Source organism: Nicotiana tomentosiformis, chromosome 2 (assembly GCF_000390325.3).
Source record: "Nicotiana tomentosiformis chromosome 2, ASM39032v3, whole genome shotgun sequence".
Taxonomy (NCBI): Eukaryota; Viridiplantae; Streptophyta; class Magnoliopsida; order Solanales; family Solanaceae; genus Nicotiana; species Nicotiana tomentosiformis.
Window position 1 is genome coordinate 141,181,536 of NC_090813.1, and position 72,089 is coordinate 141,253,624.

Genomic DNA, 72,089 nt, shown 5'->3' on the forward strand with positions numbered 1-72,089 from the left:
AATTATTATTATATCTTCTGTTCATGGGTCTCAGAAAAATCCGTAGTTGATAAAGTTTACCCGAAAGGCATATTGATCTTATAACATTCCGAGAAATCTTATTAACATATTTCTTATGAATCTCATTCATTTATACATTTACATTGACCCATGACCAGATGGCGTTATATACGCGTATATTATATATATATATATATATATATATATATATATATATATATATATATATATATATATATGGGATATGGGAAGATGTTACGGCATTATATACGCACCACCACCTGATCAGCTGGTATACGTTGATAATTTGCCCATAGTGGCCAAGATGCTATGATGGGATGCCCTCAGAGGCTTGATGATGTTATGTACGCATATACCTATGCTTGGTATGACATTTAAATGCATATGCATGACATTATAAATATGAAATGATTTACAGAGCTATTCAGACTTACATGTTGAGTCTTTTACTCCATATTTCTCTCATGTCTTTTATTTACTGATTTTCATTCCTTATATACTCGGTACATTATTTGTACTGACGTCCCTTTTACATGGGGACGCTGAGTTTCATGCCCGCAGGTCTCGATAGACAGGTTGAGAGTCCTCCAAGTAGACTATCAGCTCAACGGAAGGTGTTGGTGTGCTCCATTTGTTCTGGAGATACTTATTTGGTAAATATGATTTGGACATGTATTGATTGGTATAGCGGGGCCCTGTCCCGACCTTTTTGGTACTTATCTACTCTTAGAGGCTTGTAGACATATGTAATGTATGTAAAAGATTGTATGGCCTTGTCGGCCTATGTTCAGTGTATGAGTGATCCTTTTGGTCTTATAGGCCCATATGTTATATGTATAAGTTTGTAATACATGTTGGGTCGTCCTATGTCGAGTATTCTCTCATGTTTTATTCTAGTTATCTCACGACATCTTTTCCGTCTCATTTACCTATAATAGTATGATACGAAAAAATACGTTACGTTGGTACTCGGTTGAGTAAGGTACCGGGTGCCCATAGCGGCCCATCAGTTTGGGTCGTGACACCGGTGATCAGTGCCGCCAAATCTTTAAGGTATGAACAATAGCTTCTAATGCAAGGTCATGGACAGGATAGTTCTTTTCATGGGGCTTCAACTGGCGCAAAGCATAAGCAATCACTCTTCCCTCCTGTATCAGAACATACCCAATTCCGATTCGAGAAGCATCACAATACACTGTGTAAGAACCAGAAGGTGATGGTAGAACTAGAACTGCAATCGTGGTCAAAAACGTCTTGAGCTTCTGAAAGCTCTCCTCGCACTCATCTGACCACCTGAAATGAGCACCCTTTTGGGTCAATTTGGTCAAGGGAGATGTGATAGATGAGAAACCCTCTACAAAACGACGGTAATAATCAGCCAAACCAAGAAAACTTCGAATCTCCGTGGCTGAGGACGGTCTGGGCCAACTTCGAACCGCCTCTATCGTCTTCGGATCCACCTGAATACCCTCATTGGACACCACGTGCCCCAAGAACGCCACTGAACTGAGCCAAAACTCACACTTGGAGAACTTTGCATAAAGCTTCTCCTCCCTCAACCGCTGCAACACGATCTTCAGATGCTGGGCATGCTCGTCCTGGCTACGAGAGTACACCGGGATATCATCAATGAATACAATAACGAACGGGTCAAAATAAGGCTGAAACACACTGTTCATCAAATGCATTACCGTTGTTGGGGTGTTGGTCAGCCCAAAAGACATCACAAGAAACTCATAATGGCCATATCGGGTCCTGAAAGCTGTGTTAAGAATATCTGAGTCCCAAAACTTCAACTGGAGATATCCTGACCTCAAATCAATCATGGATAACACTCTCGGCCCCTGAAGCTGGTCAAATAGATCATCAATACGCGGAAAAGGATACTTGTTCTTGATTGTGACCTTGTTCAACTGCCTGTAATCAATACACATTCTCATAGTACCATCCTTCTTCTTCATAAATAGAACTGGTGCACCACAAGGTGACACACTAGGCCGAATAAACCCCTTATCAAGGAGTTCTTGAAGCTGCTCCTTCAATTCCTTCAACTCAGCTGGTGCCATACGATACGGTGGAAAAGAAATGGACTGAGTGCCCGGCACCAAATCAATACCGAAGTCAATATCCATGTCAGGCGGGCATGCCCGACAGGTCTGCAGGAAACACATCCAGAAAATATCGCACCACCGGAACAAAATTAATAGTAGGGGTCTCTCCCCTAATATCCCTCACAAAGTCCAAATAAGATACACAACCCTTCTCAACCATCCGTTGAGCCTTCAAGTATGAAATCACTCTACTAGGAACATAGTCTATAGAGCCACTCCACTCAACCCTCGACAACCCCGGCATCGCCATCATCACGGTCTTAGCGTGATAATCTAGAACCGTATGACATGGAGACAACCAGTCCATGCCCAAAATCTCATCAAAATCAACCATACTAAGCAACAAGAGATCCATTCTAGTCTCCAGACTCCCAATAGTCACCATACATGACCGATATACACAGTCCACAATAATAGTATCGCCCACCGATGTAGACACATGAACATGTAAAACTAGAGACTCACGGGGCATATCCACATATTGAGAAAAATATGAGGACACATATGAATAAGTGGAACCAGGGTCAAATAATAAAGAAGCATCTCTGTGGCAAACTGAGACAATACATGTGATCACAACATTCGAAGCAATGGCATCTGGTCTGGCAGGGAGAGCATAGAAACGGGCTTGGCTGCCCCCTGATCCACTTCCCCCTATGGGGCGACCCCTAGCTGATTGAGCCCCACCCTGAGCTGGCTGGGCGGGTGGTGGAGCTGCTGGTGCTGGTGCCATCGGCCGAGAACTCTGCTGTGGAGTCCCACTCAACAACCTAGGGCAATCTCTCTTAATATGACAAAATATCTGCACTCGAAACAACCCCTCCTATGACGGAACTGTTGCTCCTGATACCCCAAGGAACTACTCGTAGAAACCTGAGCGGACGAGGCATGGTGAGAACTCTACGCTGGTAGTGAACTGAATGAGGACTGGCCCTACTGATAATTGTGTGAACCATGTTTAGATGATGCACAATGGTGAACTGGGTGAGCCATCTGAGCATGTCTGAAAGGACGACCCTTACCGTGGTGGAACTGACCCCCAGAAGGAACACCGCCGAATCTGCCATATCCACGAGGCCTCTTGGCCTCCCTCTCAAAACTCTCCTAGATGAGGACCATCTCAATCTAATTAGCAATGTCGACAACCTCATCAAAAGTAGCCCCAGACACTCTCCCTCTAGTCATAAGCAATTGCAGGTGAAAAGTGAGGCCATCTATGAACCTCCTGATCCTCTCCTTATCGGTGGGAACCAACCAGACAGCATGACGAGCCAACTTAGAAAATCTCATCTCATACTGCATCACAGACATATCACCCTGACAAAGCTTCTCAAACTGCATGCGCAGCTCCTCTTTATGGGACTGAGGCACGAACTTCTCCAGGAAGAGAATGGAGAGCTTATGTTAGGTAAGGGTGTTGCGCCGACCGGCCTATGTCTCTCGTAAGCCTCCCACCAACTGAAGGCAGCCCCTGTGCATCCTCTCCCTCTGTACCACTGAAAGATGGAGGCTGGAGTCTCCCAAACCTCTCCAATCTCCTCTGCAAATCATCAGCCATCACAGGAACCACATAGTCCTGAGCGGTTGCAACAGGTTGGGCTGGCGGTACCCTCGATGTCTGGAGTCCCTGTACCACCTGCTCTGGTGTGCGGGAGGCGGGAGTTTGAGCACCTTCCCTGACCTGAGAAGCGGCTGCTGCGGCCAGAACAGAGACCACCTGAGCAAGACTGGTGCACACGGTCAGAATCTGAGCTAAGGCCTCCTGAAGGCCTGGAATCACAATGGGCACAGGTGGTGCCTGAGCTGGTCCCATAGGCTCATCCATAACTAGAGTCTGTTCCTGAACTGGGGCAACTAGTGGATCTGCAGGTACTACCCTAGCTGCTGTGCGAGCTACACCTCTGCCCCTACCACGACCTCGGCCTCTCGCGGCCCTGACTGGTGGTACTGGTAGATGTCCATCCTGCCCCGTAGTACATGTCCTCACCATCCGTGAGAGAATAGAACAACAAAAGTTTAGTTACCAGAGTCTAAAGATTCGCATGACAATAATTCAAGAACGTGAAATTTCCTAAGGGTTTGGCAGCCTCTCGAAGATAAGTACAGACGTCTCCGTACCAATCCGCAAGACTCTACTAAACCTGCTCATGACTCGTGAGACCTATGTAACCTAGGCTCCGATACCAATTTGTCACGACCGAAATCCTAACCTGTCGTGATGGCGCCTATCGATGGTACTAAGCAAGCCGACATTTTCAAAATACTTTTAATATTTCATAGAATGATAAATCAAAGGTTTTTAAATAACAGAGTTTTCGTAAACAGAAGATAAACTGGAAATACACCAGTCTAGGAAATAGTGTCTACAAGGGTCTGTATCCAAATACAATAAAGAGAAAGAAAAGAAGACATAGATGGAAAAACAAGGACTGCGAACGTTGGCAGCTACCTCATAAATCTCCGAAAATCAACCGCGCACGAGATCAACTCCCTTCGTGTCCGGAAACACCTGTATCAGCACACGAAGTGCAGGTTGTAGTATGAATACAACCAACTCAGTAAGTAACAATAACAAATAAGGAACTCAGCAATGAAAGTAGACATATTTCAATTCCGGCAATTTAAGTCAAATCAGTTACACATTACCAAGTTCAGGTAAAAACCGAATACAATATCTTCCTGAAATTTCAGAAACAGTAACATATATCAGCTAAGTGTAGTAACAATTGAAACAAGTACAACCTCTCAGGGCAACAGTCATTCAATCTCTCTGAATAGCTCAAACAGACGGCTCTCATCCCTCAACACTCACACTCAATAGGTACATGCGCTCACTGGGAGTGTACAGACTCCGGAGGGGCTCCTACAGCCCAAGTGCTATAATCTGCATGGATAACTCACGTACTGCATAGACAACTCACGTGCTAGTATCATATCAAGATCCGCACGGACAACTCACGTACTACAGTATCATATCAGAATCCGCACGGACAACTCACATGCTATAGTATAAATATCATGATCCGCATGGACAACTCACATGCTCTGGTATCAATACCTCACAAATAGGCCCTCGGCCTCACTCAGTCATCAACCCCTCTAGTCTCACGGCCCTCAGTAATAAAGGGGAATCAACCCAAAATAGAATGATATAATGTATCAACAGGGAATAACAAAGACAGAGGTATAATATGCAAGTAATACTACGACTGAGTATAAGTAACAATAAGCAGGAAGATTCAACAGGTATCACCACCACTGTGGATCTCTACAACACCAACACATATCCTAAGCATGATTTCTAACATGATTTACTGTCAAATTTCTATAAAATAGGAAGGCACATAGCTATCAACAAGCTTATTCAACTTTTCAGTTTCATAGAATGGACCAAGTCCCAATTCCCCCGGTGCACGCCCACACGCCCGTCACCTAGCATGTGCGCCACCTCCAAACAATCATATAATACAAAATTTGGGGTTTCATGCCCTCAGGACCAGATTTAAAACTGTTACTTACATCAAACCGCGCAAAACTCTACTTCAAAGTGCCTTTGCCTCTCAAATCAGTCTCCAAATGCCCCGAATCTAGCCACAAGCAGTACAACAGTGATGGATGATAAAATAAGACAAAAGATAACCCGAAGGCTAGATTGGACTTATAAGAATATTGCAGGTGACCTGAATTACGTTTGCAGTCCACGAACAATGGTAATATGTTCAAGCCCAAGGCCATCTACACATTCACTTTGGAATAAAGTCGACATATTTGTGAGTGAGTTGCAAACCTAAAGATGCCCGAGGGCTATGCTTCGAACCTGGGCAAATGTCCCGATATGGTTGAAGGAAAGCTGACTTATATGAAAAGTCATGATTGTCATATCTTCATGGAAACCTTAATCCCTATTGCATTTTGTGGTTTGCTTGAAAATATCTGGAAACCCATCACAGAGATAAGTTTGTTCTTCAAAGACTTATGTTCTACCACATTAAGGGAAGAAAACCTATTTCAAATAAATCGGAACATTCCTGTAATCAGTAATAAGCTGGTAAGGATTTTTCCATGTGGTTTCTTTGATGTGATGGAACATCTTCCACTTCACCTTGTACATGAGGCGCAACTTGGAGGGCCGGTTCAATGCAGGTGGATGTATCCATTCAAGAGGTAATGATCAAACCTTGATTTATTCTTGTAATTTTCTTTAACGTTATCGTCTAATATGAAAATGTTCAGGACTATCGGCAAGTGTAAACAATTTGTTATACAGATGAATAGGATTGAAGGATCCATATGCGAAGCCTATCTTGCAAAGGAAACTGTCCATTTTGGTTCTTACTACTTCGACAATCATGTGCCATGTGTTAGAAATAGGCCCAATCGACACAATATCGTGATTGAGATTGATATATTATATCCACCAATGTCCATATTCAATTAACCAGGCCGAGGTTCTAAAGATCGAACAAAAAGGGGCCTAAGTAGTATGGAGTACAAATCAGCTTCAAATCATGTGTTGCTAAATTATCTGGGAAGTTCAACCCTTTTTTAAGTAAGTGTTGACGTAAGATTAATTTACATGGGATACTATTTAATTTGGTTGATGCAACTAACAAAATTTTTAATGTGTCTCTTAGTGACTTCGTGAGTCAATTTGGCCATGATGTTGTATATTCTACATTTGAGGCATGATTTAAAGAGTGTGTAAGTGCATCGTGCATCTTACATACTTTATCACATGTGAATATACATACTTGGTCACTTGTGAATATACTTTCTCACTTGTGATTTATTTATCACTACATGTAGGTGAATAATCCAAACAACGGCATTAATCAATTTTTGAAAGACATATCTTAGGGACCTGCACCTACGGTTATAACTATGTCTAAGTATTTTGTGAATGGTTACGAATTTCACACCGAGGAATGCTCCAAGTATAAAAAAAGAAATAACAGTGGGGTGTGTGTCAAAGGTGGTGAAGACAACCAGGATGGGAAAAATAATTATTATGGTGTGATAAAAGAGATTCTAGAATTATCATGTTCAGGTTGGCCAAATAAAAATATCATACTTTTCCGATACAAGTGGTTTGACCCAACACCTAGAAGAGGTACAAATGTACACTCGCAGTACCACATAATTGAGGTCAATAAAAAAAGGGAGTATGATCCTTTTATAATTGCAGAAAAAGTTAGGCAAGTGTATTATGCTCCATATCTATTGCGGAGGGATAAGGTTGATTGGTTGGCTATAATCAAAACTAAGCATGTTGGTAGGGTGGAAATTGAAAATGTGCTAGTTGTTGCTTACCAAAATGATACCTCAAGTATTAACCAAATGGTGGATGATCAATTAGAAAATGACTTGGAGTATCCTCAACGCATATTAGAAGAAGTTGATATGGAGGAAATAATAATCATAGAAAATGAAAATGAACAATCACCTAACGAAAATGAAATAAGTGAAGAGGAAGAATTTTCGGACGAGGAAGGATACTTCGAAGACGACTAACATGTTAGTTTTTTCAAGAGCTCTCAACTTATATAGATTTATATTCTTAATTCTAACATTTTTTTTAATTTATTCAAATGTCCGGTAGGGGTCGAGGTAGGTCTAGGAAGGATAAGAGGCTTATTGATCATGATGATGGTGCTACACTCTTGCTTCCTTCCACTCCACACTTGCATCCCTCCGCTGGTGATGGCCGACAGCAATATTTTAGGCACACCTCTATTCCACCACATCCATCTTCTCATTAAACTACCTATCATTCGCCCTCCCAGCAGTATTCTTACCATTCTCCACCACAGGGCTATACCCCGCTTCCTCCACATGATCCTGCATATTACATGGGTCCATCGAGTCAGCAGTCACAAGGCCATGTGGTGATACGCCCGTCATCTGTTCCATTTGCTTCATCACCAGCAGGATTGCATCCATCTAGATTTCAGCCAGCCGGATCGCAGCAGTGGTCTGTATCGCAGCAGGGGTCTAGATTGCTGCAGGGGTGTGGATCGCAGCCATCTTCATTAGCGACCTCGTCTCCCTCTCCATGGAGTTAGTCTCCTAGTATTTCTAGACTTCGCCTTCGGGATAGTAGCGGTGAGCCAGATGCCTCTCCTTCTGCGCATGCTTCAGATTCATCGGAGGAAGATGATCCAGAGGAAATGCGGTATAATCGTTATCATAGGATGATCATCAGGCCTGAGGGCAATGGGTAAGATTTATTTATTACTTCTTTGTTTTTGCTGAATTATAATAGCTACTCTTGTTTATTTAATGTAATTTCTATGTTGCAGGTTCATACCTAATCATCAGACTACAAAGATAATCACTGAAGCTCTTGGCCGGTTGTATGATGCACCCTATGCGACTTGGAGTGACTTTCTACCAGAGCTCGTGCAACAAATGTTCAACCAATTTAAGGTTTTAATACAATTCTTATCTATTTAAGCATTATATTAACAATATTTTCATCTAATGTTATACACTTCATTTGCAGACTAAGTGTTCCTGGGAGGACCGACATAACAGTGCCATGCTTGAAAATTTTGAATTCAAATGCCGTGAGAGACTATCTGATTCCTTCTATTCTGCTCGGAAGAAGAGCAAGAAGCCTTCATAGGTTCTACCGCACATATGGGAGGATTTGCTGAGGCAGTGGACCACTGAGAAGTTCGAGAAGAAGAGTGAACAGGGAAAGAAGGCCCGAGCATCTGAGAAGGGTGGCTCCTTGCACTGTGTGGGCACAAAGAGCATGGGGACTACGAGGAGACTACTGGTAATTCCTTAAAATATTTAATTATATTTTTATCAAATTTTATTTATATATTTTAATTTAGTTAACATATTTTATTATATTTGTAAGAAAAAAATATGGGAGGAAGATGACTCGTGATGAGTTCTTCATGGAGACTCACATCCGGGAGAAGAAGGCACCGACAGATCCAATTAGATGGGTCCAGGACCGGGCGAAGACTACATATGTAAGTTTCAAAACTACTATAACTTAAAATTAATGTTTATAATATTATATAGTTAATAATTTTCTATCTTCTAAATAAAGGGTCGCTACAAGATTAATGTGGAGGGGTACACTCAGAGCTTGCCATCGAATGAGGAAGGCTAGCGATCACCCGTTTCCGACGAAGAAGTGCAGAAGATATGGTTAGATGTTGTCAGTTGTCCTAAAAAGGGGATAGCATACGGCCTTCCAGAGAGATCATTTCGGCACTACAGGGCTGGATTGCAAGGTATAGGGACTTTCGACCAAGGTGAGGCAATTGGTAGGTTGACTCTCTCATCTATGGAGAAGAAGATCGCAAAGCTAGCAACAGAGCTTGAAGAGACAAAGGCTAGAGAACAAAAGAGAGATGAATAATTTGATACCCATCAAATTCAGCAAGAAAAGAGGGACCAACAATTTAATCTCCTTCGAGGTCAGCTGGCCAATCTTCTTGCTAGAGGTACTTTCCCCATTCCCCGGTCTCGTGAGCCTTCCCCAGATGCTAATCCTTCTCGTCGTGATCCTTCGAACCATGCCGACGATGAAACTTCTAGTAGTGAAGATGGACATGATGTAATACAAAACACTCATTGAATGGTGTGTATTGCTAAACACAGTTTTGAACTTGTCAATATTTTGTTGGGAATAGTTTTAAATGTTGATTGTATTGTTGATATCATTTTGTTATTGAATATTTGTATAGTTGTTATTGTGGTTGGCGTTGTTGTTGTTGGTTAATTATTGTTGTTATTGTTTAATTGTGGTTGAATGGCAGCAATGTAATGCTGCCATTATAGGATGGATATTAGTTGTAATTGGCAGGTGGTGTAGCTTAAAAGCAGGCATATTCTACCAGGTTTTTACCTAGAAAACTGACCGATTCCGGTCGGAATTCTCATACAAAAACCCAAAAACTCATAATTACCGACCGACGTCAGTCAAAAATTTCAATTTAATCTGCAAAAATTTGAAATTTCCGACCGACGTCGGTCGGAAATAATTATTTTTATTTATTTATTATTTTATTATTCCGACCGATTTCGGTCAGTATGTTAAAATTTATAAAGAAATACAAAATTATTACATATTTATAATTCCAATCGAAGTCAGTCGATATTTTGAAAAATAAATAAATAATAATTTAAATAATACCGATCGACTTCGGTTGGTATATTTATTTTTGTCAGTCAAAGCGGTCAACCGACCGAATTCGGTTGGAATATTGCGACCGCCTTCGGTCGCAACGCCTTACTGACCATTTATTGTTCCGACGAATTTAAAGCGGTCTAAAATCGATCGCTTTTCCTTTAATTCCGACCGATATCGGTCGGTATTGGTGGACGAAATTTGGAAATTTTCTAGTGGTGAAATAATATGTTATAAAACTATAAAAATATTTAAGAAATATATATAAATTACACTAAAATAAATATTATATATATATATAAAAAAAAACTTCTATACATGTAATATCGGATTGGTTTGGTTTACGGTTTGATTTTTTTAGTTAAAATCAAACCAAACCAATTATAGTCGGGTTTTTTTTCCAACACCAAACAAAATTTGTAACGACCGGGCAAGTCATTTTCAGTGTATTAACCCCGATCCCCTATTTACTGCTTTCCCCGTATCTATTTTTGCTTATGTGACTTGTCGGGAGGTCTTATTTTTGATTTCGCAGTGTTTTGGGACACTTAGTCCCTAAAACGGAAGCATAAGTTATAGAATTTTGACCGTAGTCGGAATTGTGAGAAGCCGACTCCGAAATGGAGTTCCGTCGGTTTTGTTGGGTGATTTTGGACTTAGGAGCATGTCCGGACTATAAATTTGAGGTCTGTAGCTAATTTAGGCTTGAAATGGCGAAAGTCGAATTTTTGGAAAGTTTGACTGGGGGGTGACTTTTTGATATCGGGGTCGGATTCCGATTTCGGAAGTTGGAGTAGGTCCGTAATGTTGAAGGTGTCTTGTGTGTAAAATTTGAGGTCAATCGGACATGGTTTGGTGTAGTTCGGCATAGTTTGTAGAATTTGAAATTTCAAGTTCATTAAGTTTGGATTTGAGGGTAATTCATGTTTTTGTTGTTGTTTGACGTGTTTTGAGGGCTCGACTAAGTTCGTATGGTATTTTAGGACTTTTTAGTATATTTGGTTGAGGTCTCGGAGGCCTCTGGTGAGTTTCGGATGCTTCTGGTATAATCGCACCTGCGGTGGGTGGCCGCAGGTGCGGGCACGGACGTGCGTTAGGCCAAGCGCAGAAGCATGAAGCGGAGAGTGAGCTGGAGGGAAAGATCGCAGAAGCAGACCCTTGTCCGCAGGTGTGCACACGCAGGTGCAACCTCTTGCTCGCAGATGCGGACCAAGTCCCTTAAGTCATTTCCGCACCTGCGAGGGAAATTCCGCAGGTGCAGCATCGCAGATGCGACAGTATGTCCGTAGATGTGGAAGAACTGGGCAGAAAATGGGATTTCGAGGGTTTGATTCCCATTTCAATTTTGGGACTTTGAGAGCTCGGTGTGAAGCAATGTTTCGAGGTTACTTCGAGAAGATTGTTGTTGTAAGTGATTCTAACTCGTATTGGACTATATTTCATGAATCTATTACTATTTTTATCATCTAATTAGGGATTTGAGTTGTAATTTTGGGGGGAAATGGTAGAAACTTTATAGGCTAAAATTTCGAGTTTTGGAAGGTGATTTGAGGTTGGATTCGAGTAATTCTTGTATGGTTAGACTCGTGAGTGGATGGGTGTTTGAATTTTGTGACTTTTGTAGGATTTTGAGATATGGGCTCGGGGGCCGGTTTGAGTCTATTTCGAAATTTGGCTTATAATTTCATGTTTTTTCTTGTGGACTTGATTCTTTTAGCCTATATTAATTATATCATACTGCTTGTGGCTAGATTCGGGGCATTTGGAGATTTATTCGAGGGGAAAAGGCATTGCGAAGCAGGATTTTACACGGTTTGAGGTAAGTAACAATTTTAAATCTGGTCTTGAGGGTATGAAACCCCGGATTATTGGATTATGTGAGTATTTTGGAGGTGACGCATATGCTAGGTGACGGGCGTGTGGGCGTGCACCGTAGGAATTGGGACTTGGTCCATTCCTTGAAACTGTAAAGTTGAATAACTTGTTCCTATCTATATGCTCTCCTTGTGTTATAGAAATTTGATTGCAAATCATGTTAGAAATCATGCTTAGGCTATGTGATGGTACTGTTGGGACCTGCAGAGGTCGCTTAGTTGTTGAATTACTTGCTAATTATTGTCTTGTACTCAGTCATGGTTTTACTTGCGTATCATATCTTAACCTCTTCCTGATTCTTGTTGATACGCTATGTTATCTTTGTTTGGGCCGATCTTTGTGATTTTCGAGAGGCCAAGAGACTAGAGAGGCTGATGACTGAGTGAGGCCGAGGGCCTGTCTGTGAGGTATTATTACTATGGCACGTGAGTTATTCGTGCGGATCCACATATTGATACTATAGCACGTGAGTTGTCCATGCAACACGTGAGTTGTCCGTGCGGATATAGCGTTTGGGCTGAAAGTAGCCCCTCCGGAGTCTGCACAACCCTAGTGAGCGTAGGTACCTATTTAGTGTGAGTACTGAGGGCTGAGAGCCGAGTTATTTGAGCTGTTGTGACGAGTTGAGTGATTGTTGCACTGAGAGGCTATACTTGCTTTTTCATTTGTTGATGCACTTAGTTGCTATCTATCATTGTTGTGAAATTCCTGAAAGATTCTATATCTGGATTACCTGAACTTTAACTGTATAAAACTGATTTGACTTAAACTGCTCGATGTGAAAGCATGTCTATTCCTTGCTGGAATTATTGAAAATGAACTGAAATTGTATAGCTCGTCACTACCTTCTCAGTTCCTTATTTATTTTTGTTACTTACTGAGTTGGTTGTACTCACGCTACACCAGATTCAGGTGTTCCCGGTCGTAGCAGGCGTTGATATTTGAGCAGCTGATTCCGGAGACTATCGAGGTAGTTGCATGGCGTTCGCAGGCCTTGGCTCTCCTTCATTATCTTATTCTCATTTCAGTTCTTATTCCATAGATGTTGTATTAGACTGCTCCTGGTATGGATGCTCATGTACTCAGTGGCACTCCGATGTCGGGCTATTTTTCCGCACTTATACTTTGGGTTCTACCCCGTTTTATGAAAGACTCTTGTTATTTTAAATATTTTAATTTATTTTTGTTAAATGTTGAAAGTGTTTTGGAGATTTCGGCTTACCTAGTATCACGATATGCGCCATCACGACAAGTTAGGTTTTGGGTCGTGATAAAACCAAACCGAACCATAGTCGAATTTGTTTTCTCGGTTTGACTCGAATTATCGGTTTGGTGCGGTTTGTCGGTTTCTTTTGTACACCCCTAATTTAAACCATAAACAGCATAAAATGAAAATTAGAGTGTTTATGCACCCTAAATAAATGAAATTGAAATAAATTAAAATTATAATACTCTTCCCTTTTTCCCTTTCTTCTTCAGACTTCAATGTTTTGTAACCAGAAGCCGATTCGGATTTTAAGTTAGCAGAAAAATTTCACAATTATTTTCTTTTAACAATATATTCTTTACAATTTAAAAAAAAAAAAAGAATTATCCCAAAACTATTTCAAGAGAATACGTGGTCCCTCATTGATTTACTTTCTTGTGTCCCTTCTTTTTGGTTAACCCTTCTTTTTGCACTTTATGAAGACTACAAGTTTTCATGAGGAACCAAAAAAGAGAACAAAATAAAAGAAATAAGCAAAGCTGGAAAAAAGAATTTTACGAGTCAATTTGTACGAGAAAGAAACCAGCATCAATAATAACAACAACAAACCCAATAGTTTTCTATAAGTGGGGTATGACGAGGGTAAAATGTATTCAACCTTACCCCTACTCCTAGAAGGACGGAGAGACTATTTGTCTATAGACCATTGGCTAAAGAACGACAAAGAAACCAGCATCAAATCGAAAGCGCAATAACCTGCATTCTAAAAGTTTCATTTCATTGAACAAGAAAGAATAAGAGGATCAAGCTGAACACTAACCATGGTCCAGGAATTTTTTGTCCTATCACTATCTCACCTTTATACTAACACAAAATTTAGATATTTCATGCTGTACGAGAGTGTTTTATAGTGCTAGCTAGGTCACTGACATATTATTTTTTGTCTTTATTTGAAAACAACTAGTACTATCATTGATCCAATGCTTCGGGCGAAACAAATTATGTGATCCTTCTATGTTATTGTAATTATTTAGCAGGGAGATTGAGATCGTGCTACACCGCTTCTCATGTTTGCCCAAAACAAGAATCGTGTTGGAATTATTGAACGCCTAAGTCCCTTCTTCATATATATACACAATCTCCTTATTCAATAGTTTTGAAGAAGAGTTGCGCTAGGTTGATAGGCGACACAAAAAAATTACTGTGGCTAAATTATGATGGAAAAGTTGATAGAACGAGTGCTTTTGAATTCTTCTGCTTAATTGGTGGAAAGTTGATAGAATTGCGACGTAAATTCAATGAGTGGCTGGTGTGGGAATCTCTTTAGTAAACCATATATTCTCTTACTGATTTTGGCTGTTCTATTAGCTCTGTTATTTTGCTTAATTTCTTCACACCAAAGACTATATTTCACTTTTACTATGGGTTGAACAGTCATCTGTTTAAGCTTTCAGCAACTAGAAAGATGGAATGTTACTATGGCTAGGCTATAAGCTATGAGGCCAAGGAGTCATTCTTGGTTGGCATGAGTAAGTTTGTTTTGATGATTGACCCGAAGGCAACTGTTTTTGCTTTAATTGTTTGTTAATGTTTCATAGATGGCTAATATCCTTATATTGATAAAGAGAAAATTGAATTCATGATTGCATTTGAAGTAGCCCTAGTGGCCATGAGTAAGATCTAATAAAATCTGGTTACCTAACATAATTATGCAACTTATCGATGATGCCAAAAGGGGGAAGATAGGTTGTGTTTTTACTTTGGACTGTGATGTTTATAACATAATGAACCAGATCCTTGATGATTTGTGTCTTTAAAACGGAAAGTGTTCTAACAGTGTGTTGATGTTGAGTTGAGTTGAAACAGGTTTCAGGCTTATGAAAAGCACGAAGTTTATCATCATTAAAAAAGGGGAATTTGTTGGCCTGAGTAAGTTTGTTTTGATGATTGATAAAGAAAAACACGCATGAACCAGGTCCATACATTGTGTATAAAGACACGGACAGATTCAAGCACAAGGCAAGCATGTGAAGGACATAAGCATAAATGGTTATACTGAATATTTCCTGAACAAAAAAGTTGTATATTTGATAAGGCGCAAGACTCCTTATGTGAAGAGAACTCTATCTAAGATAAGGGAAAGAGTTAGAAGTTGAAGATAACTAGAACTCTTCCACCAAGAAAGAGTATATCATTAAAACTCTAGTTAATCCTATTCTACTAACTCAATAAATATCAGTTTGTTCTCTTCTACAGGGAACGTACAAATGCTAAAGTTAAACGTGAGTTGAAAGCAAAATAGCAAGGCGTTTTGCAAGTAATTCCTGTGTGATTCAAGTGTTAGAACCTGAAGCTACATGAACCAGATAGAAGAACTAGTTTCAAGTGTCTATCTTTTATTCTAGTTCAATTGTAGTAGGTCTTTTGAGGTATACCTTTCAGCTTTCTTTAGAAGTATTTATACTAGGTACTCTAAGTGTAGTGTTCAAGTTAGAGTTAACTTGAAATTATCGCAACAGTCTAGGGCTGGTTTCCATAAAGGGTTAGAGGTAATCCTTAGGTTTACAAGAGTTTTGTAAATATTATTTTTGACTCAGTAATTTAGTGTAGTGTTGGAAAACATCTAACTGGGTAGTAGGTCATAGTTTTTTCACCTTTTTAGCCAGTTATTTTTCACGTAAAAAAATTTGTGTTCTTTACTTTGCATTTATTATTCCGCAATAGTAGTATAAGGAACACATAGAAGAACCAGACCCTTCTATAATCTGTGAACGCGAAAATTGGACACCACACAAATTACCCCTTCTTGTGTAGTATTGAAGTATAAAATATCAATTAGTATCAGAGCGGGTTATCCTTGAAGAGGCTAATACCTTAGGAGAAGATTAAGATGAGTGCACAACCTGGAAATTGGGAAGGGCAATGCACTGCTAGGCCACCACTCTTTAATAGCCAGTACTACTCTTGGTGGAAGAACAGAATGAGAGATCACATTCAAGGAGAAGACTATGAGCTATGGGACATTGTCACTGATAGTCCACTGGCAACCTTGAAGAAAAATGCTGAAGGAGTAGATGTGCCAAAGACAAGAGCAGATTACAATGCTGAGGACTTGAAGAAGTGAGAGAAGAATGCTAAAGCCAAGAAATGGCTTGTTTGTGCGCTTGGTCCAGATGAGTATAGCAGAATCCAAGGTTGTTCCATTGCCAAGCAAATTTGGGACACACTGCAAGTGGCCCATGAAGGAACAACTCAGGTAAAGAGATCCAGAGGAACTTTTTTGTATTCTCAATGTGAGAACTTTGTTCCGAAGGATGGAGAAACCATTTAGGAGATGTACACAAGGTTCACTACATTGACAAATGAACTAAAATCTCTTGGAAGGATTATCCATGAAGAAGAAAGAGTTAAGAAGATACTTACTAGAGTCCTGCCAATCACTTGGGAAAGCAAGATCACTAACATCCATGAATCACAGAACATTGTCACTCTCCCTCTAGATGAATTGATTGGAAATCTCACTGCCTATGAACTTAGGAGACAAATCATAAAAATAGATGTACCTAAAAAGGAAATGAGCTTGGCACTCACAATCACTGAAGGTTCTGATCTGGAAGATGATGAAATGGCTATGATCACCAAAGACTTCAAGAAGTACCTGAGGAGAGAAAAGGGTTCTTCAAGAAGTGGAAGCTACAACAAGGCAACAGCTCATGAAAAGAAAATCAATGATGGATGCAATAAGTGTGGAAAGACTGATCACCACATCAAAAATTATCCTTTGTGGGAAATTGAATGGAAGAAGGAAAGAGCTGAACGAAGGACAGGAAGAAGGAACATGTTCAACCCAAAAAAAGCAATAAAAAAGGTTCAACCAAGGCTATGGTCGCTGCTTTGGGAGAAAGCTCATATGAAAGCTCAGTAGATGATGATGATGATGATGAACAAGAACTTATGGCCAATGGAGAATCTGATGAAGAAACTGAGTTAAGTGTCTTTCATCTCAAAGAAAAGATTAAATTTTTGTCTAAAGAAAGGTTATGTGAGTTACTATTAGAGCTAACTGATGAATCTGAGGATGTGAATAATAAAAAGGAACAACTGTCGAAAGAATGTGTGATTTTGAAAGCTAAGTGCAAAAATTTGGAACTTAGGGCTTGTGAAACTGAGAGTGAAAATATTGTGCTGAAAAACTAGGTTCATGCACTTGACACAACTATCCTAGAACTTAGATATGAAAATCAAAAATTGAAATTAGGAATAGGTAAAAAGACAGATGATCGCACACAACTCACTTTAGAAACAAATGTAGGAAAAGTGAAAGATGAATTGTATAAGAGGGATGAACAGGTAAGAGTCCTAAAAGAGGATCTAAACAAGGTCAAGCATGAGCTAGACAGAACTTGTATATGAAACAAGTCCTCTGATTGTAACAATCCAACATGTCGTTTTAAGCATTTGCACTTTGCTCGGTAGTTTATGGGCATGGGTAGCTCTGTATGATGTATTATAACTTATGTGAATCGATGGTTTTGGTTTTCAGTTTATTCGGAATTGAATTGAAGAATGGATTTCATTATTGAAGCTTTAAATTGAGAGAGTTGACCAAGTTTGACTTTTTATAAATTTAAACACGAAACAGAGTTTTGATAGTTTCGGTAGGTCCGTTGGGTGATTTTTAGACTTAGGAGCGTGCCCGGATTGTAATTTAGAGATCCGTAGTGGAATTTGGCTTGAAATAGCGGAAGTTGGATTTTTGAAAAGTTTGACCGGGGGTGGACTTTTTGATATCGGATTCGGATTGTGATTCCGAAAATTAGAATAGCTTCGTTTTGTCATTTGGGACTTGTGTGCAAAATTTGGATTCATTCCGGGTTGATTTGCTATGTTTCGGCACGAGATTGAAGTTCAAAAGTTCAAAGTTCATAGATTTCGATTTGAGGTGTGATTCATCGTTTTAATATTATTATGTGTGTTTTGAGGCCTCGAGTAGGTCCGCATTGTGTTATTATACATGTTGGCATGTTCGTACGGGGTCCCGAGGGGTTCAGGTGAGTTTTGAACGAGATTCGGATCATTTCATTATATTTTTGGACTTTTGCTAAGCTGCTGGTTCTGGTGTGATCGCACCTACGGCTAGTTTGCGCAGGTACGATGGCCACAGAAATGACAGATACGTCGTAGAGGTGAGGTGAGTGTTGGGTAAGGAAGCCCGCAGAAGCAAATATTTGGGCGCATATGCGGATGCGCAGGTGCGAGGTGATGGAGTGCAGGAGTGAGGTATTTCGCAGGTACGGATGGTGGCTCGCACCTGCGATGTCGCAGAAGCGGATATGTTGTCCGTAGGTGCGAGGGTCAAGTCCTCAGCTGATTCAGCAGAAGCGGAGGTTATGTCACAGAAGTGGAGGTTATGTCACAGAAGCGGCTAATGTGCCGCAAGTGCGAAAATGCTGGCAGAAGCTATAAATCGAGGTTTTTGTTCTTTCTTCATATTTTGATATGTGGGACTCAGCTTGAGGCAATATTTGGAGCAATTTGCATCACAAAGATTGGGGTAAGTGTTCTCTACTCGATTTTGGTTATATTTCATGAATCTACCTTCGTTTTTGGCAATTGGATTGTGAATTTTAAAGAGGAAATTGGGGGTTTTGGCTTAAAGTTTCTTAATATGAATTTTTGAGTTTTGAACATCGAATTGGAGTCGGATTTGAGTGAAACTAGTATGGTTGAACTCGTAATTGAATAGGTTGTCGTATTTTGTGAGTTTTGTTGGGTTACGAGGCGCGGGCTCGGGTGTGGTTTTTGGCCGATTTTGGATTTGGATTAAGGGTTTGATCTTTATCACTTGGAATTGTTTCCTTGGGCTTTATTTGATGTATTTGAGTTGCTACTGGCTAGGTGTGAGCCGTCCAGAGGTCGCTACGTGCGTGATGGAATCTTTGGAGCATTGCTTGGCTTGCTCGGCATTGGTATTGACTTGTCAGAGGTAATTAACTCTTCTAAACTTAGTGTTGAGGGTATGAAACTCCGTAATACGCATTATGTGATCGGTATTGAGGTGGAGCACATGCTAGGTGACGGGCGTGTTGGCATGCACCATGTGAATTGGGATTTTGTTGCTTCTATGGCACTGTATAATGGTCCTACATTGTTGATATCCATGTTTCCACCATGTGATAAAGTAGTTAAGCTGTCAATCATGCTAGATATCATGTTTAGGCATTATGCCGATACTATTTGGACCCATAGTGGTCGTCTCTTACTATCATTTCTCTGGTTTCATTGATATTTCATACTCGGTCATATCCATGCATTCATACCATATCTCAGTTTTAGTTATTATTTATTGATACATCATATCTTTGTTGTCGGGCTAGTTTCATGACATTGTGAGCCCGTGAGTGAGATTGGAGAGATTGATGACTGAGTAAGGCCGAGGGCCTAAGTGAGAGTGATATTTTGGGACCGGGCTGCACGCCACAACATGTTATATTGATTACATATTTTGGGATCAGGCTGCACGCCGCAATATGTTATATTAATTACATTTTATGGGATCGGGTTGCATGCTGCATCGATATAGCGCTTGGGCTGAAGGAGCCCCTCCGGAGTCTGCACAACCCCAGTGAGTGCAACCGACTATATATATGTGGATTGGGTTGCACGCCGCAACGGGCCTTATGGTCATATGTGGATCAGGTTGCACGTCGCAGCAAGTATTGTACATCGCTTAGTGATTGAGTGTGCTGATGATTGAGCATAGTGAGAGAGAATGCGAGACAGTGAGATTGAGTACTCTAGGAGTGTGAGTACATGATCTCATCATCAAGATGCATTGCATTTGTTATGCGTACATGAGATACATGCATAGAGATGCATTTCCTTCTGCTACCCAGTTTTGGGGACATTTATGATTTTACCTGTATCTTGACATATAGGCATAAACACGTACTTTCCTCATGCTATCTGAAAATGAAACATCTTTCTTATTGTTGAAAGGATTTTGGAAAAAATCACAGTCTTCAAACTTACTCGTATTTTGGCGTTTTCGGTAAAAGATTTGGGTTTTTACTAAGATACTTGAAAAGCATGCCAATTTGTTTTGGGAACTGAGAATGAACTGAGCATTTTATTTTTGAGATACCTCGTTTATTACATGTACTATGCTTTTATGAACTGTTGTGGAATATTGGTGTTGGACACGACCTTTGTATTAGCTCGTCACTACTTTCAACCTAAGATTAGATTTGTTACTTACTGAGTACATGGGGTCGGTTGTACTCATACTACACTTCTACTCCTTGCGTGCAGATGTTGGCTGATGATGTTGATGTGATCGATGGGAGCTGGATTAAAGATGTACTTGTGTCCTGGTTGTAGCTGCCTCTTATTCGTGGTAGCCTTAGATCTATAAAACTCTATTTATGTAGCTTTCAAACAGGCGATGTATTTATTTCATTTCAGCTTTGTGAATTCTATTCTTAGAAGCTCATGATTTGTACTACCAGCCCTTGGGAAATGTATAAGATTCGGTAAATTACTTTCGTTTAATTGTCTTGTTAATATCATTGGAATTGGATAGTTACTAGTTGGCTTACCTAGCGAGTTGGGTTAGGTGCCATCATGACTAGTGGATTTGGGGTCGTGACAAGTTGGTATCAGAGCCCTAGGTTCATAGGTTCTACAAGTCATGAGCAGGTGTCTACTAGAATCTTGCAGATCGATATGATGACGTCCATACCTATCTTCGAGAGGCTACAGGACATTTAGGATATACTTCCCATATTTCTTTCCTTATCGTGCAGCATTGATTCAGCTTGAAGTGTAACTCTTTGAATTCCTTCCACGCATTCATATGCGCATATGAGCAGTCGGTATCGGCTGTGCACCGATGACTTATGATTCCATGGTTGAGGTGCGAGATGTGATTTTGGCATGGTGATGATGGGATAGTTTGGAGGACTTGAGGCCGCGTTTTGACGATAGTTTGAGCACGAAGATTTCGATTGTGTGAGCACGTGATTTTGGGACTTATAGGTCCATTGGTGTCCCTATTATTGGAATTTGTGATTGGATGACTATGTTGTGAGTATGATGTGACTGCGAGATGTGTTTAGATTGTTCGAATGTGATGAGAAGAGTTTACTTGAGATGTAGCAAGGACTATGGGGTATTTGATTTCTGTCTTGATTTGGTGTATGGTCTCGAGTTATGGGTATGTTGAGGGATCTCTCATGTTGTTTAGTTGTGGAGTAAAGTAGATTCTCATGTCTTGTTAATGAGTTCAGAATCGAAAAGATTAAGTGATTGCGTAGTAGTCGTGACTGTAGAAGGGTATAGGGAGATGTCAGTTAGAGGCAAAGCAGGTGGGTTGTCTCCTGCGAGGTATACTGAGGTTGTGTGATCCCTATGATGTTTTGTAGAGAGTTCTCTTTTACCATGAATCATATATTTTTCAATTTGAGTTTGGATCGCTTGTGGAAGTTGGCTTAACCATCACGAGGATGAACGTGAGATTTGCAGATGATTTGAGGTACTAGATATTTGTGTTGCATGAGCGGATGAAGGATTTAGTGGAATCTCACTGTGGTATTATGGTAGTAATGGGGTATGGTTATTGTAAGTAATCAGACATTTTATTCCATGGCTTTGAGCCAAGTGGGAGAGTCTCTTATCGACGAGTTGATTGCACAATTATGTGTTGTATTGGTTTCGGTTCGGGGTATACTGGTGAATCAGTTATGACTTGCAGAGGTCGAGATCGAGAATGACTCGGGTAAAGGAATTTCTGGATACGGGTTGTATTACACTCTATGGGTATATGGGAATCATAAAATAATTGAGTGGTTATTCGTGAAGGATATAGTGTACATGGAGTAGGAATTTGCTTGGTTGCTTAGGAGTGTGGGTTACTCCCTTGGGTGTTGGTGTGCTAATGGGGCATAGGTCGTTCAGTCCGTTTGGTCAGTTTAATTGAGATTTGAATAGAGTGGATGACTCTCGAGAATGTTTATAATGGATTCAAGATTTATATGTAGCGATTTGGAATTTTCAAGATTTGTATATGGCTAGAAACTGAGAGTTACATTGGATGGTGTCCAGACTTGTGGCATTTTTATACCATTGTGGATTATGCATTTCAGCATCAAGAAGGTGAAGGAAACAGTTTTAGGTTCACATAAGGTCTCTTTAGAGTGGGTGTCGCAGTTGTGGTGCTTAAGAGGGAAGTCAGCGGCTTACGGGCCTTAGGGCATTGTGGTTTTATACCAGGGTCTCTTGTATGGTGAATTTTGGTTAAGGTTCATGGTGTTCCAGCAAGGAGGAGTGTCAATTTGAAGGCAATTTGGAAGGGACTTGGAGAAATAGGATAGCGTGGTAGTAGATTGGATCAACACAGTAATGGATGTAATCGGTTCTTTGGGTACTTATGATGTGGCTAGTCTCCACAGGTGTTTTGTGGCAATGCTCTTGGGTTTTGGCGACCTGCGTGGCTGGGCTGAGTTAGAGAGATTCGGTTCTGATATCTTGGTTATGTGCAAATGGACTTCGAAGAGTTCTCAATGGTTTTTACCACGGTTCGAGGAGTATATTTCCTGTTGGCATGAGGAGCATGTGGTGTATAGTGAATTTCTCTTGGATGAAATCAAATGGAATGTCCTTGGCTAATTGAGTATGTAGTTGCTTGTGACTCGAGGTGGACTATGAAGTTCTCATATTTTTCATATGATGGCATGGTATATGCGGTGTGCTGCGTGGGATTGGGATTTACGTGAGCAAGATCACAGTTCAGTTTTAAAGGGAAAGTCATAAAATTCATAGGCAGCATGGACGATTTCAGATAACTAGGTAAATAATATTACTATATGGTATGGCTTGATGAGAGTATACATTTCAGAAGGGGCAATGTGTTTTGATTTATGGATACTTCACCGGTACTGCGACACTCTCCTGGTTGATCAACTGCTCATATTAAAAAATTTCTATGTGGCACGGAAGAATTTTATAAGTATTTTCCATGGGATGATCGTGTATGAGAGATGTGTTAGACATTCCGGCGGTAGAGTTGGGATCAGATATGGTGATTCGTATGTTCTATGGATTTGGAGACTGGGAGTTCTCAAGAGCAGCTTGTTTCATGGTTGTGAACTGTAAAGTCATGGCCGAAGCTAGCCAGATAATAGTATGTCTTATGATTCTGTCATTGTGGGCTTTCGGAGGGTTATTTATCTAATTGTGGGTCTCCGGAGTTGATTTGGGGGTCCATTGGTAGGCCAAATTAGGATGTGTATTCTACACCGAGCTGGATTGGTTGGCTCCATACTGCTATTATTGAGGGATGTACCATTTGGTTGTTGTTGAACTTATTCGTGTTCTGAAATGATCTATGAGTTACTCTTCTATGCTACGAGGATTTGTGATCCGTTGGTTATAAGCACACTTGGTGCGGTTCTATTTGGGATTTATAACGGAATTTGAGCGAGATGAGTAATTGCGTATTGCATGGTTGATGGCGTATGGGTTATATTCTTTCGGGTTTTGTGTGGCATTGTGTCATCTACTTCTTCATGGTTATGGTAATGCACTTTGAGTACTTGTTGTCGGATTGCGCGTTGTTATTGATTTTGAGCATGATGGCTGAGGTATTTCATATGGATCAGTGTTTGGATGGGGTCACGCATTGCAGCGGAGTTATGTTGAGATATGATCCCTTGTGTTAGATTCGTGTGTTTTGGTTCTACATTGTGTGATAGGTTCTTAGCATTGCGTTGTGGTGGACTTGTTGAGCTTGTGGGACAGTTCTCTCGTCTGAGTCATTTTTCAATGATTGAGTACATTTGGAATGTTTCTTATTGGTACACGGATTGCACGGGTTATGGCTTTAGATTGTATGGGTGTGTCATGTCAATAGAATGGTCGTGTTGGATGAGATGAGGTCATTGGACCTAGAATGGATACTATCGGAATAGATTACAGCATAGTTGGAAGGATAATATCGAAAGTCGGCTTAGAAATTTGCAATAGTTCTTGTCGAAGGAGAGGGAGCTCCATGACTGGTGGATCTGATGAATGGTTATGAGTTTCTGCGTGTTTCTTTCATCATCGTTAGTATACGAAGGTTTTAGAATGGAGTCTTGTTTGATATGAGGTTTATTACCGGCATTGGGTTGTTTTGAGCAGCTACTGTGATTAGAAATCATTGCTACGAGTATCTGTGTTATGCGATATATCATGCGATTGTATCTTGGGTTATGGTTATGGCTTGGTACAACTTGTTCAGATTTATACAGTGTTTAGGTTGCGAGATTCAGATCTTATAAGAAATTTCAGACGTTGAAAATTGGATTCTAAGGCTTGTGGGCTAGGTTGAATTAAGGAATTTCAGTTATGTTGTGTTATCAGACCTGTATGGGATAGGGTGACGTGGGATCACCCCCGGGTATGTGCATGGTAAGGTTATACGAGAGTTTGATGGCTTTGAAAACAACTCTGGACACGTTCAAGGACGAACGTATATTTAAGTGGGGGAGAATGTAACGACCCAACCGGTCGTTTTGAGCATTTGCACTTCGCTCGATAGTTTACGGGCATGAGTAGCTTCGTATGATATATTATGACTTATGTGAATCGTCGGTTTTGGTTTTCAGGTTATTCGGAATCGAATTGGAAGAATGGATTTCATTGTTGAAGCTTTTAATTGGTAGAGTTGACCAAGTTTGACTTTCTATGAATTTGAACCCGGAACGGAGTTTTGATGGTTCTGGTAGGTATGTTGGGTGATTTTGGACTTAAAAGCGCGTCCGAATTGTGATTTGGAGGTCCGTAGTGGAATTTGGCTTGAAATGGCGGAAGTTGGATTTTTGGAAAGTTTGACCGGGAGTGGACTTTTTTATATCGGATTCGGATTGTGATTCCGGGAATTGAAATAGCTTCGTTTTGTCATTTGGGACTTGTGTGTAAAATTTGGGTAGATTCCGGGTTGATTTGCTATGTTTCGACACGAGATTGAAGTTGAAAAAGTTTAAAGTTCATACATTTCGATTTGAGGTGTGACTCGTCGTTTTGATATTGTTATGTGTATTTTGAGGCCTCGAGTAGGTCCACATTGTGTTATGGAACTTGTTGGCATATTCGGATGGGGTCCCGAGGGTATCGGGTGAGTTTTGGACGAGATTCGGATCATTTCATTGCATTTTTGGACTTTTGCTAAGCTGCTGGTTCTGGTGTGATCGCACCTATGGCTGGTTTGCGCAGGTGTGACGGTCGCAGAAGTGACAGAGGCATCGTATAGGCGAGGTGAGTGATGGGTGAGGAAGACCGCAGAAGCGGAGATTTGGGCGCATATGCGGATGCGCAGGTGCGAGGTGATGGAGCGCAGGAGTGAGGTATTTCGTAGGTACGGATGGTGGCTCGCACCTGCGATGTCGCAGAAGCAGATATGTTGTCCATAGGTGCGATGGTCGAGTCCTCAGCTGATTCCGCAGAAGCGGAGGTTATGTCGTAGAAGCGACGCCGCAGAAGCGGCTAATGTGCCGCAGGTGCGAAAATGCTGGCAGAAGCTATAAATTGAGGTTTTTGTTCTTTCTTTATATTTTGATATATGGGACTCGGATTGAGGCAATATTTGGAGCAATTTTCATCACAGGGATTGGGGTAAGTGTTCTCTACTAGGGTTTTGGTTATATTTCATGAATCTACCTTCATTTTTGGTAATTGGATTGTGAATTTTAAAGAGGAAATTGGGGGTTTTGGTTAAAGTTTCATAATATGAATTTTTGAGTTTTGAACATCGAATTGGAGTCGGATTTGAGTGAAACTAATATGGTTGGATTCGTAATTGAATGTGTTGTCATATTTTTTGAGTTTTATTGGGTTACGAGGCATGGGCCCGGGTGTGGTTTTTGGCCGATTTTGGGTTATGATTAAGGGTTCGATCTTTATCATTTGAAATTATTTCCTTGGGGTTTATTTGATGTATTTGAGTTGCTTTTGGATAGTTTTGAGTCGTTCAAAGGTCACTATATGCGTGATGGCATCTTTGGAGCATCGCTTGGCTTGCTCGGTATTGGTATTGGCTTGTTTGAGGTAAGTATCTCTTCTAAACTTAGTACTGAGAGTATGAACCCCCGTAATACACGTTATGTGATCGGTATTGAGGTGGCGCACATGCTAGGTGACAGGCGTGTGGGCATGCACCATGTGAATTGGGACTCTATTGCTTCTATGGCACTGTATAGTGGTCCTATTTTGTTGATATCCGTGTTTCTACCATGTGATAAAGTAGTTAAGCTGTCAATCATGCTAGATATCATCTTAAGGCATTATGTCGATACTATTTGGACCCATAGTGGTCGTCTCTTACTGTCATCTCACTGATTTTATTGATATTTCATTGTTACACCCCATGTTTTCGTACGTAAAAGTACGCCATAAGTAAATTGATGAAAGCTCGGAAATAAGATATTACATCCTGCATTTTCGTATGTTAAAGTTTCGTCGTAAGTTAATCGACGTAAGTTCATGAGATTATTTTGAGATTATAAGCATTATGCTATTTCAAACAAATGATGAGTAAATTTGTGAAGGTGAGAGGGTAAGCAAATCAAAGAAAATGAATTTCGTCTAAGTTTGACATTTTGGAACAAAATACGGCCCGAGCTAAAATACCTGGTATTTCTGGACTAGTACCATACAAGGTACCACATGGCCATGATAGTAAGATGTATAAAGTGTATTAAAGGTAAGTAGTATTATAAGTAATTTGACATAATTCCTAATTATGTGAATAATTTGGTAATTATTGATTTTTAGTAGGAGATTACTATGTAATTAAGGAATTAAGTGGATAATTATTGGATTAGTGAGAGATTAATGATTTGATTAAGGAAAGGGGTGAATATTTGGATAAGTCTTAGGGAGGCTAACGTGGCAGCTCACTATTCTTATTAGTGACTCATAAATAATGTTGTAAGGTGGCACATTTAAGAGGGTTTGGTGGCTAGGTCTTCACCTAGTGGGGTCCACAACCACCAAAGTTTAAACAAAATCCTTGTAAATCACTTAAGGAGATGTATTGTCTCTACAATATGAGGGATTAAGGTTAAGCCCATTTCATTCAAGGATTCATATGGTTGTTACGTGATTCTCTTGAAGCAAAATTCAAACAAAATTTCTTAGCATCTTAGCAACGTAAGATTTTACAATTCTAAGGGAGCCCGGTATAATCTTTCTCAAGAACATCATATAGGGATTTTCCTACTTTGATCCGCCATTATGTGTTCTTCGCAAAAGATGTGTGTTAGAGGAATTGTCAAGAGAATCGGTCCAGGTATGTTAAGGCTATCCCTTCTTTCTTTTAGCATGATCTATACGACACAAATGAAACGAGCAAATGCATAATTTCCATAAATGACTTTATTCATAGAAATACTAGAGATGCTTATGTTCTTGATTCCCCATGTGTCATATTATTCTATCATCTGTTCATGGGTCTCAAAATATACGTAAGTTGATAAAGTTTGTTTCATGATATTATACAAAGGCATAATGGTCTTACGATATTCCAAGAGATTTTATTGACACACTTCTCATGCATTGCATTCATTTATACATGTATATTGACCCATGACCAGATGGTGTTATATAGGTGTATATGTGTGTATATATATGTATATGGGATATGGAAAAAATATTACGGCGTTATATACGCACCACCATTTGATCAGCTGGTATACGTTGATGATGTTGCCCACCGTGGCCGAGATGATATGATGGGATGCCCTCGGAGGCTTGATGATGTTATGAATGCATATACCCATGCATGGTATGACATTTATACGCATATGCATGATATTATAAGTATTAAATGATACACAGAGTTATTCAAACTTACATGTCGAGTCTTTTACTCCATGTTTCTCTCACGTCTATTGTTTACTGATTTTCATTCCTTACATACTCTGTACGTTATTTGTACTGACGTCCCTTTTGCCTGGGGACGCTGTGTTTCATGCCGCAGGTCCTGATAGACAGGTTGAGAGTCCTCCAAGTAGTTTATTAGCTCAGCGGAAGGTGTTGGTGCGCTCCATTTGCTCCGGAGTTGCTTATTTGGTCAGTACGATTTGGTCATGTATTGATTGGTATGGTGGGGCTCTGCCCCGACCTTTATGGTATTTATCTACTCTTAGAGGCTTGTAGACATATGTCATGTACGTAACAGATTGTATGGCCTTGTCGTCCTATGTTTAGTATACGAGTGATCATTTTGGTCTAATAGGCCCATATGTGTTATGCATAAGTTGGTATTACATGTTTTATTCTAGTTATCCTACGACAGTCTTTCCGTCTCATTTACCTATGTTAGCATGATACGAAAAGATACGTTATGTTAGTACTCGGTTGAGTAAGGTACCGGATGCCCGTCGCGGCCCATCGGTTTGGGTCATGACAAAAGTGGTATCAGAGCCAGGATCTGTCCTAGGGAGTCTACAAGCTGTGTCTAGTGGAGTCTTGTTTATGGGTGTGTTGTGCACCACACTTAAAAGCAGGAGGCTACAAGGCATTTAGGACTGTCACTCTTTCTTCTTACTCTAGATCGTGTGGTAGAGCTCAGTTGTAAGAACTCAATTTCCTAAACTCTATCTTATCCATAATACGACGATGCCTATACCTAGAAAGACGGTTGGTAAAGGATTGAATGTGGCTATGATAGAGTTGAGTCAGAGGAACTCAATTTTGCATCATGCTTTTGATGAGTAAATGTAAGGTCTCCAGCAGATCGTGTGTGTACTAAGATGTATGAGCTTCTGGAAAAGGAGCCCTAAGGCATGAATATTTATCCACCCATATGGTAAGAAGCAACGAGAGATTCAGAAGGTAGATACAAGCTTCAACATGTAAAAGAAGCAAGGTGAGAAAGGTACGAGGTACCTAGTTAATAAAGATTATCGATATTTACAATTCAGGATGAAAAATATAAGCATTTTGAGTTACCTTCAACAATAGCAGAGGTATGTACAATTGGCCACACCCATCCCATTTATGCCCTATGGGGGCTAATAGAAGTAGCATAAGAGAATGATGGATATCAGAATCCGGCTGAGGTTAGAGTAACCCAAAATGATGAATGAATTGTTTGCGTTAGTTGACATTTCCGAAGGATAGTGCAAATGTGCTAATAGATCTCCTTGTGAGACACCCAGCTGGTGCACTGTAAAATAGTACAGCTAGTTATGAGTACTACAAAGATAGGCACTGGAAACTTGGGAAGGATAAATATTATCTTAGTGTGGCTCCCGTCCCTAGTAGAGAGAGAATGTTAAGCAACCCGAAGGGCCAGTGGATGGAGCAAGGGGAGCTAAAGGCAAAAGAATGTCTTGTTGAAGTTTTCATAATAAAGTGATAGATAGAAATGTTAGCAGGGAAATAAGAAGAGAGTTAATGAAGAATTATGAGTAAGACGTGATACATGGATGACAACAGTGGAAAAAAATGAAAATGACAGTATTACAGAGTCTATAGACAAGGAAAGGAAAATACGAGAGGCAACAAAAGAGTATCATAAAGTCACATCCTCATTTCGAGATATAATTTCGTGACTCTAACGTGATTACCAGAAGGAAAAGTTAGACCCTAGAGTAATAGAAATCAATATGGATTGGGTAACAAGATAAACTAAACATGAATTAGGGACTGAATGATTTGATAATGGTTGACATTATGGGAATTTCAAATTTTGTTTCTGCGATAATAGAATGGACAACAGAAGAAGATTCATGAGAAATTCAGAGAATGGTCATTCAGGAAGTCGCTCCCCTAAAGCAAGCAATGTGAGCAAAGTTAAGTTTAAAGGACTATATATGCCAGTTACACTAAGTGTCACCCTCGTGAGTAAGGAATTCTGTTATCTTTGGCACAGAAGGATTACTGCAAGGTGAGTAAGGATCATCGATGATGTGAGAAGATGCCAAAGATAAAGAGGTAAAACATCTATGGATAGATCGTCATAGCTCCAACTCTTAGTACTCCCCTAAAAGGGAGAATATGGAGTGATGTGGTATTGAGTCAGAATTAAGTGGTTCTAGCAATTATGGAATGGTAAAGGAAGAATGCGATAAAAATGAAAAAGGGATGAGATTGCAATTATCCAAAGCCTAAAGATATGCTACGATTCCAGAACATAATGCAAACACGACGTCAAGGAGAGAAAGTAAGGGTTCCTGCCCGAAATGTTTTTAATAGATAAGGAGCTAGTACGAGAGTTAAGTTAAGATAAAGGAAATAACCCAAAAAAGATTACGCGGAATATTGATATGAGAATGGGTCAACGAGTAGTTAGCAGTTGATTCAGGAAGAGCCTATTTATGGCTAGACAGGAGGTTACAGACGAATTAGCATATCGATCATATGAGTTGTATGGAACTCCAATATGTATGGGCACTAAGATAAGCTAAGTATGCACGCAACAAAGGGGCAGAAAGACCAGAAAAAGTAATAGCTTATGTTTAAAGAAAGTTGAGATGGAACGAAAGGAATTATTCGTTCAATGATCCAGAGTTAGTTACATGATGAATGCACTTAAGATTTCGGAGTATTATCCATGCAGGATATATGTTGACAATCATACAGTTGTAGAAGACTCTAGTATAAGTTAAAAGAAAGAATTGAGTCCAGGTCATAGACAAGGGATTGAATTATTAGATGATGATATCACGGATAGTCCATAGCGTCTATGAAAGGCTAAAGTAATAACTCATACCATGAGCCGCAGATTGGAAGATAGCTTAAGCCTACATAAAGGTTGATCAGAGGGAAGAGTAAACTAAAGAGTTACACCAACTAAGTAAATTAGGAGTCTGATTATTGGACCCAAAAAATTATAGACCTCGCGATTGAGAACATTGCAGGATCACTCTTAAATATCAGAGGTACAAGAGAGATAGTACAATAGCCATATTCTATAACGGCTGTACGATAAAGCCAGTCAGAGGAGTACTAGCCTAACAAGAAGTCAGCATGAAGCTCTCACTGGATTATGTATGCACCAGAGGTGCAAGTATTATAATAGAGCTTCAAGTTATGGATGTGAATTATACATGTGTTAAAGCGAGGTCATGAAAGAGATAGAAGACGTGATGCGATATTTTAAGGTAAGTAAGGTAAAGGTGAACAACATACGAGATACTCAAAGGCAGAAGGTTGTGAATAATCCATACTACAAATAGAAGGTTAGAAGCACTGGGATTCAGTATCCAGGAATGGTAGCGGTGTCATTAGTGGCATATCTTCCAACCTATGGTTTCTAAGTATCGAGAGGTCTAATTAAGAGAGTAAAGAAGAGTTAGAGATGATGTTATGTCTCGCTTGATGTTCCAGGATGACATAAGGAAACCTATGATGCAAGTAAGTTGAAGGAAGGTTGCGAGTAGTATAAATAGATAGGTGTAGGTCGCAAGCTAAAGTATGGTAAAGTGACAAGGTTTTAGGAAGACGGGAGTAAGGATAAGAAAGGGCGAGTGAGAAGGTGACGACAATGGATAAGTCCTCAGGATTAAGCCCATGAAAACAAGAGAGCTGATGATTTCTCTAAGTTATAGAAAGCTCAGTATAGCCTGAATGAACTCAAAGAAGTCTACGACTAATGGAATTTATAAGAGATGGAATGCCGCCTTGATATTACAATGAGGGTGTAATTGTGATAGATAAAGGATGACGATTGGGACTTCGATTGAGTAATGATTTGAAGAGGATTTCATGAATTGTACGGGATTAAAATACCCATGTAAGTGAATCACATTAGGATGATATAAAATACGGTTATTGAAGTATAATATTGCCGCTAAGTCGATCAGGAAAATCACTTCAAATATTCCTCAATGCAACGTAAGCCCTAGTGGCAAGGTATTACGTATAAAGTTTCAAGTTATCAGTGGTATATTGTAGATTAATATTGAGGTGAATCAACAATGGATGGACAAAAGTCACAAAGTATGAGATGAGATTAGGCCGTCATTCTTAAGATGAATAGTAATGAGGAAGAATTAAAGGACTTAGATTTATACATATGAGATAAGCTACAAAAGCAACCTGGAGTTCGGTAGCAAACCTCAGTAACGATAAATCGAAGTAAGAGTTATGGTATAGTATGATCTACCTAGATGCAGTAGAGTCATACGAATGGATAACCAGGTCAATGAAATAAGATATAGCAATATTCGTAAGTTCAACAAAGTATCAAGCAAAGAACTTCAGTATACCTATAGATGCCTAGATAGACATCTTATCAAGCTCTATATATGCTTACAAAGTGAGGCCTAGAGATTGGCTAAACACTGGAGGAAAAAAGAGAGAAGAGTCGCATAGGCGCACATACAAGGAAAAAGTCATACAGGCTGCTTGACAGAAGGTAGCAAGAGTTACGAGATTGGAAGAATTCCGGCCACAAACCGTGGTGTGAGAAAGAGGCCTAAAGGGAGGAATGCCCTGACCTTTGGATTTATTCAAAGAACAGTTGCCTAAGTGGCAAGAAGAGTATTAAAGTATTTGCAAGCGAGAATGATAAGTGCATCAGTCAACATTCGAGGATGAGTGTTCCAAAGGGGGGAATGATGTTACACTCCATGTTTTCGTACGTAAAAGTATGCCATAAGTAAATTGATGAAATCTCGAAAATAAGATATTACATCTCGCATTTTCGTACATTAAAGTTTCGTCGTAAGTTAATCGACGTAAGTTCATGAGATTATTTTGAGATTATAAGCATTATGATATTTCAAACAAGTGATGAGTAAATTTGTGAAGGTGAAAGGGTAAGCAAATCAAAGAAAATGAATTTTGTCTAAGTATGATATTTTGGGACAAAATACGGCACGAACTAAAATACCTGGTATTTATGGACTAGTACCATACAAGGTACCACATGGCCATGATAGTAAGGTGTATAAAGTGTGTTAAAGGTAAGTAGTATTATAAGTAATTTGAGATAATTCTTAATTATGTAGATAATTGGGTAATTATTAATTTTTAGTGGGAGATTACCATATAGTTAAGGAATTAAGTGGATAATTATTGGATTAGTAGGGGATTAATGACTTGATTAAGGAAAGGGGTGAATATTTGGATAAGTCTTAGGGAGGCTAACGTGGTAGCCCACTATTCTTATTAGTGACTCATAAATAATGTTGCAAGGTGGCACATTTAAGAGGGTTTGGTGGCTAGGTCATTACCTTGTGGGGCCCACATCCACCAAAGTTTAAACAAAATTCTTCTAAATCACTTAAGGAGATGTATTGTCTCTACAATATGAGGGATTAAGGTTCAGCCCATTTCATTCAAGGATTCATATAGTTGTTACGTGATTCTCTTGAAGCAAAATTCAAACGAAATTTCTTAGCATCTTAGCAACGTGAGATTTTGCAATTCTAAGGGAGCCCGGTATAATCTTTCTCAGAAACATTATACGGATTTTTCCCTAGTTCGATCCGCCGTTATGTGTTCTTCGCAAAAGACGTGTGTTAGAGGAATTGTCAAGACGTGTTTGGCATGATCTATACGACACAAACCAATCGAGCAAATGCACAATTTCCATAAATGACTCTATTCATAGAAATACTAGAGATGGTTATGTTCTTGATTCCCCATGTGTCATATTATTCTATCATCTGTTCATGGGTCTCAGAAAATATGTAAGTTGATAAAGTTTGTTTCATGATATTACTCAAAGGTATAATGGTCTTATGACATTCCAAGAGATTTTATTGACAAACTTCTCATGCATTACATTCATTTATACATGTACATTGACCCATGACCAGATGGCGTTATATACGCGTATATGTATGTATATATGGGATATGAAAAAAAGGTTACGGCATTATATACGCACCACCAGATGATCAGCTGGTATACGTTGATAATGTTGCCCACAGTGGCCGAGATGATATGATAGGATGCCCTCAGAGGCTTGATGATGTTATAAACACATATACCCATGCATGGTATGATATTTATATGCATATGCATGACATTATAAGTATTAAATGATTCACAGAGTTATTCAAACTTACATGTTGAGTCTTTTACTCCATGTTTCTCTCACGTCTATTGTTTGCTGATTTTCATTCCTTACATACTCGGTATGTTATTTGTACCGATGTCCCTTTTGCCTGGGGACGCTGCGTTTCATGCCGCAGGTCCTGATAGATAGGTTGAGAGTCCTCCAAGTAGGCTATCAGCTCAGCGGAAGGTATTGGTACGCTCCATTTGCTCCGGAGTTGCTTATTTGGTCAGTATGATTTGGTCATGTATTGATTAGTATGGTGGGGCTCTGTCCCGACCTTTAGAGGCTTGTAGACATATGTCATGTACGTAACAGATTGTATGGACTTGTCAGTCTATGTTTAGTATTCGAGTGATCATTTTGGTCTAATAGGCGCATATGTGTTATGTATAAGTTGGTATTACATGTTTTATTCTAGTTATCCTACGACAGCCTTTCCGTCTCATTTACCTATGTTAGCATGATTCGAAAAGATACTTTATGTTGGTACTCGGTTGAGTAAGGTACCGGGTGCCCGTCGCAGCCCATCGGTTTGGGTCTGACATTCATACTCGGTCAAAATCCATGCATTTATACCATACTCAGTTATTATTTATTGATACATTATATCATTCTTGTCGGGCTAGTTTCATTACATTGTGAGCCCGTGAGTGAGACTCTATAGATTGATGACTGAGTGAGGCCGAGGGCCTGAGTGAGAGTGATATTTTGGGATCCGGCTTCACGCCGTAGCATGTTATATTGATTACATATTTTGGGATCGGGCTGCATGCCGAAACATGTTATATTGATTATATTTTATAGGATCGGGCTGCACGCCGCAGCGATATAGCGCTTGGGCTAAAAGAGCCCCTCCGGAGTCTGCACACCTCCAGTGAGCGCAATCGACTATATATATATATATATATATGTGTGTGTGTGTGTGTGTGTGTGTGTGTGTGTGTGTGTGTGTGTGTGTGAATCGGGTAGCACGCCGCAACGGGCCTTATGGTCATATGTGGATCGGGCTGCACGCCGCAGTAGGTATTGTACAGCGCTGAGTGATTGAGTGTGCTGAGCATTGAGGATAGTGAGAGAGAATGTGAGACAGTGAGATTGAGTACTCTGGGAGTGTGAGTACATGATCTCATCATCGAGATGCATTGCATTTGTCATGCATACTTGAGATACATGCATAGAGATGCATTTCCTTCTGCTACCCCGTTTTAGGGACATTTATGATTTTACTTGTATCTTGACATGTAGGCATATAGACGTACTTTCCTCATGCTATCTAAAAATAAAACATCTTACTTATTGTTGAAAGGATTTTTGGGAAAAATCACAGTTTTTAAACTTACTCATATTTTGGCATTTTCGGTAAAAGATTTGAGTTTTTACTGAGATACTTGAAAAGCATGCCTATTTGTTTTGGGAACTGTGAACGAACTGAGCATTTTATTTCTATGATACCTCGTTTATTACTTGTACTATGCTTTTATGAACTATTGTGAAATATTGGTGTTGGACCCGGCCTTTATTTTAGCTCGTCACTACTTTCAATCTAAGATTAGGTTTGTTAATTACTGAGTACATGGGGTTGGTTGTACTCATACTACACTTCTGCACCTTGCGTGCAGATATTAGCTATTGATGTTGCTGTGATCGATGGGAGCTGGATTAAAGATGTACCTGTATCCCGGTTGTAGCTGCCTCTTGTTCGTAGTAGCCTTAGATCTATAAAACTCTGTTTATGTACCTTTCAAACAGACGATGTATTTATTTCATTTCAACTTTATGAATTCTATTCTTAGAAGCTCATGATTTGTACTACCAGTCCTTGGAAAATGTATAAGATTCAATAAATTACTTTCGTTTAATTGTCTTGTTAATATCATTGGAATTGGATAGTTACTAGTTGGCATACCTAGCGAGTTGGGTTAGGTGCCATCACGACTAGTGGATTTTGGGTCGTGACACGGATGCACTGTCATGGCTACAAGAACATCATAGTAGCAACAGAAGAGGACTTGGCTTTGGGAACTCTACACCTAAGTGGGATCCCTAAATCAAATACCTCATACTCCCTAAGAACAAGATTTACATACACTGTGGTAACACTGGTCACTATAAGAGTGAATGCACTGCAGAAGGGAAGGCAAGTAAAAAGAACAAAAATTTTGTTCTAGAAAAAAATAGGCTGCCAAGTTGGGCTAAAAAGAATGTGATTTATCCTTTTTCCTATAGAAAGGGACCCAAACTAGTTTGGGTTTCTAAGACTCTGATTTATTTTTGTAGGTCCAAGTAAAAGGGAGCAGCCAAATATGGTACATGGATAGTGCCTGCTCAAAGCACATGACAAGAAGTAAGAACCATTTCCTTTCACTTGAGAACCTTAAAGGAGGTAATGTCTCCTTTGGAAATGAAAAGAAAGGTAAGATCATTGGGGTTGGAAAGGTAGGTAAAACCGATTCTCACTCTATTGAAAATGTCTACTTGATAGATGGAGTGAAGTACAATCTAATAAGTGTCACACCCTTTTTTTTCACTCTTAACCCTCTTTAAAAGATATAAGTGGTGATTTTTAAAGCTCAAAAGGGTTTTCAATTAGAAAGTGACAAAAGATTGTGTTTCAAAAGACTTTCAGAGTCGCCACTTGACATTTGGTTTCGGTGTGCCAAGTCACCATTTAATAAAAGAATGATTTTCCTCTTTTAAAACACATTTGGACCCTAAAACATAGTATGCACTAGAAATTCAGAGTAAAGGATTCATTTGACTCGAGGGGAAGGTGTTAGACATTCCCCAAGTCCTGTAACTAGTACGGTTGCATGCTCGATCAAATTGGCTTTTAAGAATATTCTAAAGGTAAAACACACAAAAGAAATAAACACAAAGAGGTTCAAGGTTGTCCCCTAACTAAAAGGAAAAGAAAGGAAATAAAAGTCCTAAACTAGCATATACTAATGCTTCCTTGAAAGATGTCCGCCTTTAGTCTTCAATTATATGTGATTCGGGGCATTCCCCTGATAAAATCAAAATAACTAAGGGGACGACCTCTAACCTCGGAAAAGAAAAACAAATAAATGACCTAATATTACCTATCCAAGTGTGGCCGGCCTAAAACATGCTTCAAACGATATGAGGTAATAAAAGAACTAAAGGAGACTAAAATAGCCATCAAAGATTTTCCATCGCCCCCACCCCCTGTTAACTTCTCAACCCTATCATATTCGAATTCCACACACATAAGGAGAATAGTAAACATACAGACAACTAAGGCATCTCAATTCACACAAGGGACAAAAGGAACAGAGTGTACTAAAACATATATGAGCCGTTTAAGACGTAAGCACCTTTAAAATATCATCATGCCATTCCTAAAAACTGTTACTACACGAAAACTTTGCAAACTTTATTTGAGCCAATTAAAATAATCTCAGAGGTGAATATGGATGAAAGTAGAAAGCAAAGAAAAATAAAACTTCTGCCAAAAATACGTTAACCACTCTAAAGGGACAAAATGAATCCCAAAACGGGAAAATAGATAAAGTAGCCCAACATACTTGTGAAATGATTAAACAAATACTTAATGATGCAACTAACTTTGACAATATTCAGAAAGCATGCTTCACTACGCACCAACACAAAGAATGGGTCTACAAACAAGAATAAGCAACTTATCTTATAAGAAAATATTTAAATGGATAAAGCTCAAATTAATATTCCCTACTATCATATACTCTATCATTTTAAACAAAGTGGAACAGGTCATGAATGTGGGACCCATAAAGGAAATAAAGAAAATGATTGAAAAAAGTTGTAGAAAAGAAGTGGGCGGCTCAATAATTTGCCAAGTTGGACGGCTGCAAATTATTGAATGAGCAAATCTGATTGGTCGATTTGGAGGCAACTTTGCCTATAAAAAGAAGTGTTTCGTTTCAGTTTAAAACATACCAAAACAAAGAGAAACAATAGAAGTCAGAGAGAGTAATCCACAGATTGAAGTCTGTGAAATAAATAGTGAGTGTCAGTAATATTGTAATGATGTATTTTAAATAAAGAGTGTTATTTCTTTCAAAATTGTAGTAGTCTCTTGACACTACTAAGTTATAATATTATAGATGTAATATTGCTCCGCTCGGGTATTGTATTTACCTCATTAAAAGAGTTGGTGTCGTTGTTACTCTCTTGTGTTATTATTATTTTCCGTGGATATTATTTCTATGCGGGATTATTATTTTTCCCAACAACTGTCACGACCCGGAATCCTCCCCCTCCCCCTCCCCTCCCCCTCCCCTTTTGGGACCGTGATGGCACCTAATATTTCACTTGCTAAGCAAGCCAACGTTAGAGAATCATTAAGCCAATTTTTATTCAATTCAATACATAAAGTTAAATAAGCTGAAACGTAATGAAACGAGTGTGGAATAGTATAAATGCCATAATATTTACTACAACCTGGATCTGGAGTCACAATTCACGAACTTCTAGGATTTACTACAAGTAAAGTCTCAAAGAAATACAACTGTTTGAACGAAAGAAACAGTAAAAACAAGGGAAGATAGATGGGTATTTCAAGGTCTGCGAACGCCAACAAATCTACCTCGAGTCTCCAATGAACCAGTCCGAGCTGCTACGCCTCTCGATCAGCTGGGACTAATGACAAAATATACACAAGTGCAGAGTGTAGTATGAGTACAACCGACCCATGTACTCTGCAAGTGCCAAGCCTAACCTCGACGAAATAGTGACAAGGCTAAGGCGGGTCACTCACACTACAACCTGTACGCAATATATATAATAAAGACAGAAAAAGGGTATACAGAGTGAAATAAAGCAGTAATTTGAAAATAATGGCTACAACTTCAGGAAATAAGCCAGCGACGTTCAGAATTGCCAATCCTTAAGTTCAAAAGCAAGTACCGTGAAACTAATATAGCTTAGGGAAATATAAACACATAGGTTGTTGCGGCGCGTAACTCGATCCCACCGTACATCACATAATCCTCCTTTATTTCCTCGTACCAACATTAACAACAATAAGTATATATATGTGTGTTGCGGCGCGCAACTCGATTCCACCATATCACAATATCGATATCATAATTCACCCTTATTCCACCAAAATAATTTATCCTTATTACACATGGTGTGGCGTGCAACCCGATCCTACCGTACAGTATAGATTCACCCTTATTCCACCACATCAATCTGCCCTTATTACACCTATTGTGGCGTGCAACCCGATCCCACCATATCAATACCAAGTACTCAAGGTGCACAGTAAAATTTACAATTCAAATCACGGAAAGCCTTTACAATCCATAAATACCAAACTGAACCAAATAGGGAACCTGGTACAATATGATGATCTATATAAGTAATACTACACAGCGAGACCAGTCCAGAAATTTACAACTAGGAATGCAAATAAACCAACTTGAGCAAGTAGCATGAGATTATGAAACTATAAAAAGATCTAATATCATAAACAGGAGAAAACATTGATTAACAGGTAGCAATTAGGCATGAAAACACATTTAGAGCATACAACAATTAAGGCAGGGAAGGAGATAATTAAAGAAAAGTGGGGAAAATAGGGAAACAGATAATTCGGCGGTGCATAAGCACTCGTCACCTCGCATATACATCGCTTACATGAAATTCACATAACACATAATTCGAGGGCTCCTAATTCCCTCAAGTTAAGGTTAGACATAACATTTACCTCGCTCCAAAGGCCACTCAATGCTCAATCACGGTTTTCCTCTAGAATCCGCCTCCAACGCGCTCCTATCTAACCATAATTGACTCAATAATATCAAATATTGATAATGAAATAAATTAAAATGCATAAATTTAGATTTTCCAAACTTTTCCCAAAAAAGTCAAAAATAGACCCGAGGCCCGCTTGGTCAAAATCCGAGGTTCAGACCAAAATTCATTTACCCATTCAATCCCGAGCCCGATTATGTAATTAGTTTCGGAATCCGACCCCAAATTGAGGTCTAAATCCCCAATTAGCAAAAAAAAACTAATTCTTCTTAAATCCCTAGTTTTCTACCATGAAAGAATAAAGATTAGGGCTAGGAATTAATGGGTGATGTTAAAAATGGAAGAAAATGAGTTAAAAGAGTACAAACCTATGAATTGATATTGAGTTTTCTCTTCAAAATCACTCTTAGGCCGAGTTCTAATGGAAGGGTTATGAAATTTTGGGAAAATTCCGCTACTGTTCTGTTTTAAGTCACAGGCGTCAGGCTTTCTTCGCGTTCGCGAAGGACCTGCCGCGTTCATGATGAACAGCAGCCCGAGTGGCTTTCGCGTTCGTGAGTCCTCCTTCGCGTTCGCGAAGGCTGCTCCCCCTGGTCTTCCTGTTCGCGAGCCAATTATCGCGTTCGCATAGAAGAATAACTGACCCCTCCCACAGGTCCCTAAAGCTTCACGAGAAGCTGGTCGTGTTCGCGAAGGGTAAGGCCCCCATTGCGTCGCGTTCGCGATAAGAAAATCACTCTACCCCAGTTTACTCTTCGCGTTCGCGAGAGTACCTTCGCGAATGCAAAAAAGAAGACACCAGATAACAACTGAAGCACAAAAAAACCAGATTTTCTAAGTTTCAAAACACCCGTAGCCTATCTGAAACTCACCCGAGCTCTCGGTGCTCCAAACCAATTATGCACACATGTCCAAAAATCTCATAAGAACTCGCTTGCGTGAACAAAATACCAAAATAATTCCTAGAACTACGAATCAAACATCAAATCAAATGAAATTTTTAAAAAAACTTTAAAACTTCTATTTTCACAACTGAACGTCCGAATCACGCCAAACCAACTCCGTTTCTCACCAAATTTGACAGACAAGTCATAAATATAATAGTGGATCTGTATCGGGCTCCGGAACTAAAATACGGACCCGGTATCAACAAGATCAAACATCAGTCGATTCTTAAAATCATAAAACTTTCAAATTTTTAATTTTCAACAAAAATCAATAACTCGAGCTAGGGACCTCCGAATTCGATTGGGGGCATACGCCCAGGTCCCAAATTACGATACGGGCCCACCGGGAGCGTCAAAACACGGATCCGGATTTGTTTGCTCAAAACGTTGACCAAAGTCGACTCAAATGAGTTTTTAAGGCAAAATTTTTAATTTTATCAGTTTTTAACATATAAGCCTTCCGGAAGAACACCCTAATTGCACACGCAAATCGAGAAAGGCTAAAATGAGATATTTGAGGCCACGAAACACAAAATTAGGTTCTTAAACCTAAGATGACCTATCGGGTCATTACATTCTCCACCTCTAAAGCAATCGTTCGTCCTCGAATGGACATAGAAAAGTACCTGGGCTGGTGAAAAGGTATGGATATCTACTCTACATGTCTGACTCGGACTCCCAAGTAGCTGCCTCGACGGACTGACCTCTCCACTGCACTCGAACTGAAGGATAACTTTTAGACATCAGCTGTCGAACCTGCCGGGCTAGAATAGCCACCGGCTCCTCCTTGTAAGTCAAATCCTTATCCAACTGGACAGAGCTGAAATATAACATATGGGACAAATCACCATGATACTTCCGGAGCATGGACACATAGAATACCAGATGAACATCTACTAAACTAGGTGGCAATGCGAGCATGTAAGCCACCTCGCCCACTCACTCTAGAATCTCGAAGGGTCCGATGTACCTAGGGCTCAACTTGCCCTTCTTTCCAAACCTCATCACACCCTTCATGGGTGATACCTGGAGTAACACTCTCTCTCCAACCATGAATGCAACATCACGAACTCTACGGTCGGCATAACTCTTCTGCTAGGACTGAGTTATGCGAAGTCGATCATGAATAATCCTAACCTTATCCAACGCATCCTATACCAAATCTGTACCCAACAACCGAGCCTCCCCCGGCTCGAACCACCCAACTAGCGACCAACGCCGCCTACCGTATAATGCCTCATAGGGAGCCATCTGAATGCTCGACTGGTAGCTGTTGTTGTAGGCGAACTGTACAAGGGGAAAAAACTAATCCCACGATCCCCAGAAGTCTATAACATATGCTCGGATTGTCCATCTGTTTGAGGATAAAACATTGTGCTCAACTCAACTCGAGTGCCCAACTCACGTTGTACTGCCCTCCAGAAGTGCGAGGTGAACTGCGTACCTCGATCAGAAATGATAGACACGGGCACACCATGAAGACGCACTATCTCGCGGATGTAGATCTCATCTAACAACTCTGAAGAATAGGTAACTGCCATAGTGGTCGTTGTGGACAGGAATGAAATGAGCTGACTTGGTCAGCCTGTCCACAATGACCCAAACTGCATCGGACTTCCTATGAGTCTGTGGGAGTCCAACAACGAAATCCATGGTGATACGCTCCCATTTCCACTCAGGAATCTTTATCTTCTGAAGCAAACCACCAGGTCTCTTATGCTCATACTTTACTTGCTGACAATTTAAACACCGAGCTACATAAGCAACTATATCCTTATTCATCCTCATCCACCAATAATGTTTCCGCAAGTCCTGATACATCTTGGCGGCGCCCGGATGAATAGAATATCGGGAACTATGGGCCTCCTCAAGAATCAACTCACGAAGTCCATCCACATTAGACACAAACATGACTATGCTCCTCAAAACTCCATCATCTCTAACAGTAACCTGCTTGGCACCACCATGCCGCATTGTGTCCCTAAGGACCAACAAATGAGGATCGCCATACTGCCGATCTCTGATGCGCTCGAACAAGGAAGACCGAGCGACCGTACAAGCTAGAACACGGCTGAGTTTTGAAATATCCAACCTCACAAACTGATTGGCCAAAGTCTGAACATGTGATGCAAGCGATCTCTCACCGACTGGAATAGACACAAGGCTGCCCATACTCGCTGCCTTTCTACTCAAGGCGTCGGTCACCACATTGGCCTTCTCGGGATGATATAAGATGGTGATATCATAGTATTTCAATAGCTTCAACCACCTCCGCTGCCTCAAATTGAGACCCTTTTGCTTGAACAAATACTGAAGGCTCCGATGATCCGTGAAAACCTCACATGACATGCCGTAAAGATAGTGTCTCCAAATCTTCAGTGCATGAATAATGGCTGCCAACTATAAGTCATAGACAAGGTAATTCTTCTCATGAACCTTCAACTGTCGCGACGCATATGCAATCACCCTACCATCCTGCATAAATACTGCACTGAGCCCAACACGAGATGCATCACAACATATCGTATAAGATCCTGAACCTGTGGGCAACACCAACACAGGCGCTGTAATCAAAGCAGTCTTGAGCTTCTGAAAGCTCGCCTCACACTCGTCTGATCATCTGAACGGGGCACCCTTCTGGGTCAACCTAGTCAACGGGGCTGCTACAGATGAAAACCCCTCCATAAATCAACGGTAACAGCCCGCCAAAGCCAAGAAACTCCTGATCTCCGTGGTTGAAGTGGGTCTAGGCTAGTTCTGAACTGCCTCAATATTCTTAGGATCTACCTGAATGCCCTCTGCTGATACAACGTGCCCCAAGAAAGAGGCTGAATCTAGCCATAACTCGCACTTTGAAAATTTAGCATATAACTGGATGTCCCTTAGGGTCTGAAGTACAATCCGAAGATGTTGCTCGTGCTCCTCTCGATTGCAGGAGTAGATCAATATATCATCAATAAATACAATCACAAAGGAGTCCAAATAAGGATTGAACACTCGGTTTATCAAATCCATAAATGTTGCTGGGGCATTTGTCAACCCAAATGACATCACCAAAAACTCGTAATGCCTGTACCGAGTCTGAAAAGTTGTCTTAAGGACATCAGATGCCCTAATCCTCAACTGATGATAGCCAGAACTCAAATCAATCTTCGAAAACACCTTGCCACCCTGAAACTGATCAAATAAGTCATCAATCCTTGGTAATGGATACTTGTTCTTGATGGTGACTTTGTTCAACTGCCGATAATCTATGCACATCCTCATTGATCCATCCTTCTTCTTCGCTAATAACACAGGTGCACCCCCAGGGCGAAATACTAGATCTAATGAAGCCCTTATCAAGAAAATCGTGCAACTGCTCCTTCAATTCTTTCAACTCTGGCGGGGCCATACGGTATGGCGGAATAGAAATGGGCTAAGTGCCCGGAGCCAAATCAATACAGAAATCAATATTCCTGTCGGGTGGCATCCCCGGCAGGTCTGCAGGAAATACCTCTGGAAACTCACGAACAACTGGTACTGAATCCATGGAAGGAACCTCCGCACTAGAATCGCGGATATAAGCCAAATAAGCTAGACACCCCTTCTCGACCGTATGTCGAGCCTTCACATAAGAGATAACCCTGCTAGTAGAATGGCCAAAAATCTCTCTCTAGCAGATGACATCAAAATCAACTATATCGAGAAGTAGAAGATCTTCACTAGTATCAAGACTCCCAAAAGTGACCACATATAAATGATAAACACTATCTACAACAATAGCATCTCCCACTGGTTTGGACACATAAACAGGAGCACTCAAAGCATCAAGAGGTACAACTAAATATGAAACAAAATAGGATAACACGTAGGAATAAGTAGAACCCGGATCAAATAGAACTGAAGCATCTCTACTGCAAACTGAAACAGTACCTGTGATAATAGCGTCAAATGACTCAGCCTCAGGCCTGGATGGAAAAGCATAACATCGGGGCTGAGCCCCACCGCTCTGAACCACGTCCCTGGGACGGCCTCTAACTGCCTGGCCTCCACCTCTAATGGCCTAACCTCCACTTCTAACAGTCTGGACTCTAACTCTGACTGGCTGACCCCTACCTCTGGTTGCCTGAGCAGGCGGTGGAACAACTGGTGCTGGGACCATGGCACGAGAACCCTGATGCTATGGCGTGAGGCCCAATAATCTCGGACAGGTCCTCCTGATATGCCCATAACCACCACACTTGAAACATCTATCCTGGTGTTGTGGCTGAGGAAACTAGGACCGACCCGAACGGGCCAGATAACCACGGTAATAACTATGAATAGGAGGTGCACTGATAGGAGCTGGTGGTGCACTATAGGCTGGCTGTCCGGAATGAGGCACATAAGGACCACGACTACCTGAAGTACTGTGGGATACCTGAAGTGCTGAATGAAATGGCCTAGGAGGATAGCCTCTACCAAAAGTACCCCTACCTCCAGATGAGGCACCGCTGAACCCACCGAAATGACGAGGTTTCTTGTCAGACTCCTGACCTCCCTATGCAAGAACCATCTCGACGCGCCTGGCAACATTGGTAGCCGCCTGAAAAGAAATCCCACTCCCAGTCTCCTTAGCCATCTGCAACCTGATAGGCTAAGCAAGTCCCTCAATAAACCTCCTCACCCTCTCTCTCTCTCTCTCTCTCTCTCTCTCTCTCTCTCTCTCTCTCTCTCTCTCTCTCTCTCTCTCTCTCTCTCTCTCAAGACTCCCAATAGTTACCACATAAATGATAAACACTATCTACAACAATAGCATCTCCCACTGGTTTGGACACATAAACAGGAGCACTCAAAGCATCAAGAGGTACAACTAAATATGAAACAAAATAGGATAACACGTAGGAATAAGTAGAACCCGGATCAAATAGAACTGAAGCATCTCTACTGCAAACTGAAACAGTACCTGTGATAACAGCGTCAAATGACTCAGCCTCAGGCCTGGATGGAAAAGCATAACATCGGGGCTGAGCCCCACCGCTCTGAACCACGTCCCTGGGACGGCCTCTAACTGCCTGGCCTCCACCTCTAATGGCCTAACCTCCACTTCTAACAGTCTGGACTCTAACTCTGACTGGCTGACCCCTACCTCTGGTTGCCTGAGCAGGCGGTGGAACAACTGGTGCTGGGACCATGGCACGAGAACCCTGATGCTGTGGCGTGAGGCCCAATAATCTCGGACAGGTCCTCCTGATATGCCCACAACCACCACACTTGAAACATCCATCCTGGTGCTGTGGCTGAGGAAACTAGGACTGACCCGAACGGGCCAGATAACCACGGTAATAACTATGAATAGGAGGTGCACTGATAGGAGCTGGTGGTGCACTATAGGCTGGCTGTCCGGAATGAGGCACATAAGGACCACGACTACCTGAAGTACTGTGGGATACCTGAAGTGCTGAATGAAATGGCCTAGGAGGATAGCCTCTACCAAAAGTACCCCTACCTCCAGATGAGGCACCGCTGAACCCACCGAAATGACGAGGTCTCTTGTCAGACTCCTGACCTCCCTATGCAAGAACCATCTCGACTCGCCTGGCAACATTGGCAGCCGCCTGAAAAGAAATCCCACTCCCAGTCTCCTTAGCCATCTGCAACCTGATAGGCTAAGCAAGTCCCTCAATAAACCTCCTCACCCTATCTCTCTCTCTCTCTCTCTCTCTCTCTCTCTCTCTCTCTCTCTCTTTCTCTCTCCCAAGACTCCCAATAGTGACCACATATAAATGATAAACACTATCTACAACAATAGCATCTCTCACTGGTTTGGACACATAAACAGGAGCACTCAAAGCATCAAGAGGTACAACTAAATATGAAACAAAATAGGATAACACGTAGGAATAAATAGAACTCGGATCAAATAGAACTGAAGCATTTCCACTGCAAACTGAAACAGTACCTGTGATAACAGCGTCAAATGACTCAGCCTCAGGCCTGGATGGAAAAGCATAACATCGGGGCTGAGCCCCACCGCTCTGAACCACGTCCCTGGGACGGCATCTAACTGTCTGGCCTCCACCTCTAATGGCCTAACCTCCACTTCTAACAGTCTGGACTCTAACTCTGACTGGCTGACCCCTACCTCTGGTTGCCTGAGCAGGCGGTGGAACAACTGGTGCTGGGACCATGGCACGAAAACCCTGATGCTGTGGCGTGAGGCCCAATAATCTCGGACAGGTCCTCCTGATATGCCCACAACCACCACACTTGAAACATCCATCCTGGTGCTGCGGCTGAGGAAACTAGGACTGACCCGAACGGGCCAGATAACCACGGTAATAACTATGAATAGGAGGTGCACTGATAGGAGCTGGTGGTGCACTATAGGCTGGCTGTCCGGAATGAGGCACATAAGGACCACGACTACCTGAAGTAATGTGGGATACCTGAAGTGCTGAATGAAATGGCCTAGGAGGATAGCCTATACCAAAAGTACCCCTACCTCCAGATGAGGCACCGCTGAACCCACCGAAATGACGAGGTCTCTTGTCAGACTCCTGACCTCCCTATGCAAGAACCATCTCGACTCGCCTGGCAACATTGGCAGCCGCCTGAAAAGAAATCCCACTCCCAGTCTCCTTAGCCATCTGCAACCTGATAGGCTAAGCAAGTCCCTCAATAAACCTCCTCACCCTATCTCTCTCTCTCTCTCTCTCTCTCTCTCTCTCTCTCTCTCTTTCTCTCTCTCTCTCTATCTATCTATCTCTCTCTATCTCTCTCTCTCTATCTCGGTAGGAAGTAGAAGAAGAGCATGACCGACCAAATCCACAAAACGGGTCTCATATAGAGTAACAGCCATACTGCCCTGCTGGAGACGCTCGAACTGATGATGATACTCCTCTCTCAATGTGACAGGGAGGAACTTCTCTAGGAAGAGCTGAGAGAACTGGTCCCAAGTAAGAGCAGGCGGCCCAGCTGGTTTGGTCAACAAATAATCTCTCCATCATTTCTTGACGGAACCTGTCATCTGAAATACAGCAAAATTGACCCCATTGGTCTCCACTATACCCATGTTCTGTAGCACCTCATGATAGCTGTCATGATACTCCTGGGGATCCTCTGAAGATGCACCACTGAAGTGAACTGCAAAGATTTTAGTAAACCTGTCTAATCTCTATAAAGCCTCAGAAGACATGGCGGATCCATCACCGGCCTGTGCCGCAATAACTGGCTGAACAATCCCAACTGGCAGGGCTACTGGAGTCTGATACTGGGGAACCATCTGCTCCAGAGTGTGAGTAGCGGGAGTCTGTGCTCCTCCCCCAACTTGAGAGACGGCTGGTTCCGTATGAAAGGTACCGGCCTGGTCCACACTCTCCATAAGGCCTACCAAACAGACCAAAGCATCCTGAAGTACTGGGGTGGCGATGAACCCCTCTGGAACCTGAGCTGGTCCAGCAGGCATAGTCTAGGATGGAACCTCCTCCTCAAACTCGACCTGGGGCTCCACTGCTGGTATTGCTGCTTGAGCTCTGGGCTGAGCTCTGGGTTGAGCTCTGCCCCTGCCTCGGCCTCTGGCGCGGCCTCGGCCTCGACCTCTTCCCCTCGTACGAGCTGCCACTGGGGGCTCCGGCTGCTGTCCAGTTGAAGATGTAGCATGTGTTCTCACCATCTGCGGAAGGAAAAGAATAGTAGAGTTCAATCAGCAATGATAGAATAAAATCGCACGACAAAGAAGAATAAAAGTGAAATGGTGCCTAAACTTCATAGCCTCTAGAAGATAAGCACAGACGTCTCCGTACCGATCTTCCAGACTCTACTAAGTATACTCGTGAATTGTGAGATCTAGGCAACCTAGTACTCTAATACCAACTTGTCACGACCCGAAATCCCCCCTTCGGGACCGTGATGGTGCCTAGCATTTCACTTGCTAAGCAAGCCAATGTTAGAGAATCATTAAGCTAATTTTTATTCAATTCAGTACATAAAGTCAAACAAGCTGAAACGTAAAGAAACGAGTGCGGAATAATATAAATACTATAATATTTACTATAACCCGGATCTGGAATCACAATTTACGAACTTCTAGGATTTACTACATGTAAAGTCTGAAAGAAATAAAACTGTTTGAACGAAAGAAACAATAAAAATAGGGGAAGATAGATGGGAACGTCAAGGTCTGTAAACGCCAACAGATCTACCTTGAGTCTCCAATGAACCAGTCTGAGCTGCTATGCCTCTCGATCAGCTGGGACCAATGCCAAAATCTGCATAGGAAGTGCAGAGTGTAGTATGAGTACAACCGACTCATGTACTCTGTAAGTGTCGAGTCTAACCTCGACGAAATAGTGACGAGGATAAGGCGGGTCACTCACACTATAACCTGTATGCAATATATATAATAAAGACAGAAAAAGGGTATACAGAGTGAAATAAAGCAGTAATTTGAAAATAATGGCTACAACTTCAGGAAATAAGCCAGTGACGTTTAGAATTACCAATCCTTAAGTTCAAAAGAAAGTACCGTGAAACTAACACAGCTCAGGGAAATATAAACACATAGGTTGTTGCGGCGCGCAACCCGATCCCACCGTACATAACATAATCCTCCCTTATTTCCTCGTAACAACATTAATAACAATAAGTATATATATGTGTGTCTTGCAGCGCGCAACCCGATCCCACCATATCACAATATCGGTATCATAATTCACCCTTATTCCACCACATCAATCCACCATTATTACACATGTTGCGGCGTGCAACCCGATCCCACCATATCAATACCAAGTACTTAAAGTGCACAGTAAAATTTACAATTCAAATCACGGAAAGCCTTTACAATCCATAAATACCAAATTGAATCAAATAGAAAACCTGGTACAATATGAGGATCTACATAAGTAATACTACACAGCGAGACCAGTCCATCAATTTACAACTAGGAAGTGCAAATAAACCAACTTGAGCAAATAGCAGGAGATTATGAAACTATGAAAAGATCTAATATCATAAACAGGAGAAGACATTGATTAACATGTAGCAATTAGGCATGGAAACACATTTAGAGCATACAACAATTAAGGCAGGGAAGGAGATAATTAAAGAAAACCATGAAAAATAGGGAAACAGATAATTCGGCGGCGCATAAGCACTCGTCACCTCGCATATACACCGCTCACATGAAATTCACATAACACATAATCCGAGGGTTCCTAATTCCCTCAAGTCAAGGTTAGACACAACACTTACCTCGCTCCAAAGGCCACTCAATGCTCAATCACGATGTTTTCTCTAGAATCCGCCTCCAACTCACTCGTATCTAACCACAATTGACTCAATAACATTAAATATTGCTAAAGGTATCAATTAAAATGCATAAATTTATATTTCCCAAACTTTTCCCCCAAAAAGTCAAAAATCGACCCCGGACCCGCTTGGTCAAAACCCAAGGTTCAGACCAAAATTCATTTACCCATTCACCCCAAGCCCGATTATGTAACTAGTTTCATAATCCGACCCCAAATTGAGGTCTAAATCCCCAATTTGCAAAAAAACTCAATTCTTCCTAAATCCCTAGTTTTTTACCATGAAAGAACAAAGATTAGGGCTAGGAATTAATGGGTGATGTTAGAAATGGAAGAAAATGAGTTAAAGAGTACAAACCTATAAATTGATCTTGAGTTTTCTCTTCAAAATCGCTCCTAGGCCGAGTTCTAATAGAATGGTTATGAAATTTTGGTAAAAGCTCGCTACTATTCTGTTTTAAGTCACAAGCGTCAGGCCTTCTTCGCATTTGCGAAGGGCCTGCCGCGTTCGCGATGAGCAGCAACCCAAGTGGCTTTCGCGTTCGCGAGTCCTCCTTCGCGTTCACGAAGACTGCTCCCCCCGGCCTTCGCGTTCGCGAGCCAATGCTCGTGTTCGCATAGAAGAATAACTGACCCCTCCCACAGGTCCCTAAAGCTTCGCGTTCGCGAGAAGCTGGTCGCGTTCGCGAAGGGTAAGGCCCCCATTGCTTCACATTCGCGATCCAGCTACCGCGTTCGCGATTAAGAAAATAACCCTGCCCCAATTTACTCTTCGCGTTCGCGAGAATACCTTCGCGAATGCGAAGAAGAAGACACCAGATAACAGCTGAAGCACAAAAAAACCAGATTTTCTAAGTTTCAAAACACCCGTAGACTATCCTAAACTCACCCGAGCCCTCAGTGCTCCAAACCAATTATGCACACAAGTCCAAAAACTTCATACGAACTCGCTCGCGCGAACAAAATACCAAAATAATACGAATTGTGTGCCTAGTAATACGAACAAAAAATGATTTGATTTACCAATTGTGCACACGTTATCAGCACGAATTGCTCATTTCATGATCTTCTACGTCAAGACTATGTAAATTATAAGCAACCAATGAGATCAAGTACAATGAAAAATGTCTTGGATGATAATACAAAGATAAGTTTTACATCCATCAGAACCCATTCATACTTTCATATCTTTGCATTAACTTTATATGCAGTATTTAGTTAAAATATTTTTTTCAATTGTATCCACTGAAATAAAGAACTGGAAAGGTATGTCTTTATTTGCTACATCTCTTATAGGATAAAGATAATATTACAACGTATATATATGTTCTGACCTTTTACATACTATGATAGATAATTATTAAGGTAATTTAGTAATAATATTTTTACCATCACATGATGTATTTCATTGAAAGCAAAATTATCAAATATGTAGGCGATTTTACAGTACATTGCAAATTTGGCATTCGAATATACAATCAATATAAACTCATTATAGTTATAATTTATAATAGTCACGGTTATGCATTAAGCCTTAAATATTTTTGCTGGAAACATAAGGCTCATTCCTCCGTATTGGATTTTTTTGGTGAAGTTCTCATAGTCTTTGAAATAAAAGTGGTTAAAGGTTATCTGCATCTTTCCCCTAATTAATTTATTAAAATGAAAAGTGATTGTATCATTTTTTTAAAAAAGTTGTCATATATCCTAACTAGCATTTTTGTTGCAGAGGAACTGTTTCAAGATTGAAATAGTTATATATGTCTTCTTGAAAGTTAATTTTTTTTATGCCTATATAAAGGTCTTGTAATACCAAAATAATATGAAATAAGCAATTCGTGCTGATAACGTGTGCCTAGTAATACGAATTGAACACCAAATCAAATGAAATTTTTAAGAAAACTTTAAAACTTCTATTTCAATAACTGAATGTCCGAATCACTCCAAACCAACTCCATTTCTCACCAAATTTGATAGACAAGTCATAAATATAATAGTGGACCTGTACCGGGCTCCGGAACAAAAATACAGAACCGGTATCAACAAGACCAAACATCAGTCGATTCTTAAAAATCATAAAACTTTAAAACTTTCAATTTTCAACAAAAATCAATAACTCGAGCTAGGGACCTCCGAATTCGATTCGGGGCATATGCCCAGGTCTCAAATTACTATACGGACCCATCAGGACCGTTAAAATATGGATCCGGATCCGTTTGCTCAAAACGTTGACTGAAGTCAACTCAAATGAGTTTTTCAGACAAAATTCTTATTTTTATCAGTTTTTCACATATAAGCCTTCCGGAAGAACACCCGAACTGTGCACGCAAATCGAGAAAGGCTAAAATGAGGTATTTGAGGCCTCGGAACACATAGTTAGGTTCTAAAACCTAAGATGACCTATCAGGTCATCACAACAACATCGTATCAGAGCCATGACAAATAATGGTCCGCTATCTTTTCAGCACCCCCATCTCACAAAAGATAATTATGAGAAATGGCGTCTACCTATGAAAGCTATTCTTGGCTCTCAGGATGTATGGGAAATCGTAGACAGAGTGTATGCAAAAATCGATAATGAGGAAGTTTTGCCTCAAAATGAAAAGGAGGTCTTGGCAAAGACGAGGAAGAAGGATCAACAAGCCCTCACGCTCATCCACCAATGTCTGGAGGATGCCATGTTTGAGAAACTGGCAGATGCTACCACATCAAAGGAAGCTTGGGGGATTTTACAAAATTCTCTTCAAGGAGTTGACAAGGTGAGAAAGGTAAAACTTCAAACTCTAAGGGCTAATTTTGAAGTCTTAAAAATGAAAGAATCCGAATGATTTCGCATTATTGTTCAAAAGTGAAGGCTGTTGTAAATCTACTAAGAAGATACGGGAAGGACATAGAAGATGTCTGTGTGGTAGAAACTATCCTTCGCACTTTAACACCTAAATTTAATTTTGTGGTATGTGCTATTGAAGAGTCTAAAGATTTAGACTATATGATGGTAGAGCAATTAAAGGGATCTTTACAGGCCCACGAAGAAAAGATCAAAAGGAGACAAGAAGTGCCATTGGAGCAACTTTTTAAAACTCAGGCATCCTTCAAGGATTATGGAGGTGAAAAGATTTATCGAGGGAATGGACGGGGACAAGGCTGTGGCGGTCATGAAAGAGGAAGAAGTAACGGTAACAACTTCAACAATGAAGTTAAAATCCACCAGACATTCAGAGGTCGTGGTCGTGGACATAGAGGAGTAAGGGGACGTGGCTATTACCAAGAAAATAATAGACAGAGGTATGACAAATCCAAAATTGAGTATTATAATTGTCATAAATTTAGACATTACTCTTGGGAATATCGTAGCAATGTTGAAGAAAAAGCTAACCTTGTTGATGACAAGAAAGAAGAGGATGAGTCAATGTTGTTGCTGGCACTCAAGGAAGAAGACATGGATGATTGTAGCGCGTGGTATTTGGAAAATAGAGCAAGCAATCATATGTGTGGATGCAAAGAGAAGTTCGTGGATATCAATAAAAAGGTGAGGTAATGTGTCCTTTGGAGATACCTCAAAGATTCAAATCAAAGGGATATGTACGATTTTGATCTCTTGTAAAGATGGTAGTCACAAGCTAATTCAAGATGTTTATTATGTGCCAAAATTAAAAAGTAATATTTTGAGTTTGGGCCAGCTTCTTGAAAAGTAATATGACATCCACATGAAAAATATGCATCTTTGGCTTAGAGATTCAAGTGGAATTCTAATTGCTAAAGTGCATATGGCAAAGAATAGATTATTTTCTCTGAATCTTAAAACAATTGATGCAAAGTGCTTGAAGGCTAATGTGCAAGATGAATCATGGTGTTGGCACATGCAATTTGAGCACTTGAATTTTGAAGTGCTCAAATCAATAGGAGAAAAGAACATGGTGCATGGGATACCATCCCAATCAATTGTGTGAAGCTTGTCTTCTTGGAAAATATGCAAGGAGGATTTTTCCAAAGAAGACCATGTCAAGATCAACCAAACTGCTCTATCTTGTTCACACTGATGTGTGTGGACCAATTAATCCACCTTTCTTTGGTAAAAGTAAATATGTTTGACTCTTCATTGATGACTTTAGTAGAAAGACTTGGGTTTATTTCTTGAATCAAAAATCTGAAACTTTTGCAGCTTTTAAAAATTTCAAAGTACTTGTAGAAAATGAAAGTGTAATGAAATAAAATCTTTAAGGTCCAATAGAGGAGGCGAATTCACTTCAAAAGAATTTAATGACTTTCGTCAATCTCATAGAATTCGTCACCCTCTAACGATACCTTATTCACCCCAACAAAATGGAGTTGCAGAGAGAAAGAATAGAACGATTCTTAATATGGCTAGATGTATGGTGAAAGCTAAAAGTATGCCTAAGGAATTTTGGGTGGAAGCTGTTTCTTGTGCAGTTTATTTGAACAGCAGGTCTCCAACAAGGAATGTTAGAGATCAAACCCCTCAAGAAGCATGGAGTGGAAGAAAGCCAAGTGTCAAGCACTTGAGAATCTTTGGGATCATAGCATATGCTCATGTGCCACAACAAGAGAGAGCGAAACTGGACGATCGAAGTGTCAAGCATGTGTTTGTTGGTTATGATATAAGTTCAAAAGGATACAAGTTATACAACCCAAGCATCGGCAAGGTGGCAGTGAGTCGTGATGTTGAATTTGATGAAGAATTGCCAAGGAATTGGGAAGCTCAGGAAGAAACTTCATATGATTTTCCATACTTTGGTGATGAAGAAGAACTAGAGACCGTGGAACATGTGCAAGATGCAACTCCACCTCCTTCTTAAACCAATGTCGCATGTCTTTCTTCTAAACACAGTTCAAATGAACAACCGCAACGGACGAGGAGTATTCAAGAGCTCTATGATGGCACAAAATAAGCTACTAATTTTGATTTTTTATATTGTCTCTTTGCTGATAGTGAACCAATAAACTTTGATGAAGCTGCTACAGACAAAAGGTAGAGACAAGACATGAAGGAGGAGATCGAGTGAATAGAGAAGAACAACACTTGGGAGTTAACAACTCTTTCCAAGGGTCATCGCGCAATTGGAGTAAAATGGGTATACAAGACAAAGAAGAATGATGATGAAGATGTGGAGAGATATAAGGCACGACTTGTGGCTAAAGGCTACAATCAAAGGCAAGGGATTGACTATAAAGAAGTTTATGCACATATTTCCCACATGGAGATGATTCGTTTGCGCCGCAAATGAAGTGGAATATCCATCAACTAGACGTCAAGTCAGCCTTCTTGAATGGTTATCTTGAAGAAGAAATCTATGTTGAACAACCATTAGGCTTCGTGGTCAAAAACCATGAAGATAAAGTGCTGAAGTTGAACAAAGCTTTATATGGATTGATGTAAGCCCCACAAGGATGGAATAGTTGCATCGACAAGTATTTTCAAGACAATGGGTTTACTCGTTATCTCCATGAATATGTTCTTTACTTTAAAGTTCATACTAATGGAGATATCTTGCTTGTTTGTCTTTATGTTGATACTCTTATTTTCACCAAAAACAACCCAAGTTTGTTTGAAGCTTTTAAGAAAGATATGTCCCGTAAGTTTGAAATGACAGACGTAGGGCTCATGTCATACTACCTAGGCCTAGAAATGAAGCAGATGGAAGATGAAATTTTCATCTCTCAAGAAAGATATACGAAAAAAAATTTGAAGAAGTTCAACATGCTCGATTGCAACCCCGTGAACACACCGATTGAGAGTGGGACAAAATTGTCCAAGTTTGATGAAGGAGAAAATATGGATCCCACTTTTTTCAAAAGCCTTGTGGGAAGTTTGAGGTACTTGACTTGTACCAGGCTAGATATACTCTTTGCAGTTGGAGTAGTAAGTCGCTTCATGGAAGCTCCTACCTCCACCCATTTGAAAGTCACTAGAAGAATTATTCGTTACCTAGGTACGATTGACTTTGGGCTATTTTATTCTTGTTCTAGTGATTTCAACCTTATGGGATTTTGTGATAGTGATTATGCGGGAGATATTGATGATAGAAAAAGCACAACTGGTTTTGTATTTTTCTGGGTGATTCTGTTATTTCTTGGAGTTCAATGAAATAATCAATTATTACTCTCTCGACTTGTGAAGATGAATATGTAGCAGCAACATCTTGTACGTGTCATGCTATTTGGCTGAGAAGATTATTAAAGAAGCTCAATTTGCCACAAATTGAAGCTACAGAGATTTATATTAACAACAAATCTGCACAGGCACTTGCCAAGAACTTGGTGTATCATGATCGAAGCAAGCATATAGATACAAGCTATCATTTCATCAGAGAATGTATTGCCAAAAAGAAAGTCGAGCTCAAATATGTGAAGTTTCATGACCCGGCTGCAGATATCTTCACAAAACCTCTCAAGTTCGAAGATTTTTAGAGATTGAGATCAAGACTTGGAATGACTAAGAAAATTCAAAATTAAGGAGGGAATTTGTGGGACCCATAAAGGAAATAAAGAAAAGGATTGAAAAAAGTTGGAAAAATAAAGTGGACGGCTGAACAATTTGCCAAGTTGGGTGGTTGAACAATTTGCTTTACAAATTATTGAATGAGCAAATCTGATTGGTTGGTTTGGAGGCAACTTTGCCTATAAAAGGAAGTGTTTCGTTTTAGTTTAAAACACACCAAAACAAAGAGAAGCAATAGAAGTTAGAGAGAGTAATCCACAGATTATAGTCTGTGAGATAAATAGCGGGTGTCAGTAATATTGTAGTGAGGTATTTTAAATAAAGAGTGTTATTTCTTTCAAAATTAGAGTAGTCTCTTGACACTACTAAGTTTTAATATTATAGTGGTAATATTGTTCCGTTCGGGTATTATATTTACATCATTAAAAGAGTTGGTGTCGTTGTTACTCTCTTATTTATTATTATTTTCGGTGGATATTATTTATGGGCGGAATTATTATTTTTCACAACAATGAATGCTAACAAACCCTTTCTTGGATCAAATTGCCACGTGAGCACTGTAATTTGGCAGAAAACACATGGTCTTCATTAAAGCAAGTAGATAAATATTTCTTTTTCAATCAACTCTTAAATAATCGACCTCTATCCTTAATCCGTGAGAATTCAAGCGATCAAATACCAAATCGAAGGTCACAAGATCAAATCGAACTACAACCCAACATGTTGAAACCAAGCAGATTCGAAACTATGAGACATTCAAATACGTAAATGAAACAGAATACACGCAACGAAAGAGAATTCAACCGAACTAGTTGTTACTCGAAAATTGTGAACCGCGACTACTAACACTCAGCTTTATCACAAAAGCCATAAAACTGCAGATTCAAACATGTATTAAACTCACCCAGAACGATAAACAAATTCACCAGAAGAAACTAAAGAAAAAACAAGTAGCCACAGTCACATGAATTAATCAATAACAAATTAACAAACATAATAAACTAAATTAAAATAGAGGGGATAACAGAATGAACCTGATAAGTAAGAATCACTTTAGTAACGACAGAAGAGACCAGCGCGTACACATTTTGTGCCAAAATCCAAGCGAGAAAGTAGGAATGGATCCAAACAGAGATCGCGAACCCAAATCAGAACCACGAGCGACGACAGACAGATGACGGAGAACTCGAGAGGACTTCAAACTCAATCAAACTCCACAATTTCAAACGGACTCCATTGATTTAAAAAACAAAATTAAACAAAGAAACTAACTGTTTTTGTATACTTTCGAGCTTGGAACAAAGATGAAAATGGAAGAAGCCAAAAAAATTTGAGAAAAGAAATTCTAAAAGAAAACTCTTAGAAGAATTTTGAAACCCTCAATCTCTCCTCCTTTTCCGCCCGTGTCGTCTTTTTTGTATATGTTTGTGTGTTTATATGCAAGTGCGCGACTTGGGGAGAAAGGATATGGGCAGGTGATGCAGAGGATAGTGGGGATATGAGTGGGAGACATGAGTGGTGAAAATGGGAGCGTGAGTAGGGAAGTGGGAAGTTAGGTATTGGGGAGATGAGTGGGAAAAAATTTAAGTACGGTAAAAAATTAGGTGCTCACAGCATGCCCCTCTTAGTTTGGAAACATGAAGAGTTTCAGGCAAAGACAGGGTGAGCCATGTGACTAATTTTTGACCAAACCGTTATTCAAAAAGGAAAAGAAATAAAAGATAGGGTGCAACCGAGTCCTGGTTTTGGGCAGCCTAAATATCCCGGGTTATAAGGGAATCGGGTCGCGTGTAGTTCAAGGAGAATGGTGGAATGATGAGTTGTAGAGTTGTGTGAGGCGCCGTCGAGGTTCCGGTTCGTGTTCCTGTCATTACATCAGAATAAAAATAAAAATAAGATAAAATTACAAGAAAAACTACAAGATCCTCTCTACTCTTCTGTCTTGAATTTTCCTCGGCCTTGTTGTGCATCTTGACCTGCTGACTCGCATTCCTAAGTTGAGCTTCCGCTGCTTTTAAATTGATTTGACCATATTCTTCAGGCGGGCTCCTGCTATTTTGACTTGAAATGAACTTGAACTTGAAGTAGACTCGAGCTTGAGACCAATTTCTGAAGTAAATACCCTCATTCTCTAGGTGGGTGCCCGACATTCTGAAACGTTAACCCTCGTTGTCTAGTGAGTGCCAGCAATCACAGTGAAAACAAACAAAACAAAAAAAAATTTCTGCCCCAGTTTATACCGAGAACATTTGTGAGTTTTAGTTGAATCCCATTATCCAGGAGGGTCCTGAGAATTTAAAATCTAAATCTCATTATCCATGTCCTGAAAACTTAAAACCAAATCCTATTATCCAGGAAAGTCATGAAAACATACAACTAAATCCCATTATCCAGAGGAGTTCTGAAAACTTAAAATTAAATTACATTATCTATGAGGGTTCTAAAAACTTAAAACATCATTCCATTATCCAAGAGGGTCCTGAAAACCTAAAACTAAATTCCATTATCGAGGAAGGTCCTGAAAACTTACAAATAAATCCCATTATCCAGGAGGGTCCTAAAAATTTAAAGTCTGAATCCTATTATCTAGGAGGATCCTGAAGACTTAAAACCAAATCCCATTATCCAGGAGGGTCCTGAAAATTTAAAGTCTGAATTCTATTATCTAGGAGGATCCTGAAGACTTAAAACCAAATCCCATTATCCAGGAGGGTAGTGAAAATTAAAAGTCTGAATACCATTATCCAAAAGGGTCCTGAAAATCTAAAATTAAATCCCATTATCCGGGAGGGTCCCGAAAATTTAAAGTCTGAATTCCATTATCCAGGAGGGTCCTGAAGACTTAAAACCAAATCTCATTATCCAGGAGGGTCCTGAAAACCTAAAATTAAATTCCATTATCCAGGTGGGTCCTGAAGACTTAAAATTAAATCTCATTATCCAAGAGGATCCTGAAAATTTAAAGTATAAATTCCATTATCCAGGTGGGTCCTGAAGACTTAAAATTAAATCTCATTATCCAAGAGGGTCCTGAAAATTTAAAGTATAAATCCTATTATCCATGAGGGTCGTGAAAACCTAAAATTGAATCCCATTATCCAGGAGGGTCACGAAAATTTAAAGTCTGAATCCCATTATCCAGGAGGGTCCTGAATAATCAAAAATGAACTTATCTGAAAAATGCTTTCCTCATGGAGGTCTCTATAGAACGAACATAATTTCTTGCCCCTGTTTCAAACAAAGAAAATCTTGTTAGTTTGAAAACATGGTGGTTAGTTTATGGCATCATTGCTGAAGGTGTTCACTTATGCCACTGTCATGCTTTATTTGATTGGCTGCTTCGAGTTGACAAGGACTTGTCTGACTTTTGACCACATCTTAACTGTAGAAACCTTTCAGTGATTGGATCTCTTACCACTAATTTATTGCATTGCACTTTGAATTTGACAACTGTGGAACTTTATGTTTCTCAAAATTCAAGAATCACTTGATCATCTGAACTCAAATTATTACCACATTGCACCTTCTGAATCATGTCACTTGTGATGTGCCTGGCCAAACTTTGTCTTGTGCAATAAAAAAGCTGGTAGTAGATTTTGAAATCCTTTCTTGCTTGTTTAAACAAAAACTAACTTGAAAGAGACTCAAAGAAACATAATCAAAAGAACAAAGTGGAGTGATTTTTTGGCAAAAGGAATAGAAAGGGAAGGTCTGAACAAAGACGTCTATTTGGAGAAGAGAGGAAAAGAGACTTATCTGAGTGAAGCACCTGACTCCAATGATCATGACATGCATTTTGGATTGGACAGCCTGATCCTCCAAACCAACCACACCTTCAATTTACGTCATTCCTTTACACTTCAAAACAGGGCTTCAATGACTCAATTTTTCTGTAGAACCGACAGTCCTCACTCGACTTGTAGTGCCTTGAAGGGTTTTTATCAAGCCTCTCATATATTTATCTCTCAACTCACCATCTCCTTGCGATGCCCATGAGGGTTTTCACCAATAAGACTCTCTCATTTATTCATTTTTGTTCCCATGAACAAAGTGCTATCCATAATGTAAGAAACTCATACCTCTATCTTATGCTTGACTTGGAATCCTCAAAGATTTATTGGAAGGTCTTTCTTTGGACCATAATGTGGGATTCTGGTCAAGGTTAGGAAGAAAGGATGGCATGAAGGCTCAAAATAATTTAAGATGAAAAGGTTTAGATTTACAACTTTTGAAATCAGATCTTTTGCCAAAACTAAAACTTCTGCCTCAGTATTTTTGAGTCTGGGAAATTTTAGATTTTTATTTTGATGGGACCGAACCTCAGAGTAATGCTGCCTACGTATCCTTAAAAGGAATCAGGTCAACCATGATTCATTTTGTTTTGTTCCTTTCTTTTTGTTCCTTTTTGTTTCTCCTTTTTCCTTTTCTTTCCTTTTCTATTTTCTAACTCTACTCTGATTCCAAAAGAGGGGTATGAAAGAAAATAAAATAAGACTCAAAGGGGGTATCAAAGGATAAAAGTATTTGGATAGCAGAATAAAATACCTTCGTCATAACAATCTTTGAAAATTCCAAGTACAAAACATGTGATTAAAGATGTGCTAAGAAATCATACATAGTATCTTTTGACTGCATAAGAATTGATAGCCATATCTACAGCTTTTCCTTCTATGTTTGTTAAATTCAAAGCACCATTGGGCAACACTCTTGTCACAGTGAACGTCCCCTGCTAGTTTGAGGCGAACTTGCCTTTAGCTTCAGCTTGATGTGGAAGGATGCGCTTCAATACCAGCTGGCCCACTTCAAATTTTCGGGGACACACCTTCTTGTTCTATACGGAGAATGAATCAAATCACCGTACACCTGGCATTGATGACACTTGCGAACAAAGCTGATGCAATCTCGTTCCATGGTGAGCCAATAATAACCTGCTCAAAGCATCGTTTTTGCCAAGACATACCCATTTATATGAGGCCCACAAACTCCAGAATGTACTTCAGTCATGACAATTGAAATTTCCTTAGCATCTACGCACCTCAGTAGCCCTAGGTCTGGAGTCCTCTTGTACAAGATTCCTCCACTTAAGAAAATACCACTAGCTAGACATCGAATGGTTCTCTTTTGATCACCTGTGGTATGTACCGGATATACCCCAGACTTGATGTATTCCTTGATATCATGGAACCAAGGTTTACCATCAAGTTCCTCTTCAACCATATTAAAATAGGCATACTGATCACGGACTTGGATATGCACGGGGTCAACATAAGCCTTATCTGGATGATGTAGCATTAAAGCCAGAGTATCCAGGGCATCAACAATCTCATTATGAATCCTGGGAATATGCCTAAATTCTACTGACCTTGACAAAGATCATGCAGACACTGTCGATATGGTATGAGCTTCAGGTGCCGAGTTTCCCATTCTCCCTGAATCTGGTGAACCAATACATTTGAATCTCCCTAAACCAGTATTTCCTGGACTCCCATGTCTATTGCTAACCTTAAACCTAGAATGCATGCTTCGTACTCAACCATGTTATTGGTGCAATAAAATCAAAGTTGGGCTGTTATAGAGTAGTGTTGCCCTATTTCGGAAATGAGTGCAGCCCCTATTCCGACACCTTTCATGTTAGCAGCTCCATCCAAAAAGAGTTTCCAACATGGCTTTTCATTATAATCAACTTCGTCAACATATAGCACTTCTTCATCAGGAAAATAAGTCTTCAATGGCGCATATTCTCCATCCACCGAATTCTCGGCTAAGTGGTCGGCCAAAGCTTGAGCTTTCATTGCGGTTTGAGTCACATAGATAATTTTAAGCTCTATGAGTAAATTCTGCCACTTTGCAAGTCTGTATGTGGGCATAGGCTTTTGAAAGATATACTTTAGAGGATCCATGCGAGAGATGAGGTAAGTAGTGTAGGACAAAAGATAATGCTTCAACTTTTGTTCCACCCAAGTCAGGGTGCAAGATGTCCTTTCAAGAAGAGTATACTTAACCTTATAAGGAGTGAACTTCTTACTGAGATAATAGATTGCCTGCTCTTTCTTGCCTGTGATGTCATGTTGACCCAGTACACAACCAAAAGAATTATCTAGGACTGTCAAGTACAAGATTAAAGGTCTCCCGGGCTCAGGCGGGACCAACACAGGTGGGTTTGACAGGTACCTCTTGATCTTATAAAATGCTTCTTGACATTTGTCAGTCCACTTGACCGCAACATTCTTCTTCAGCAACTTAAAGATGGGCTCACGGGTTGTTGTGAGTTGAGCAATAAACCTGCTAATGTAATTTAACCTTCTGAGCAAGCTCATCACCTTGATTTTATTCTTGGGCGGTGGTAACTCCTGGATGGCCCTGATCTTTGACGGATCTGACTCAATACCACGTCGACTGACCATAAATCCTAACAGTTTCCCAGATGGGACACCAAATGCACATTTTACTGGATTGAGCTTGAGATTATACATACGGAGCCTTTGGAAAAACTTCATCAAATCCTTGACATGGTTGCTTCTTTGACTTTATGATCACATCATTTACATAAACCTCAATCTCTCTGTGTATCATGTCATGAAATATAGTAGTCATCACCCTCATGTAAGTTGCCCCAACATTCTTCAAACTAAATGGCATTACCCGGTAGCAATATGTTCCCCATGGTGTGATGAATGATGTCTTTTCTGCATCTTCCTCATCCATTAGGATCTGGTGATATCCCGCATAGCAATCCACAAAAGACCCAATCTCATGCTTGGCACAATTACCAATCAGAATGTGGATGTTCGGCAATGGAAAATTATCATTTGGGCTTGCCTTGTTAAGATCACGATAATCAACACATACCCAGGTCTTACCATCCTTCTTTGGTACTGGCACAACATTAGCTAACCAAGTGGGATACTGAGTGACCCGAATGACCTTTTTTCCAAGTTGCTTTGTGATTTCTTCTTTGATCGTCACACTTATGTCAGTCTTAAACTTTCTTAACTTCTGTTTGATAGGGGGAATGCAGGATCAATTGGTAATTTATGAACTACCAAATCATTACTTAAGCTCAGCATATCGTTATATGACCATGCAAAGACATTTTTGTACTCAAACAGTACTTTGATTATTTCTTCCTTGACTTGTGGCTCCAAATGCACACTTATCTTGGTTTCCCTAACATTATCCTGATCTACTAAATTGATTGCTTCAGTTACATTCAAATTAGGATTTGGTTTCTCTTCAAAATATTTTAGCTCTTGACTTATTTCCTCAAATGCTACTTCTTCATCATATTCTACTTCTTGGATTATTATTTTAAGATTAAACTGGCTTTTAAGACTTGGCTGAAAATTTCTCATGCATGTCATGTCATTAGAACCAGCATAAAAATAAAATGAAACACTATTAGGAATAACGGAGAACAAAAAATTGCATTTCATTGAAAATAAAAGGATAGAATGGTTTGAATATAAAAACAACCGAAAATAAAAATCTGGATTACAACCCTGAAAAAACACAAATAACATAAAAAAAAAACAAAGCAAACTACCAAAACTCCTTCCGGGTGGGGAAAGGAGTAGAATCTCAATTGCTAAGCTTCACATTTGGCCCAACAAGATGTACATCTACGTTACTAGAACCTTCCCCAATTTCTACCATATTAACATCATCAAATAGTCTCTGAAACCTCTTGATCAGCTCTTCATCAACATCGACTACAGGTTTTGGGACTGATGATATTTGACGTTTTGCAGCCCCTCGCTTAATAAAAGACTTGGAGATGTGTGGAATAGGCCTAGGTAGCGACCATGCCTTCTGTTTCTAATTTTTAGCCCTTTTCACGTCCCTCTCTGTGGGCGTGAATCCCAAACCAAATATGCCAAAATTTTCACGTGGGCACACTAGATGCACAATACCCTGTAGAGATGAACCCAGACCTTTACCCGGCACAAAACCATTCTTCAATATTTTATTTGCAACCATGACGGACACGGAGGATAGCCCCGTACCTGGAATGCATTCTCCCTTCGAAATCTTCTCAACAGACATTGTTTCGAAAGTTTGGTAAACCCAAGGTCCGTTATCATCTTCAGCTTCAATAAAGGGAACAGACGGGTCATTATAAGAAGATATGTCCTCATCACCGTGCACAACTATTTCTTGCCCGTCCCATTCGAACTTTACCAGTTGATGCAGAGAAGATGGGATTGCCTTAGCCGCGTGTATCCAAGGCCTGCCCAACAACAAATTGTAGGAGACTACCACATCCAACACTTGAAATTCCATAGTGAACTCGATTGGACCTATCGACAATTCGAGCATTATATCACCGACATAATCTTTCCCTCCCCCATCAAAGCCTTGAACACATACACTGTTCATGTGGATTCTTTTAGTACATATTTTCAACTTTTGTAAAGTAGAAAAAGGGCAAATATTTGCACTAGAGCCGTTATCAACCAGTACCCTCAAGACAACAGACACCTCGCACTTTACCGTAAGATAAAAAACTCGGTTGTGTTATGTACCCTCCATAGGAAGTTCATCATCTGAGAAGGTGATCCTATTTGCTTCGAAGATCTTGTTAGCAATTTTTCCATATGATTCACTGTGATCTTATAAGGAACATGTGCCTCATTCAAAATCTTCATCAGGGCTTTGCAGTGGTCATCTGAATGTATCAATAAAGACAAAAGAGAGATCTGAGCCGGTGTTTTCCTTAATTGCTCCACTATGGAATAGTCTTGCACTTTCATCTTTTTCAGGAACTCTTCAGCCTCTTCTTTGGTGACCGGCTTCTTTACTAGTATTTGACTAACCTTGAACGGTTTGGCCTTTCTCAATTCATCCATGGTAAAACACCTCTCAGAACGAGTCAGTCCTCCAGTTTCATTGACTTCTCCCTCTACTTATTTCCCTGTATATGTCACTACAACTTGTTTATAATTCCACGGGATAGCCTTTGTATCAACCACTGGCAACTGGGTCACTAGCTTAATAACCACAAGGGTAAAAGGAGCCCCTTTCATGACTACGACAGGTTTGCTTGGGATCCTTGGCACGACCACTTTCAGCTTTTCCTTACTCGCCCCAGCATCCTTCGAAGGCCCTTTCACAACCAACACAGGTGGCTTCACGTTGAGCACCCTTAGTTTCTCTGTCATCCCTTCAACTGTCGAGGGAATTACTTTTGTAGAGTCTAGAACCTTAACTAAATTACCTTCACTAGAACGAATCATCATGATGGACTCGGAAGAATTCCCAGGCTCTTTATCCTTACGAACTATCTCAATCATGTGTGTCCCTGTGTGGGCTGGAAAAGGATTTTGGTTGATGTTTGGCGCATCTTGGATCTGTACTACAATTTGATTTGCATCAATAAGCCCTTGTATTGCTCTTTTAAAATGCCAACACTTCTTTATATCATGCCCTGGGGCATCAGAACAATATGCGCACCTCAAAGAATAATCAAGGTTCTTCTGGGGTGGATTTAGTATCTTTGCCTCAATCGGCCTCAGCACGTCCAATTGCCTCAACTTTTGAAATAAACTGGCATAGGACTCTCCCAGAGGGGTGAAGGTTTCTTTCCGTTGTTGCCTTTCTCTTTTATACTCCGACCTAGGTCGAAAGTTTGGACCGGTAGGGTTTCGGTAGGGTTGTGGGTGTGTATAAGAGTTTTGTGGAGCTGGTCACGCCATTGCGGGTAGGGGGTTGAGCATATGATTGTGCGTGGTGAACATGGTATTTGGGTGGCCTGACTGAGTATTGAGGTTCTTGTAATGGGAAATACGGTTGGGGTGGATTATATAGAGTGTGGGTGTAGGCTTGGGGTTGGGGTCAAGTTTGAGTATACTGGTAAGGCGGATGCCTTGGGCCACGCCATGCTCCTGAGACAACTATTGCAACATCATCCTTTTTCTTTTTGCCTAACAAACTTCTTGTGCCGTTCTGGATTTCCTGCATGGTTGCTTTTATAGCGGAGTATCTCATGATCTTGCTCGACTTGAGTCCTTCTTCCACCATCTATCCTATCTTTACCACATCGTTAAAAGGTTTGCCCATGTCTGAGATCAAGTGGCCAAAGTAAGTAGGCTCTTGGGCTTGAATAAAGTACTTGACCATCTCGTCTGATTGACCTGGGCAGCTTGTTCTCTCCATCTGAGCTCGTATTCCCTAAAGCTTTCATTGGGCTTCTTTTCTATCTTGGTCAAGGACAGGTGATCCGGGACAATATCTATATTATACTGAAAGTGCCGGTCAAAGGCCTGAGTCATATCGTCCCATGTATAGAACCTGCTAGCATCTTGACGTGTGTACCATTCCAGGGCTGCCCCACTCAAACTATGACTGAAATAGTCCATCAAAAGTTCATTCTTCCCACCAACGCCTCTCATCTTACTGCAATAACCTCTCAAATGGGCCACAGGATCTCCATGTCTGTCATACAGAACAAACTTTTACATCTTGAACCTGACGGGCAGTTAGACGTCAGGGAACAAGCACAAGTCCTTGTAAGACACACTTACTTGGTTTCATATCCCTTGCATATTCCTTAAAGATTGCTTTAAACTCTTCACCTTCCTGAATATCTCATCTTGATCCACATTCTTAGCAGGCTCCTTGATTTTCAATAGGAGGCTCAAAGTTAGGGGTATAACTATAGGGATCCGAGACCTTAAAAATTAGTTCAGGAGCATAGTATTGGGCATCGGGAACCTTGAACGCGGGTTCACTAGAAGATCAATGGATGGTAGCTTGTGAAGGGGCTACAAGAATAGGAGTGGATGTTGGAGCGGGATATGAGGTTATTTTGGCTGGTGGAGCATGGAAAGGCTGGGAAGAGGTGCCAGGGTAGTTATGATAAGGGGTAAAGCCTGGAGCATATTATGGGGAAAATCAACAGTGGTGGGAATTTGGCCTTGTGATAGTGGTAGGATGGTGGCAGAGTTTTCAGTGTAGTCAGTGGGAAATGAGGGTGGAGGATGCCCACTGATCCAAGCTTTATACATATCTGACATCTGTTGTTTCAATCTTTGAACCTCTTCATTCAACTCAGATTCTGACTTCACAATCTCTCTTGATTGATCAACAACACATGTGTCCAATTCTTTGCTACTCATGACTGCCTTGTTCTTTGACCTAGTATTGTATGGATGACTCGCCAGAGTACCACAAACCAATCACCTTCCTTAAAATTGATAATGAAAATAATAAAGAGGAGCAAAACAAAGCCAACATGTTAGCGTTAGGGCATTTATAATAATATCACATTACATGCGATGCACTTAGCAGTAATTAATGGTTGTAGAATGACTTTGAGGGTCATAAGGTCATATGGCATCATACTGATTTGCTTGTTCCCACCTTCCTTTTTTTTCTTCTTCTAACGCTCCCTGGTTTACACCATCTTCTTTCCTCTCATTTCTCACTTCCCACAACTTCATCTCTTTTCTCTTTTGTTTTTTAAATTTTAAAAATGATTCGATCGAACCCGATGTAGGTTGCCTACATATCATGTTCCACATGAATCATACCAACCGAAGTTCTGGAAAAGCGATAGATAGAATAAGCTAAAAAGAAAAAAATCTTTTTGGATTTTTCATTTATAACCTTTTTTTGTTTTTCAAATACAAATGGAAAGTACGATGACAAAAGACTCGATAGACTCAGCTAGACTATGACAGACTCTGACACCACCTAAAAGATTCAATACTACTGGACAAGATAAGAGAGTAAAAGAAAGCATGAAAACAGACTCAAAAATATAAAAAGTCTCCTCAAACAGCTCCTGAAAGCAACGGTCCTGGCTGGGATGGTCATAGGGCGTCTGTCATGCTCAAACTCTAGTAAGTGGATCCAAACCTGAATGAGAAGGATAAGAACAAACAGAGTTAGTGACTTAAGACACTACGTGAGCCATAACGCCTCATATTGGACATATGCAAGACACGATTGAGGCTATTTTTGCAAACTGGCCTACAGGGCCAAAAGGTGGCTAGAAATGCAAATTCAATAAGGGTGACCTCTAAGATATGCAAACACCTCACGAAGGCCTATATGGCCTTAAACTTCAAGGAAACATAATCTCCAGAATTACTTTGCAAAAATGACCCCTTTGCAGAATGGCCTATGTGGCCAAAACTGGTTGAGCATGCAAATTCAACAGGAATGGACCTTAACCTAAGACTCACTAGGAAGACCATACCCTATATGGGTTGCCTACGTATCCCGTCCTGAAAGACGAGAATCGTGTATGCGTAGTTCGGGAGGATTGGACATGGGAGAAAGCTTTGAAAAATGCAACTAATTTGGAAAAAAGCTATTTTTGTCTTTTTTTGAAAAATAATAAGAAAGTGTAAAATCCCCTTCTTTTTTTAATATTTTTAGAAAACTGGGCAGGAAAATCAAAAGTGATAAAACCCTCAATATTCTCGCTTACTTCTTTTTTCCACCCTTCTTTTCAAAACATCAGTCCGCCAAATGACATTTCTACCTTCAAAGATGCAACATTTAGCACATAGGATGATTGGATGTCCTTTTGGGCCAGCGGACCCATTTGACACAATTTGGATAGGCTTTGTATAAAGGAACACGGTACCTAGGACCGGACCCTGCTATGTCATAATGATATGATGCATATAGTCGTGACCTAAAGGCTGACCTACGTTTGGGGTACACTAACAAGACAATTCGGGGGAACGTATGGTCGATGGTGGCTGCTCAAGCTTTCCACCCACTCCATACGTCCAACAATCCCCCCTCCTAAAATAAAGGTGACTCAACAAAGAGTTCGTGTATGCGATGCGTACTACGAGACTTGTTGCAAAAAGAATTGACCGGGTAATGCATATGATGACAGTTATAAAGCAGTAACACATAAATAAAAAATTTTAAATACATAAATAACTAGCAAATAATAAAACGACATAAACAAAATAAAAATCAAATAAAGCAAATAAAAAACATAAAAACCTCAACTAAATATTCTAAAAAATCAACAAGATCAAGTACCAGCTCGAAGCTACAAATCCCCAACAGAGTCGCCAAAGTTGTCACACCCTTTTTTTCACCTTAACCCTCTTTAAAAAAAAAAAGATAAAAGTAATTTTAAAGCTCAAAAGGGTTTTTATTTAGAAAGTCATAAAAAATTGTGTTTCAAAGGATTTTTCAGAATCCCCACTTAACATTTGGTTTCGGTGTGCCAAGCCACCGTTTAAAAAAATGAATTTTTCCTTTTAAAAACACATTTAGACTCTAAAACATAGTCTGCACCAGAGATTCTAAGTAAGGGGTTTCATTTGACTCGGGAGAAGGTGTTAGGTATTCCCCAAGTTTCGTGAAAGTCACGGTTGCATACTTGATCTAGTTGGCTTTAAAGAATACTCAAAATGATGCAAAAATGCACGAAAGAAAAAATACACAAGAGGCTCGAGGTCGTCCCCACCTAAAAAAAAGAAAATAAAATAAGTGAAAAATACTAAGAGTCTATACTATGATCACTCCACAATGTCCGTCACGGCCTCCAATTACATTCACTACGGGGCATACCCTGGATAAAAATATATATAAAATCTACGGAGCCTTCCCCCGAGTATAAACTAGAGAACGACTTCTCACCTCGAATAAAAATGAAATAAAAGACCTAAGATTTGCCTACCCAAGTGTGGTTGGCCTAAACATGCTCCTACCTATTTTAGGCAAGTATATAAACAAAAGTAATAGAAGTCAGTACATGCCCAAATATTCAATTCTATCTACAAGCCTATAGTCCATTATTTAATTTGTTTACTAAACAACTCAAAGCTCAATACCAATTAATCATGATTATCCCCAACATCCCATTCACTGTCTCCATTCAATTTAAGCATCAATACAATCACAAGGAAAGTATTCAAAAATTGTTGACAATTAAAAATTCAAACAACGACTCAACTCAAACAAATCTGAAACGGAAATTTACAACTCAAAAATTCACAAAATAACAATTAAAGCATGAATTGCAAATAAACACAAACAACTCACGGGAGATAAACTGAAAAAAACAGAGGAAAGGGAAAGGATGAACCTTAAGTGGAGCCAAAAAACTCTTTCAGATTTGATTAATACTGAACCGACCACATTTGATTACTGCAGAGTTGAACTTCGACCTTCAAACTTGACCCAATAATGGACAGCGACAAGAACCATAGACTGCAAAACTTTCGATGGCAACCTCGACCGAATGTTTACCAGAACTTTGACCAAACTCGACCCCTTTTGACGATGAAAAGATGTAGCTAAAATGAGTGATTGACGGATGATACAAAGTGGTTGAGCTACTGGTTTTTAGATATGGTTTCATTGCTGATTTTTTATGGAAAAGGTGGCGTGTTTGGTGTTGAACTCGACCGACAATCGCAGCTGCTACATGGCTTCGTTTTGGGTCTGGTTGAGGTTGTTTTTAGCTGATTCGGGGTGTTTTTTTGGAGCTGTTTTGCAGCTGCATTTTGGCTATTTAGAGGTGGTATTTCAGCTGGTTTCTGGCAACCTTTAAGGTCATTTTTGACTAAAGAATGAAACTGTTTTCGAGCTTGTTTTGGTGCGTTTGGGGTGGGGGGCGTAAAAAGAGCTGGATTTTTGAGCTCTTACATAACTGAAACTATGGAAGGATAATGGTGATTGACGATGAAGAAGGGGAGAAGAAGAGGTAGGGTGTGGCTGAATTCGTATTCCCTCTGTTTTTGGACTCTATCTCCTCTGTCCGTTCTCCTTCTGTTCTCTCACGTCCCTTAATATATACTCTCTCTCAAAGCTTCTATTTTTTCCAAATATCTTCTCTCCCTTTATTGAATTATCAATGAGTTTTTTATAGTAAAAAATGAGAGTAAAGGTCTGGAGAATATTGTGCAGGTGATGGAAGGGGATAATGGTGATATGAGTGGGGACATGAGTAGTGAAAGTGAGAGTGTGAGTGGGAAAGTGGGAAGTGAGTGGGGAAAGTGGGAAGTTACGTATTGGGGAGATGAGTGAGGAAAATTTGAAGCACGGTCAAAAATTAGGTGCTAACAATAAGTGTATCACAATTGTGTGATAGAGGTAACATGGTAGTTTTCACCTCTACAAAATGCTTTGTGATAAATCTTACCACTGACAAGATTCTTTTGCAGGGAAAAAAGTAAATAACATATATGTGGTGGATCTGTACACACTTTTAGATAACAAAATCACTTGCTTAAGTGTGTTGGATAATGATCCCCTC

At 40.2% G+C, this 72,089-nt stretch overlaps 2 protein-coding genes and 2 long non-coding RNA genes across 7 annotated transcripts; 1 reads left to right on the forward strand and 3 right to left on the reverse strand.

Annotated features, from left to right (window-relative positions):
• The first annotated feature begins 17,320 nt into the window (after window positions 1-17,320).
• LOC138905738 (uncharacterized) lies at window positions 17,321-36,965 on the forward strand. The gene is made up of 3 exons (XM_070194260.1): window positions 17,321-17,482; window positions 17,564-17,716; window positions 36,699-36,965. The coding sequence occupies exons 1-3, from the start codon at window positions 17,321-17,323 to the stop codon at window positions 36,963-36,965; spliced, it is 582 nt and encodes a 193-aa protein (XP_070050361.1).
• Window positions 36,966-38,812: 1,847 nt separating this feature from the next.
• Window positions 38,813-58,387, reverse strand: LOC117281201 (uncharacterized). Of its 4 annotated transcripts, none has more exons than XR_011414285.1 (4): window positions 57,892-58,387; window positions 49,291-49,356; window positions 40,132-48,761; window positions 38,813-39,757 (listed from the first exon to the last, which is right to left on the reverse strand). It is a non-coding gene; the product is annotated as an uncharacterized lncRNA (long non-coding RNA). The 4 variants fall into 4 exon arrangements; XR_011414284.1 differs by having other exon boundaries at window positions 38,813-40,196; window positions 45,041-48,761; window positions 57,892-58,383; XR_011414283.1 differs by having other exon boundaries at window positions 38,813-40,200; window positions 45,041-48,761; window positions 57,892-58,383.
• Window positions 58,388-62,412: 4,025 nt separating this feature from the next.
• On the reverse strand, window positions 62,413-65,703 carry LOC138905739 (uncharacterized). Its single transcript, XM_070194261.1, has 6 exons — window positions 65,380-65,703; window positions 64,768-65,260; window positions 64,475-64,581; window positions 63,970-64,356; window positions 63,628-63,853; window positions 62,413-63,266 (listed from the first exon to the last, which is right to left on the reverse strand). Exons 1-6 carry the CDS (start codon window positions 65,701-65,703, stop codon window positions 62,413-62,415), a joined length of 2,391 nt encoding a protein of 796 aa, XP_070050362.1.
• Window positions 65,704-68,412: 2,709 nt separating this feature from the next.
• On the reverse strand, window positions 68,413-71,690 carry LOC108946808 (uncharacterized). The gene is made up of 2 exons (XR_001971167.3): window positions 70,917-71,690; window positions 68,413-68,713 (listed from the first exon to the last, which is right to left on the reverse strand). It is a non-coding gene; the product is annotated as an uncharacterized lncRNA (long non-coding RNA).
• Between the last annotated feature and the right edge of the window lie 399 nt (window positions 71,691-72,089).

Bases quoted from the DNA above. Each gene is read 5' to 3' on its own strand.
- LOC138905738 (XM_070194260.1), top strand. From the start codon at position 17,321: ATGGCCAATGGAGAATCTGATGAAGAAACTGAGTTAAGTGTCTTTCAT. The intron at 17,483-17,563 runs GTGATTTTGAAA...CTGAAAAACTAG, and splicing joins AACAACTGTCGAAAGAATGT to GTTCATGCACTTGACACAAC. The intron at 17,717-36,698 runs GTAAGAGTCCTA...TTATTTTTGTAG, and splicing joins TGTATAAGAGGGATGAACAG to GTCCAAGTAAAAGGGAGCAG.
- LOC138905739 (XM_070194261.1), bottom strand. From the start codon at position 65,703: ATGGATGAATTGAGAAAGGCCAAACCGTTCAAGGTTAGTCAAATACTA. The intron at 64,357-64,474 runs GTACATCTTGTT...GTGTTTTTTCAG, and splicing joins AAGGTTCTAGTAACGTAGAT to GGTTGTAATCCAGATTTTTA. The intron at 63,267-63,627 runs GTAATTGTGCCA...GGAAACTGTTAG, and splicing joins GAACATCCACATTCTGATTG to GATTTATGGTCAGTCGACGT.